We start from the raw sequence: 72,089 nt of genomic DNA on the forward strand, positions 1-72,089 counted from the left end.
TATCCGGTCTACTAGCACATAAGTAAAGCAAGGAACCTATCATAGACCGGTATGCTTTTTTGATCAACGGACTTACCTCCTTTGTTGAGGTCGACATGTCCATCAGTTCCCATTGGAGTCTTTGCGGGCTTGGCGTCCTTCATCCCAAACCGCTTGATCAAGTCTTGCGTGTATTTCGTTTGAGAGATGAAGGTGCCGTCCTTGAGTTGCTTCTCTTGGAACCCAAGGAAGTAGTCCAACTCGCCCATCATCGACATCTCGAATTTCTGCGTCATCACCCTGCTAAACTCTTCACAAGACTTTTGGTTAGTAGAACCAAATATTATGTCATCGACATAAATTTGGCACATAAATAAGTCACCATCACATGTCTTAGTGAAAAGAGTTGGATTGGCTTTCCCAACCTTGAAAGCATTAGCAATTAAAAAGTCTCTAAGGCATTCATACCATGCTCTTGGGGCTTGCTTAAGTCCATAGAGCGCCTTAGAGAGCTTACACACGTGGTTGGGGTACCGTTCATCCTCAAAGCCAGGGGGTTGCTCTACGTACACCTCCTCCTTGATTGACCCATTGAGAAAGGCGCTTTTCACATCCATTTGGAACAACCTGAAAGAATGGTGAGCGGCATAGGCTAACAATATGCGAATTGACTCTAGCCTAGCTACAGGAGCAAAAGTATCCTCAAAGTCCAAACCTGCGACTTGGGCATAACCTTTTGCCACAAGTCGTGCCTTGTTCCTTGTCACCACCCCGTGCTCGTCCTGTTTGTTGCGGAACACCCACTTGGTTCCCACAACGTTTTGCTTGGGACGTGGCACCAATGTCCAAACTTCATTTCTCTTGAATTGTTGAGCTCCTCCTGCATGGCCAACACCTAGTCCGGATCTAGAAAGGCCTCTTCTACCCTGAAAGGCTCAATAGAAGAGACAAAAGAGTAATGCTCACAAAAATTAACTAATCTAGAGCGAGTAGTTACTCCCTTGCTAATATCACCCAATATCTGGTCGACGAGATGATTCCTTTGAATCGTCGCTCGGACTTGGGTTGGAGGGGCTTGAGGTGCTTCTTCCTCCATAACATGATCATCTTGTGCTCCCCCTTGATCACACGCCTCTTCTTGATGAACTTGTCCATCGTCTTGAGTTGGGGGTTGCACCATTGTTGAGGAAGAAGGTTGATCTTGCTCCTTTTGTTCCTGTGGCCGCACATCTCCAATTGCCATGGTGCGTATTGCGGTCGTTGGAACGTCTTTTTCATCTACATCATCAAGATCAACAACTTGCTCTCTTGGAGAGCCATTAGTCTCATCAAATACAACGTCACTAGAGACTTCAACTAAACCCGATGATTTGTTGAAGACTCTATACGCCTTTGTATTTGAGTCATAACCTAACAAAAATCCTTCTACAGCTTTCGGAGCAAATTTAGAATTCCTACCTTTCTTCACTAGAATGTAGCATTTACTCCCAAATACACGAAAGTATGAAACATTGGGTTTGTTACCGGTTAGAAGCTCATACGAAGTCTTCTTGAGGAGGCGATGAAGGTAGACCCGGTTTATGGCGTGGCAAGCCGTGTTCACAGCTTCCGACCAAAACCGCTAGGGCGTCTTGAACTCTCCAAGCATTGTCCTCGCCATGTCGATGAGCGTCCTGTTCTTCCTCTCTACCACACCATTTTGCTGTGGTGTGTAGGGAGCAGAGAACTCGTGCTTGATTCCTTCCTCCTCAAGGTACTCCTCCACTTGAAGGTTCTTGAATTCGGACCCGTTGTCGCTTCTTATCTTCTTCACCTTGAGCTCAAACTCATTTTGAGCTCTCCTTAGGAAGCGCTTGAGGGTCCCTTGGGTTTCATATTTATCCTGCAAAAAGAATACCCAAGTGAAGCGGGAAAAATCATCAACAATTACTAAACCATACTTACTTCCCCCGATGCTAAGGTAGGCGACGGGTCCGAAGAGGTCCATATGCAGCAGCTCCAGGGGTCTTGATGTGGTCATCACGTTCTTGCTGTGATGAGCATTTCCCACTTGTTTACCTGCTAGACAAGCTGCACAAGGTCTATCTTTTTCGAAAGTCACATTTGTTAGACCTAACACATGTTCTCCCTTTAGAAGTTTGTGAAGGTTCTTCATCCCCACATGTGCTAAACGGCGATGCCACAGCCAGCCCATGCTAGTCTTAGCAATTAAGCATGCATCTAGACCGGCCTCCTCTTTTGCAAAATCAACTAAATAAGGTTTGCTGTCTAGTACACCCTTAAAAGCTAATGAACCATCACTTCTTCTAAAGACAGACACATCTACATTTGTGAATAAGCAATTATAACCCATATTACATAATTGACTAATGGACAACAAGTTATACCCGAGCGACTCAACTAAAAACACATTAGAAATGGAGTGCTCGGATGAAATAGCAATCTTTCCTAGTCCTTTAACCTTGCCTTGATTCCCGTCACCGAATATGATTGAATCTTGGGAATCTTTATTCTTGACGTAGGAGGTGAACATCTTCTTCTCCCCCGTCATGTGGTTTGTGCATCCGCTGTCGATAATCCAGCTTGAGCCCCCGGATGCATAAACCTGCAAGGCAAATTATGCTTGGGTTTTAGGTATCCAACTCTTGTTGGATCCTACAAGGTTAGTAACAATGGTCTTAGGGACCCAAATGCAAGTTTTATCTCCCTTGCATTTTGCCCCTAATTTCCTAGCAATCACCTTCTTATCCTTTCTACAAATTGCAAAAGAAGCATTGCAAGCATGATAAATTGTAGAAGGTTCATTAACTATTTTCCTAGGAACATGACTGACATTTTTCCTAGGCATATCTCTACCATGCACATAGAAAGAACTTGAAGCAAACATTGCATTTAAATCATAAGCATTACAACTCCTATCATGATGAACATTTCTAGAAAATTTTCTATCGTTATAAATGAAAGCATGATTCTTTTGGACACTATTAGCCATAGGGACCTTCCCTTTCTCCTTGGCGGAGATGGGAGCCTTATGACTTGTTAAGTTCTTGGCTTCCCTCTTAAAGCCAAGCCCATCCTTAATTGAGGGGTGTCTACCAACAGTGTAGGCATCCCTTGCAAATTTTAGTTTATCAAATTCATTTTTGCTAGTCTTAAGTTGAGCATTAAGACTAGTCACTTCATCGTTTAATTTAGAAATGGAAACTAGGTGTTCACTACAAGCATCAACATTAAAATCTTTACACCTATTGCAAATCACAACATGTTTTACACAAGAGGTTGATTTATTAGCTATTTCTAGCTTAGCATTCAAGTCATCATTGATACTCTTTAAGCTAGAAATGGATTCATGGCATGTAGACAATTCACATGAAAGCATTTCATTTCTTTTAACTTCTAAAGCAAGAGAATTTTGCGCACTTACAACTTTATCATGCTCTTCATATAAAAGATATTCTTGCTTTTCTAAAAGTCTATTCTTCTCATTCAAAGCATCAATCAATTCATTGATCTTATCAATTTTAGTTCTATCTAATCCTTTGAATAAACATGCATAGTCTATTTCATCATCACTAGATTCATCCTCACTTGAAGAAGCATATTGTCGGCGTTTCGAGACCGGGGGGTCCCTGGGCCGACGAGTGAAATGTCGCCTCGTGCCCCAGCCCAGATGGGTCGGCGCGAGGCCGAGCGCGAAGGGGGGAAAAGGCGGCCGGAGACGGGCGTGAGAGAGGTGGAAATCCCGCGGCCTTCGTGTTCGTCCCGCGCCCAGGTCGGGTGCGCTTGCAGTAGGGGGTTACAAGCGTCCACGCGGGAGAGGGAGCGAGCGGCCTCACGCGAGCGCCTGTCCCGTCCTCTTCCCCGCGCGGCCGACCTTCTGTAAGAGGGCCCTGGTCCTTCCTTTTATAGGCGTAAGGAGAGGATCCAGGTGTACAATGGGGGTGTAGCAGTGTGCTAACGTGTCTAGTGGAGGAGAGCTAGCGCCCTAAGTACATGCCATCGTGGCAGCCGGAGAGGTTTTGGCACCCGGTTCGTGAGGTGTCGTGGCCGTCGGAGGAGCGCTGGAGCCTGGCGGAAGGACAGCTGTCGGGGCTATCGAGTCCTTGCTGACGTCCTCTTGCTTCCGTAAGGGGGCTGAGAGCCGCCATCGTCATAGAGTGTGCGGGGCGCCATCATTACTTGTCTGGCGGAGCGAGCCAGATGGGACGCCGGTCTTGTTCCCCGTAGCCTAAGTCAGCTTGGGGTAGGGAAATGATGGCGCCTCCCGTTGACGTGGTCGGTCTACGCCCTAGGTTGGGCGATGTGGAGGCTCCTCCGAGGTCGAGGTCGAGTCCGTCTTCTGTGGCCAAGGTCAAGTCCGAGCCCCTAGGTCGGGCGAGGCGGAGACCGCCGGCTGAGGCCAGGGCGGAGTCCGAGCCCTGGGGTCGGGCGAAGCGGAGTTCGTCGTCTTCAGGGGCTGAGCCCTAGTTCGAGCCCTGGGTCGGGCAGAGCGGAGTTCGCCGTCTTCCGGGGCTAAGCCCAAGTCTGAGCCCTGGGTCGGGCGGAGCGGAGTTTGCCGTCTTCCGGGGCTGAGCCCAAGTCCGAGCCCTGGGTTGGGTGGAGCGGAGTTCGCCGTCTTCCGGGGCTAAGCCCAAGTCCGAGCCCTGGGTCGGGCGGAGTGGAGTTCACCATCTTCCGGGGCTGAGCCCGAGTCCGAGCCCTGGGTCGGGCGAAGCGGAGCTTCCTATGGTGCCTGAGGCCGGGCCTGACTGCCTGTCGGCCTCACTCTGTCCAGTGGCACAGCAGTTGGAGCGGCGCAGGCGGCGCTGTCCTTCTGTCAGGCCGGTCAGTGGAGCGGCGAAGTGACTGCGGTCACTTCGGCTCTGTCGACTGAAGGGCGCGCGTCAGGATAAAGGTGTCAGGCCACCTTTGCATTAAATGCTCCTGCGATTTGGTCGGTTGGCGCGGCGATTTGGTCAGGGTTGCTTCTTGGCAAAGACAGGGCCTCGGGCGAGCCGGAAGTATGTTCGTCGCTGGAGGGGGGCCTCGGGCGAGACGGATATCCTCCAGGGTCGGCTGCCCTTGCCCGAGGCTGGGCTCGGGCGAGGCGTGATCGAGTCCCTTGAATGGACCGATCCCTGACTTAGTCGCACTCATCAGGCCTTTGCAGCTTTGTGCTGATGGGGGTTACCAGCTGAGAATTAGGGGACTTGAGGGTACCCCTAATTATGGTCCCTGACAGTAGCCCCCGAGCCTCGAAGGGAGTGTCAATACTCGCTTGGAGGCTTTTGTCGCACTTTTTTGCAAGGGGACCAGCCTTTCTCGGTTGCATTTTGTTCCGGTGGGTGCGCGCGAGCGCACCCGCCGGGTGTAGCCCTCGAGGCCTCGGAGGAGTGGTTTGACTCCTCCGAGGTCTTAATGCCTCGCGCAATGCTTCGGCTGGTCTGGTAGTTCCCTCATGTGAGCTGGCCGTAGCCCGGGTGCACGGTCGGGTTCTAAGTTCTCGGGCTGGTATGTTGACGCTGTCAACGGTTTGGCCGGAGCCGGGTTTGCGAGAGCAGCCCCCGAGCCTCTGCACAGGGTGAGAGGACGGTCAGAGACAGACTCGACTTTTTTACATACGCCCCTGCGTCGCCTTTTCGCAAGGAGGAGGGGGGGAAAGCGCCATGTTGCCCTCGGAGGGCGCCGAACATGGTGTCTCCGGTGAGCTGCTGGCAGGTAATCTGAGCGGACGTCCGTGCCCCATTTGTTAGGGGTCGGCTAGAGGCCCAGAGGCGCGCCCAAAAGTACCTACGGGTGATCTGCCGGACCCGGTCCCCTGTCGACGGGGTCCGAGGGCTCGATGCCTCCCTCTGATGGGATTCCGTTACAAGATCGTTCCCGCTGGTCTCGGAAATGTCCTAGGGTACCTCGGGAGCGTAGCCCGAGCCTCGGTTATGTATCGAACGTACCCAGGGTCATCCCTCGCTCTATGTCTGAGGCGGCTGTGAACCCTTCGAGGGCCAGCCTTCGAACCCCTGATCAGTAGTGGGCGTGGAGCCCGAGTGGCCTGAGGCGGCCGTTGAACCCTTCTGAGGGGCCGGCCTTCGAACCTCTGACCAGTAATGGGTGTGGAGCCCACGCGCTCTGAGGCGGCTGTTAAACCCCTCCGAGGGGCCAGCCTTCGAACCTCTGATCAGTAGGGGGGCTCGGAGCCTGTTTCCTTCACGGAGAAGGGTCCTTTTCGGGGTATCCCCCTTTCCCGGTCCTTGTTGTAAGAGAGAGAAAGAGGAAAAGGAAAAGGATACGAAATCGAGTGACGTTGTGTACCTTTTTTGACGTGGTCATTATGGCGAAGGCGAAGCGTCGCTCGCTTCCCCTGCCAGAGGCGCCGCCTGTCCCGCCGCGGAGTTAATGCGACGGGGCGAGTGGTTCGCGGGGCGGTCGTTGCGCGTGCGCGAGCCGTTCGAGGAACGGAACACGGGCGCGCCGTCTTCACGCCGTGAGAGAGGGTTCTCTCACTGCCCCAGGATGGGACGTAAGCTTGGCTGACGACGTGACCGCTGCTCCTGCCCGCCTGCCACCGCCATTACTGCCGGCCCATTTTTGGTCGTATTGACCGTCGCGCCAGGCTGGCGCTGCTGGGTCATGCGCTAGGTCGTCTCGAGTCGCGGTACTGGATCCACAGTCGAGGAGGCGCGGCAGTGGTGCGAGTGGCGGTGCAGTTGCTTGCACGTAGCGACCGGCGCGCCGGTTGCATGACGCGTGGACGTGGGCCTCCATGCTTGGCGCGTTGGAAGTCGGAGGGGCGCGCCCACTTGGCGCGGTTGCATGCCGCCTGCATGGCTGCCCGCCCTTTCATCCGCCGGTCTGGGCGAAAGTGGAGGGGCGCTTGTAACCGCTGGGCGCTTGCATGCACCGCGCGCGGCGGTTTGGCTTCTTCTGCCCTGGGCCAGCTTGCATGACGTGTGGGACCCAGCCCCCGCGCCGTAGGGGGAGGACCTTGGAGCGTGTTGGAGAAGACTCAGCCCACGACGGCTGGGGACGCAAGTAGGGAGAGTCGCCTTTAAAAGGAGGGTGACCCTCTTGAAAGGCGGCCATGTCTTCGCGCTTCCTTATGCATCGTGTCTTTCCACCTTCCGAGCCCCCGGATGGGGGATGCTCGTAGTCCTTCCGCCTTGTCGTTGGAGGAACGCAACTCCGTGGGAGTTGGTACCTTTCAGCCATCGTTCGGCTTCAAGGATTTTCATCATGCAGCCCGGCTGCACCCCTCCGCCGGCGGTCACCCAAGACGGTGACCACCAGCTCCTGGATGGGGAGAAGCAAGCCGGGTCGCGGTCCCCGCCCCTCCCTCAGCTTCAAGGACGCTTACCATCCTTGCGAGGGCGGAGAGCGAGGCAAGCCGGGGCTCTACCTCCGCACGGATCGGCTGGCCACCTCTTCTTCCAGCTTCTGGTGGTGGAAACCATCCTCCAGCTCTGCGGAGGAGGCGTCCTCCAGCCATGCCGGGGAAGGCGAACTGTTGCTGCCCAGCTAGGATGCAACATTCCGCCCTCTTCCTCGCTTTCGCGGCGAGGACAGGAGCGAGGACCTGCCGGTGCGCTTTGGAGCGGCCTGCGTTCGCTGGTGCGACGTCGCAGACGCCGTCGTTGGTGCTGATGTGGTGGCGGCCGGGGGAAGCTTCCCCACCGTCGAGGCCGTTAGTGGCCCCTACGGGCCGGCCTCTGGCTCTTTGGCTTTGATGGCTGGTTTGCATCCCTTGAACGGGGACGCGAACGAGAGCCTTCCGGTGGCCGCGTCCATCCTGGGACCATGGCTGCTACTGCAGAGGTCACCGGCGAGTCGCCCGGAACTTGTCGCCCCGCAGGCTCCCCGGTGTGGAGGTTGTTCATCCCCGCGGGGACGGAACCGGAGTTTCGTTTGTGATGGCACCTTGAATGCCGGTCTTTTGTTCATTGTGGCTGTCGGAGCCTGAACGTGTATGTATTTTTGGCGCGGAGCCGTGTTTTTTCCTCATTTTCGAGCACTAAGACTCGCCTGTTGGTTGTCTGAACCGCTTCACCAAGCATGAGTCGCCCCGTGCAAAGGTGACGAGTGAGGTATCTATATCCCGGAGGCGTAGGAGTCCCTCGGCTCGGTCGGCCTTGCTGTCCGAGGCTTCTCTTGCTTAGTTAAAGGAACCCCTCGGCCGCTCTTTGATGAGCCGAAGCCAGGGGTAGCGGTGTCAGCACGGACAGAGGCAGAGTTGGCTCGAAAAGAAGGCTTGGTCAGCCAGAGCCTGGCCGGGTCGTCCGTTAGCGGGACCGACGCTGGAGTTGATCTGCCGAGGCCTCGGGCCGGGCTGACGTCTTCGGGGGACAGCTGGCCGAGGCCTCGGGGTGTCCAGCCGAGCCGCCTGCTCGATCCGGATTCTTGGAGGAGACCCAGGCGGCGATGGCCCGGGCGTGGTGATGAAGTCGTCCTTCAGAGTGGAGATCCTCGGACCACGTCGCCGTCGGAGGCTAGGTCGGACCTCGCCGAAGGTGTAGTCGATGCCGAGGGTGCTGCTGCTCCCTTCAACTATCAAGATCCGAGCCTGCAGGATCGGATTATCTTGTAGTGTGTGTTTTCTGCGGCCGCCAAGGCCCAAACACACCCTCGCCGTGTTGTAAAGCTGCGTTTCTTTTCCTCTTGTTTCGACTATCTGGACTTTTTCGTGGGTAACAGAATTGTCTATGCGAGCGAGAGTTGCTTTTCTCGGAAGGTGATGAGTGAGGTATCCGTATCCCGGAGGCGTAGGAATCCCTCGGCTCGGTTGGCCTTGCCGCTTACACGCGCTCTTGCCCGTCCATGGGGTTCTATCACCGACGCAGTCGAGAAGGCCCGAAGAATCGCTTCGGCAGAGGAACTTTCGAGCGTGAAGACTTGTTTGATCCGCGGAATCACCTATCCGAACGCGAGTTACTTATCGCAGAAGGTGATGAGTGAGGTATCCGTATCCCGGAGGCGTAGGAGTCCCTCGACTCGGTCAGCCTTGGCTGCTTACGTGTACTCCATCGTTTTCAGGATCCACTTTCGAAGTAGTCGAAAAGCACGAAAGACATTCTGGCAGAAAGGATCTTTTTTTGAGAAAAATTTTGACGCAGAGGGGGTTCCCCCCTTTAGCCCCCGAGGGAGGGTCTGGCTTTGCCGAGGCAAGGCTGACCCTTCCTTGATGACTAAACTTTGCGTGGGAGCGAGGTATATGAACAACTTGAAAGCATCTTAAGGGTAGAAGCGACGTAGCTGTTGGATGTTCCAAGCGTTGTTGTAGACCTCGCCTTGAGTGTTGGCCAGCTTGTACGTTTCGGGCTTCAGAACTTTGGCGATGACGAACGTCCCTTCCCAGGGAGGCGTGAGCTTGTGCCGCCCTCGGGCGTCCTGTCGTAGCCGAAGCACCAGGTCGCCCACCTGGAGGTCTCGGGACCGGACCCCTCGGGCGTGGTAGCGTCGCAGGGACTGCTGGTACCGCGCCAAGTGCAGTAAGGCCTTGTCCTGAGCCTCTTCCAGCTGGTCCAACGAGTCTTCTCGACTAGCTTGGTTGCTTTGGTCGGCATAGACCCTCGTCCTCGGGGAACCGTATTCTAAGTCTGTGGGCAAGATGGCCTCGGCCCCATAGACTAGAAAGAACGGCGTGAAGCCCGTGGCTCGGCTCGGCGTTGTCCTCAGGCTCCAGACCACCGAGGGGAGTTCCTTCATCCATCGCTTGCCGAACTTGTTGAGGTCGTTGTAGATCCGAGGCTTGAGTCCTTGTAGAATCATGCCGTTGGCACGCTCTACTTGCCCATTCGTCATGGGGTGAGCCACGGCGGCCCAGTCCACCCGGATGTGGTGATCCTCGCAGAAGTCCAGGAACTTTCTGCCGGTGAACTGGGTGCCGTTGTCGGTGATGATGGAGTTCGGGACCCCAAAACGATGGATGATGTTGGTGAAGAACGCCACCGCTTGTTCGGACCTGATGCTGTTTAGGGGTCGGACCTCGATCCACTTGGAGAATTTGTCGATGGCGACCAACAGGTGCGTGTAGCCCTCGGGTGCCTTCTGCAAAGGGCCGACGAGGTCCAGACCCCACACAGCAAAAGGCCAGGTGATGGGTATGGTCTGCAGAGCCTGAGCGGGCAGGCGGGTCTGCCTCGCGTAGAACTGACACCCTTCGCAGGTGCAGACAATTCTAGTGGCATCGGCCACCGCCGTCGGCCAGTAGAAACCTTGCCGGAAAGCATTTCCGACAAGGGCTCGAGGTGCTGCGTGATGGTCGCAAGCCCCCGAGTGTATCTCTCGTAGGAGTTCCTGACCTTCGGTGATGGAGATGCATCGCTGGAGGATGCCTCAGGGGCTGCGGTGGTAGAGCTCCTTCCCATCTCCCAGCAAGACGAATGACTTGGTGCGCCGCGCCAACCACCGAGCTTCGGCTCAGTCGAGGGGTAGCTCTCCTCGGTGGAGATATTGCAGGTACGGGGTCTGCCAGTTTTGATTAGGCGTGACCCCGCTTCGCTCCTCCTCGATGCGCAGTGCCTCACCCTTGGGGGCCTAGGGTACCTCGAGCTGAACCGAGGGAGCCTCGGGCCGAGCTGAGGGTGCCTCGGGCCGAGCCGAGGGTGCCCCGGACTGAGCCGAGGGTGCCTCGGGCTCGGCCGAGGGTGCCTCGGGCTCGGGCGTGTCATCGATCTTGATGGAGGGTTGATGCAGGTCTCGGGAAAAGACGTCCGGGGGAACCGTTGTTCGCCCCAAGGCTATTTTAGCCAGCTCGTCCGCAGTCTCGTTGTGGCGTCGGGCGATGTGGTTGAGCTCGAGCCCGTAGAACTTGTCTTCCAGGCGCCGAACCTCATCGCAGTAGGCCTCCATCTTCGGGTCGCGGCAGTGGGAGTTCTTCATGACTTGGTCGATGACGAGCTACGAGTCACCGCGAGCGTCGAGGTGTCGGACCCCTAGCTCGATGGCGATGCGCAACCCGTTGACCAGAGCCTCGTACTCAGCCACATTGTTGGACGCCGGGAAGTGGAGGCGTAGCACGTAGTGTAGATGCTTTCCGAGGGGCGAGATGAAGAGCAGGCCTACGCCCGCTACTGTCTTCATCAGTGACCCGTCGAAGAACATGGTCCAGAGTTCCGGCTGGATCGGAACTGTTGGGAGCTGGGTGTCGACCCATTCAGCCACGAAGTCCGCCAAGACCTGGGACTTGATGGCCTTCCGAGGGGCGAACGAGATTGTTTCGCCCATAATTTCCACCGCCCACTTTGCAATTCTACCCGAGGCCTCTCGGCACTGGATGATCTCCCCCAGGGGGAAGGATGACACCACTGTTACCGGATGAGACTCGAAGTAGTGTCGCAACTTCCGCCGCATCAGGATCACCGCGTACAGCAACTTCTGAACTTGTGGGTAGCGGATTTTGGTCTCGGACAGTACCTCGCTGATGAAGTAGACTGGCCTCTGGACGGGCAACGTATGCCCCTCTTCTCGTCTCTCGACCACAATCGCGGCGCTAACCACCTGAGTGGTCGCGGCGACGTAGATCAAGAGGGCTTCTCCGGCAGAGGGGGGCACCAAGATGGGCGCGTTCGTGAGGAGCGCCTTCAGGTTCCCGAGGGCTTCCTCGGCCTCAGGGGTCCAAGTGAAGCACTCGGCCTTCCTTAAGAGGCGGTACAGAGGCAGGCCTCTTTCGCCAAGGCGTGAGATGAAGCGGCTCAGAGCCACAAGACATCCCATGACTCTCTGTACGCCTTTCAAGTCCTTGATGGGCCCCATGCTGGTGATGGCTGCGATCTTCTCCGGGTTGGCTTCGATGCCCCGCTCGGAGACGATGAACCCCAAGAGCATGCCTCGGGGCACCCCGAAGACACACTTTTCGGGATTGAGCTTCACGCCTTTCGCCTTGAGACATCGGAATGTCACTTCAAGGTCGGAAAGGAGGTCGGAGGCTTTCCTCGTCTTGACTACGATGTCATCGACGTAGGCCTCGACCGTCTGGCCAATGTGTTGGCTGAACACATGGTTCATGCACCGCTGGTACGTCGCACCCGCATTCCTCAAGCCGAACGGCATGGTGACATAGCAGTACATGCCGAAGGGCGTGATGAAAGAAGTCGCGAGCTGGTCGGACTCCTTCATCCTGATTTGGTGATACCCTGAGTAGGCATCGAGGAAAGACAGGGTTTTGCACCCGACAGTGGAATCCACGATTTGATCGATGCGAGGCAGAGGGTAGGGAACCTTCGGACATGCTTTGTTTAGACCAGTGTAGTCTACACACATCCGCCATTTCCCTCCTTTCTTTCTCACAAGCACAGGGTTGGCAAGCCATTCGGGATGGAATACCTCTTTGATGAACCCTACCGCCATTAGCTTGTGGATCTCCTCGCCTATGGCTCTGCGCTTTTCTTCGTCGAATCGGAGCAGAGCCTGCTTGACGGGTCGGGCTCCGGCTCGGATATCCAGCGAGTGCTCGGCGACATCCCTCGGTATGCCGGGCATGTCCGAGGGACTCCACGCGAAGACGTCGGCGTTCACGCGGAGAAAGTCGACGAGCACTGCTTCCTATTTGGGATCGAGCTCGGAGCCGATCCGGATCTTCTTGGAGGCGTCGCTGCTGGGGTCGAGGGGGGTGGACTTAACTGTCTCCGCTGGCTCGAAGTTGCCGGCGTGACGCTTCATGTCTGGCACCTCCTTAGAGAGGCTCTCCAGGTCGGTGATGAGGGCCTTGGATTCGGCGAGGGCCTCGGCGTACTCCACGCACTCCACGTCGCATTCGAACGCGTGTTTGTACGTGGGGCCGACGGTGATAACCCCGTTGGGGCCCGGCATCTTGAGCTTGAGGTAGGTGTAGTTGGGGACGGCCATGAACTTCACGTAGCATGGCCTCCCCAGTACCGCGTGGTAGGTTCCTCGGAACCCGACCACCTCGAACGTGAGGGTCTCCCTTCGGAAGTTGGAGGGCGTTCCGAAGCAGACGGGAAGGTCGAGTTGTCCGAGGGGCTGGACGCGCTTCCCGGGGATGATCCTGTGGAAAGGCGCAGCGCCTGCCCGGACCGAGGACAGATCAACACGCAGGAGCCCGAGGGTCTCGACGTAGATGATGTTGAGGCTGCTGCCTCCATCCATGAGGACCTTGGTGAGCCTGACGTCGCCGATGACGGGGTCGACAACGAGCGGGTATTTCCCTAGGCTCGGCACGTGGTCGGGGTGGTCGGCTTGGTCGAAGGTGATGGGCTTGTCGGACCAGTCTAGGTAGACTGGAGCCGCCACCTTCACCAAACAGACCTCCCGACGCTCTTGCTTGCGGTGCCGAGCCGAGGCGTTCGCCGCTTGCCCACCGTAGATCATGAAGCAGTCGCGGACCTCGGGGAACTCTCCTGCCTGGTGATCTTCCTTCTTGTCGTCATCGCGAGCCCTGCCACCCTCCGCGGGTGGCCCGGCCCTGTGGAAGTGGCGCCGAAGCATAGTGCACTTCTCAAGGGTGTGCTTGACGGGCCCCTGATGATAGGGGCATGGCTCCTTGAGCATCTTGTCGAAGAGGTTGGCACCTCCGGGGGGTTTCCGAGGGTTCTTGTACTCTGCGGCGGCGACAAGGTCCGTGTCGGCGGCGTCGCGTTTCGCTTGCGACTCCTTCTTGCCCTTCTTCTTGGTGCCGCGCTGAGTTGACGCCTCGGGGGCATCTTCCGGTGGGCAGCCCTGGGGCTGCTTGTCCTTCCGGAAGATAGCCTCAACCGCCTCCTGGCCAGAGGCGAACTTGGTGGCGATGTCCATCAGCTCGCTCGCCCTGGTGGGGGTCTTGCGACCCAGCTTGCTCACCAGGTCGCGGCAGGTGGTGCCGGCGAGGAACGCGCCGATGACATCTGAATCGGTGATGTTGGGCAGCTCGGTGCGCTGCTTCAAGAATCGCCGGATGTAGTCCCGGAGAGACTCTCCCGGCTGCTGTCGGCAGCTTCGGAGGTCCCAGAAGTTTCCAGGGTGTACGTACATGCCCTGGAAATTGCCGGCGAAGGCTTGGACCAGGTCGTCCCAGTTGGAGATCTGCCCCGGAGGCAGGTGCTCCAACCAGGCGCGAGCGGTGTCGGAGAGGAACACGGGGAGGTTGCGGATGATGAGGTTGTCATCGTCCGTTCCACCCAGTTGGCAGGCCAGACGGTAGTCCGCGAGCCACAGTTCTGGTCTCGTCTCCCCCGAGTACTTTGTGATAGTAGTCGGGGGTCGGAACCGGGTCGGGAACGGCGCCCGTCGTATGGCACGGCTGAAGGCCTGCGGACCGGGTGGTTCGGGCGAGGGACTTCGATCCTCCCCGCTGTCGTAGCGTCCTCCAGGCCTGGGGTGGTAGCATCGGCGCACCCTCTCGTCGAGGTGGGCCTGACGGTCGCGGTGATGGTGCTCGTTGCCGAGGCGACCCGGGGCCACAGGCGCTGTGTTGCGCGTGCGCCCGGTGTGGACCGAGGCTTCCCGCATGAATCGGGAAGTCACGGCGCGATGTTCCGAGGGGTAGCCCTGCCTTCGGGAGGCGAAGCTTTCGGCCCGTCGGACCGCGGCGCCCTCCAGGAGATTCTTGAGCTCTCCCTGGATTCACCGCCCCTCGGTGGTTGATGGCTCTGGCATCGCACGGAGAAGCATTGCTGCTGCAGCCAGTTTCTGGCCGACCCCACTGGAAGCGGGTGGCGGCCTCATCCTAACATCATCGGCAATGCGGTGCTGGAAGCCCTGGGGTAGGTGACGCACTTCTCCGGCCGGAGGTTGGCCCGCCCATTCCTGCCCGATGTCACGGCGGATTGGCTCAAGCGTTCCTGCTCCCTCGTCGAGCCCGGCCTGCACCCCGCGGATTTGCTCGAGCTGTGGGTCATGACCCCCCGCCTGAACGGCGACCACAGCTAGCTCTCGTAGGATGTCAATGCAAGGCACAGGCCTAGGGAGATCACCGTTCTCCGGCATACCAAGATGGTTGCCTTCGGAGGGACCCCCTAGATCGACGTGGAAACATTCACGACTTGGGCCGCAGTCCTCGTCGCTGAGGCTGCGGCTACCGTCGGAACAGTCGGAAAGGCAGTAGTCGCATGCGGTCATGAAGTCCCGCATGGCACTGGGGTTACCAAGTCCGGAGAAATCCCAACAGAAGTCGGGCTCGTCATCTTCCTCGGACCTCGAGGGCCCGTAGGTCGAGACGTCCGTCAGCCGGTCCTAGGGTGACCGCATACGATACCCCAGAGGGTTTGGACTCGCCTCTACGAGAGCGTCCGCCAAAGCGAAGTCGCTTGGCGGGTCGAGGCTGAATCCAAAAGGCGTGAGATGGGAATCGGTTGGTACCTCTTGGTCGATGGGCGGTGATGAAGTCACTTCAGGGACTGACTGCACCGTCGTCTCAGGTACGAGGGTGACGCCCAGCAAGCCTTTCGCGAGCGTGCTGGCGTCGTCCGTTTGCTCGGAATTGGCGTGTAGCAGGGAGACGGCGCTCGTCTTCGTTTCAAACGCGAGGTCGATGCCCGACGCGCCCCCCATTGGGGCGCCGGCGCCGTCGACTTGCTCGACAGCCGACGAGGGGCCGCCTCCTGCTTGGCCTTGGTTGCCCCGCCTCCTCTTCCGTCGGCGGGGGAGAGGGTGGGGTGAGCTCGAATGTTTTTCTTCCACCTCGCGGGGAAGACGTCGTCGATTCCGCCGCCGGTGGGTGGGCTGTCGGCCGCCATTGTCGCTGTCGCGCGGCGGGGGAAGGAGTATCATGTCGTAGCTGCCGTCGAGGGACATGAACTCAAGACTCCCGAAACGGAGCACCGTCCCGGGCTGGAGAGGTTGCTGGAGATTGCCCATCTGGAGCTTGACGGGAAGCTGTTCGTCAACACGCAGCAGGCCCCTACCTGGCGCGCCAACTGTCGGCGTTTCGAGACCGGGGGGTCCCTGGGCCGACGAGTGAAATGTCGCCGCGTGCCCCAGCCCAGATGGGTCGGCGCGAGGCCGAGCGCGAAGGGGGGAAAAGGCGGCCGGAGACGGGCGTGAGAGAGGTGGAAATCCTGCGGCCTTCGTGTTCGTCCCGCGCCCAGGTCGGGTGCGCTTGCAGTAGGGGGTTACAAGCGTCCACGCGGGAGAGGGAGCGAGCGGCCTCACGCGAGCGCCTGTCCCGTCCTCTTCCCCGCGCGGCCGACCTTCTGTAAGAGGGCCCTGGTCCTTCCTTTTATAGGCGTAAGGAGAGGATCCAGGTGTACAATGGGGGTGTAGCAGTGTGCTAACGTGTCTAGCGGAGGAGAGCTAGCGCCCTAAGTACATGCCATCGTGGCAGCCAGAGAGGTTTTGGCACCCGGTTCGTGAGGTGTCGTGGCCGTCGGAGGAGCGCTGGAGCCTGGCGGAAGGACAGCTGTCGGGGCTGTCGAGTCCTTGCTGACGTCCTCTTGCTTCCGTAAGGGGGCTGAGAGCCACCATCGTCATAGAGTGTGCGGGGCGCCATCATTACTTGTCTGGCGGAGCGATCCAGATGGGACGCAGGTCTTGTTCCCCGTAGCCTGAGTCAGCTTGGGGCAGGGAAATGATGGCGCCTCCCGTTGACGTGGTCGGTCCACGCCCTAGGTTGGGCGATGTGGAGGCTCCTCCGAGGTCGAGGTCGAGTCTGTCTTCCGTGGCCGAGGTCAAGTCCGAGCCCCTGGGTCGGGCGAGGCAGAGACCGTCGGCTGAGGCCAGGGCTGAGTCTGAGCCCTGGGGTCGGGCGAAGCAGAGTTCGTCGTCTTCCGGGGCTGAGCCGTAGTCCGAGCCCTAGGTCGGGCGGAGCGGAGTTCTCCGTCTTCCGGGGCTGAGCCCAAGTCCGAGCCCTGGGTCGGGCGGAGCGGAGTTCGCCGTCTTCCGGGGCTGAGCCCAAGTCCGAGCCCTGGGTCGGGTGGAGTGGAGTTCGCCGTCTTTCGGGGCTGAGCCCGAGTCCGAGCCCTAGGTCGGGTGAAGCGGAGCTTCCTATGGTGCCTGAGGCTGGGCCTGACTGCCTATCGGCCTCACTCTGTCGAGTGGCACAGCAGTCGGAGCGGCGCAGGCGGCGCTGTCCTTCTGTCAGGCCGGTCAGTGGAGCGGCGAAGTGACTGCGGTCACTTCGGCTCTGTCGACTGAAGGGCGCGCGTCAGGATAAAGGTGTCAGGCCACCTTTGCATTAAATGCTCCTGCGATTTGGTCGGTTGGCGCAGCGATTTGGTCGGTTGGCGCAGCGATTTGGTCAGGGTTGCTTCTTGGCGAAGACAGGGCCTCGGGTGAGCCGGAAGTATGTTCGTCGCTGGAGGGGGGCCTCGGGCGAGACAGATATCCTCCGGGGTCGGCTGCCCTTGCCCGAGGCTGGGCTCGGGCGAGGCGTGAACGAGTCCCTCGAATGGACCGATCCCTGACTTAGTCGCACCTATCAGGCCTTTGCAGCTTTGTGCTGATGGGGGTTACCAGCTGAGAATTAGGGGACTTGAGGGTACCCCTAATTATGGTCCCCGACAGTAGCCCCCGAGCCTCGAAGGGAGTGTCAATACTCGCTTGGAGGCTTTTGTCGCACTTTTTTGCAAGGGGACCAGCCTTTCTCGGTTGCATTTTGTTCCGGTGGGTGCGCGCGAGCACACCCGCCGGGTGTAGCCCTCGAGGCCTCGGAGGAGTGGTTTGACTCCTCCGAGGTCTTAATGCCTCGCGCAATGCTTCGGCTGGTCTGGTCGTTCCCTCATGTGAGCTGGCCGTAGCCCGGGTGCACGGTCAGGTTCTAAGTTCTCGGGCTGGTATGTTGACGCTATCAATGGTTTGGCCAGAGCCGGGTTTGCGAGAGCAGCCCCCGAGCCTCTACACAGGGTGAGAGGACGGTCAGGGACAGACTCGACTTTTTTACATACGCCCCTGCGTCGCCTTTTCGCAAGGAGGAGGGGGGGAAAGCGCCATGTTGCCCTCGGAGGGCGCCGAACATGGTGTCTCCGGTGAGCTGCTGGCGGGTAATCTGAGCGGACGTCCGTGCCCCATTTGTTAGGGGTCGGCTAGAGGCCCAGAGGCGCGCCCAAAAGAACCTGTGGGTGATCTGCCGGACCCGGTCCCCTGTCGACGGGGTCCGAGGGCTCGATGCCTCCCTCTGATGGGATTCCGTTACAAGATCGTTCCCGCTGGTCTCGGAAATGTCCTAGGGTACCTCGGGAGCGTAGCCCGAGCCTCGGTTATGTATCGAAAGTACCCAGGGTCATCCCTCGCTCTATGTCTGAGGCGGCTGTGAACCCTTCGAGGGCCAGCCTTCGAACCCCTGATCAGTAGTGGGCGCGGTGCCCGAGTGGCCTGAGGCGGCCGTTGAACCCTTCTGAGGGGCCGGCCTTCGAACCTCTGACCAGTAATGGGTGTGGAGCCCACGCGCTCTGAGGCGGCTGTTAAACCCCTCCGAGGGGCTAGCCTTCGAACCTCTGATCAGTAGGGGGGCTCGGAGCCTGTTTCCTTCACGAAGAAGGGTCCTTTTCGGGGTATCCCCCTTTCCCGGTCCCTGTTGTAAGAGAGATAAAGAGGAAAAGGAAAAGGACACGAAATCGAGTGACGTGGTGTACCTTTTTTGACGTGGTCATTATGGCGAAGGCGAAGCGTCGCTCGCTTCCCCTGCCAGAGGCGCCGCCTGTCCCACCGCGGAGTTAATGCGACGGGGCGAGTGGTTCGCGGGGCGGCCGTTGCGCGTGCGCGAGCCGTTCGAGGAACGGAACACGGGCGCGCCGTCTTCACGCCGTGAGAGAGGGTTCTCTCACTGCCCCAGGATGGGACGTAAGCTTGGCTGACGACGTGACCGCTGCTCCTGCTCGCCTGCCACCGCCATTACTGCCGGCCCATTTTTGGCCGTATTGACCGTCGCGCCAGGCTGGCGCTGCTGGGTCGTGCGCTAGGTCGTCTCGAGTCGCGGTACTGGATCCGCAGTCGAGAAGGCGCGGCAGTGGTGCGAGTGGCGGTGCAGTTGCTTGCACGTAGCGACCGGCGCGCCGGTTGCATGACGCGTGGACGTGGGCCTCCATGCTGGGCGCGTTGGAAGTCGGAGGGGCGCGCCCACTTGGCGCGGTTGCATGCCGCCTGCATGGCTGCCCGCCCTTTCATCCGCCGGTCTGGGCGAGGCGTGATCGAGTCCCTCGAATGGACCGATCCCTAACTTAGTCGCACCCATCAGGCCTTTGCAGCTTTGTGCTGATGGGGGTTACCAGCTGAGAATTAGGGGACTTGAGGGTACCCCTAATTATGGTCCCCGACACATATGTAGTATTATTTCGAGTGCTTACCTTCTTCTCCTTTGCCATGAGGCATGTGTGATGCTCGTTGGGGAAGAGGGACAATTTGTTGAAGACCGAGGCGGCGAGTCCTTCGTCGTCGGAGTCGGGCGATGAACAATCCGAGTCCCATTCCTTGGCAAGGTGTGCCTCGCCCTTAGCCTTCTTGTAGGTCTTCTTCTTTTCCCTCTTCCTTTCTTGATCCTGGTCACTATCATTATCGGGACAATTAGCAATAAAGTGACCAACCTTACCACACTTGAAGCAGGAGCGCTTTCCCTTCATCTTGCTTTTGTTGGGATGCTCCTTGCGACCTTTGAGCGCCGTCTTGAAACGCTTGATGATGAGGGCCATTTCTTCCTCGTTAAGCCCGGACGCCTCAACTTGCGCCACCTTGCTAGGTAGCGCCTCCCTGCTACTTGTTGCTTTGAGAGCAAAGGTTTGAGGCTCGTGGATTGGGCCATTCAACGCCTCATCAACATATCTCGCCTCCTTGATCATCATTCACCCGCTTACAAATTTTCCGAGTATTTCCTCGGGTGTCATCTTGGTGTACCTAGGATTCTCACGAATAGAGTTAACAAGATGAGGATCAAGGACGGTGAAGGACCTTAGCATAAGTCGGACGACGTCGTGGTCCATCCATCGCGTGCTTCCATAGCTCCTTATTTTGTTGACGAGGGTCTTGAGCCTGTTGTACGTTTGGGTTGGCTCCTCCCCCCTGATCATCACGAACCTTCCTAGTTCGCCTTCCACCAACTCCATTTTGGTGAGCATGGTGACGTCATTCCCCTCATGTGAGATCTTGAGGGTGTCCCAGATCTGCTTGGCATTGTCCAGGTCACTCACCTTATTGTATTCTTCCCTGCACAAGGATGCTAAAAGAACAGTAGTAGCTTGTGCATTCTTATGTATTTGTTCATTGATAAACATAGAATCATCCGAACTATCAAATTGCATTCTGTTTTCTACTATCTCCCATATACTTGGATGAAGAGAGAACAAATGGCTACGCATTTTGTGACTCCAAAATCCGTAGTCCTCTCCATCGAAGTGTGGGGGTTTACCAAGAGGAATGGAAAGCAAATGAGCATTGGAATTATGTGGAATACGAGAATAGTCAAAAGAAAAGTTCGAGTTAACCGTTTTCTTTTTCTCCTCGTATTCGTCGTCCTTTTGAGAAGAGGAAGATTCGTCACTGTCATAGTACACAACCTTCCTGATGCGCCTCTTCTTCTTTCCGTCCTTCTTCTTTTGACTCGAGCCGGAGTCATTGACTTTGTCGTCTCTTGGCTCGTTGAAGATGGACTCCTTCTCATTGTCGTTGACCACCATCCCCTTTCCCTTAGGATCCATCTCTTCGGGCGATTAGTCCCTTTCTTGAAGAGAACGGCTCTGATACCAATTGAGAGCACCTAGAGGGGGGGTGAATAGGTGATCCTGTAATAACTTAAAACTTAAAGCCACAAACTTGATTAAGTGTTAGAGCAATAAAGCCAAGTGGCTGGAAAGGAGTTTTTGCAAAACACAATAACCACAAAGATATCAACACAGAGAGGCACAGTGGTTTATCCCGTGGTTCGGCCAAGTTCAACACTTGCCTACTCCACGTTGTGGCGTCCCAACGGACGAGGGTTGCAATCAACCCCTCTCAAGTGATCCAAAGATCCACTTGAATACCATGGTGTTTCTCTTCCTTTCACTATATCTCGTTTGCGAGGAATCTCCACAACTTGGAGTCTCTCGCCCTTACAAAAGATGATCACAAATGAACACGGAAGTAAGGATGGGACAAGCAACACACACAAGTCCACAGCAATACGCACACACACACACGGCCAAGACTTGAGCTCAAATGAATATCACAAAGTTCTCACTAGAATGGAGCTCAAATCACTAAGAATGTCAAACGAGTGCGCAAAGACGAAGTGTGAATGATCAAGAATGCTCAAAGTATGCTTAGTGTCTTCCTCCATGCGCCTAGGGGTCCCTTTTATAGCCCCAAGGCAGCTAGGAGCCGTTGAGAGCATTCCAGGAAGGCAATTCTTGCCTTCTGTCGACTGGTGCACCGGACAGTCCGGTGCACCACCGGACACTGTCCGGTGCAGATTTCTTTCCTGTTTTGGCGTTGCCAACCGTTGGCGATTTGAAGCCGTTGGCGCACCGGACACTGTCCGGTGCACACCGGGCAGTCCGGTGCTCCCTTCAGACCATTGGCCCGGCCACGCGTCACGCGCGGATTGTGCGGCCGACCGTTGGCTCACCGGACAGTCCGGTGCACACCGGACAGTCCGATGAATTTTAGCCGTACGCCGCCGACGAATTCCCGAGAGCGGCCTTTTCACCAGATCCAGCCTGGCGCACCCAGACTGAGCAGAGTCTTGGCTGCTTGAGCCAAGTCTTTTCCAATTGTCTTTTCTCTGATTCTAGCCCTTAGACAAATATGTTAGTACACAAAAACCAATGTACTAAGTCTAGAATCATACCTTTGTATTGATTTGCACTTTGTCCGCTCTTTGGCATATGCTCATTCCCTTAATGTGTGTTGGGCACTTAATCACCAAAATCTTATAGAAATGGCCCAAGGGCACATTTCCCTTTCAGTATCCTTATTTCCTCGCCCGAGAGCGCTTTTTCACCCGTCACGCAGATATTACATCACATCGGAGGAAAGAATAGCGGAAGTGATTCAATAATTTAATTTACAATCAAACATAGAGAAAGAGTATTATTGTTATTACAATCCAGGGTGTATGAGTGCATAAGTATTATTATTACAGACTTGGGAGGCAAAAACCCCTCCCAAATAAAAGTAGATTGTTTTTCAAGTGGGAGGCCAACATCCTCCTGTGGCTTCACTGCTGAGGTTCTTCTTTGGGCACCACATTAGAACAAAAACAGCAAAAGTCTGTTGTTTCCTCTCCTACAACAACATGGGTTCGAAAACCCTGAGTACGGAGTGTACTTTCACAAGTCTTACCCGTCAAAAGAAAAGACTCTCAAGGATATGCTGGCTTAAGGGAGTCAAGATATGGCTTAATCAAGAATCAAGACTCTGTTTGCAAAAATGCTTACTAATAGTGGATCCTTAAAAATTCATTTTACTTGTCAAGTTAAGTACAGTTACCTGCATCTAGAGTTCTTTCTACCCTAGTTCAAGCACTTGGCCTATACTAGCCGTCTTTTATCATCCCTTTCAATTCACTGGAATGCTACGTGTAGGGCAGTGACCAAGTCTTCATGTCCGAGAAGTAACGGTGATCCGAATCGATTAATACCTAGCTGGGGATCTCCAATCACACGACATATGTAGCACTTAACCCTTGCATATGTCAACTCGCCACCGGGTTTCTTAAGATCAGACCGGGTTGACGCCAACCGAGAGCACAGATACACCACCGTCCAGCCTCTTGCTACGAAGGGTACACGCTACTCTCGCCATCTCTCCACTCCCATTGTGTGTTGGTCTTTCTGGTATTAGTCTGCCCGAGGCAAAGCTTACCCATGATGAGCCATGTGACCAGTTAAAAGGTCCTCAATCATCAAGCCTACATCGAGACGGTCCTTAATCGACTCAGACGGAGGCACTACACTGAGACTCTCTTCTCGTGCAAGTTACCCGCCCGGTCTCAGCTTTATCATTTAAAAAACCCAAAGTTTGGTACCTGGCAGAGGTACATCTTATCCGATGTTGAAACCATCACGGCCATGATGGATCCACCATCAAGTTTTATTTTTGAAAATCATCCCATTCCACTTGAAGCATCATCTTTTGTTTAAAACAAAACTTTTGTTTTTCTAGAGTAGGACTAAGCATCAGAAAATCTTTTAATAAAACAGGTAATCAAGGAATGGTCAACAGTTCCAAGGAAGGAAATGCAGCAATTGGTTTAGCACACAACTCCTATCACCTAGTGCATCAAGCAAGTGATAAAGATTTTAAAACAACAAGGAGGTGACAAATGCACCGTGGCTTGCCTTGTGTTGTAGGGGAGTCGGGCTCTGTTCCATAGATGTCAAAATAAAAACAGTTCCCGATAGGTGGATTTTCAGTTGATGGAGCAGTCTCCTCTTCTTCAACAGTTATTTCTTCCTCGTTCTCTATACATAACCATATATAACCATGAATGCTCATGTGATGCTTATGAAAATGCAATGATAGTAGAGATACATCAAGTTGTATCTAGAATACAACTTTCCTTCATGGTGTACTAGGAAAACTAGGGTTTTCTGAGTCAGTATCTCATTTCCCTAATGCAATTAGTAGCTAGAAGGCTAGGGTTTTGGGTTTGGGAATCAAACAATGTCCAAAATATTTCAAACTTCAACCAAGGGTTCTAAGTACCATATTAGACTTATCTAAAAAGTCTTGTGATTTTTGGAGTCACCAAGTATTTTCTACAATTCCAAAGGTATAGGTTTAAGCCCTTTTAAATACTGAATAATTCTTGGTTTAGGCTAAAAATCTTGGAACTATTTTTATTAAATACTAGAGAAATTTAGGAACCTAGTAAAATTGGTCTTATATTTTTAGCATTTTTCTAGAATTTTCTATGATTTCTCTAATCCTGGCAGAAAAAGAAAAAGAGAAATGGTGAACAGTGGTGGGCTGAAACTGGCCCGAGTCGGCCCAAGCCCAGGGAAACGGCGACGTGGTATTGCGCTTAGGCATGTGGCACCCGAGTGGCAGGCTGCCAACTCCGGCGAGGTTATCTCGACCGGCCGTGAGGCAAGTGGGTATGGCGGCCAGGGCGGAACAGTGTCCCAAGCTCATCCCCAGCGCCAGATTTTTCACCCTACATAGTTATCTGCACTTCATTGAGCACGAATCGTAACGGTGACGACGATCACGGCGCGGCATCACCGGCGGCGATACACTGAATCTGGCGATCTTCGTCAGGTCACTGTACCATGGGAACTTGATTCAAGCGCCTGACAGAGCAGGTTTCAGGGTCTTGCTAACCCACCTATAACAAAAGTTGTTGATTTATACTCCAGCTTTAATCTTGTTATAGTAATCATAGTCAAATAATCACTGGATCATGGTCGAATCCGATCTCAAAGTTCACCTAACTTCACTGTTAGCCAATATTCAGTTCAAAGACTGACTGTCAGCCCGACTTTAAGTCCTTTTATTTCCAATTTCTATACAATACCAATGCTTAGTCATTTAATAAAACTTGTACTCCTAACATAGCTCTACAAGTTTGCTATGTTGAACAAGAGCAAAATCCTCAAGAATTCTGAGAGATGGAGTACCAAAGTTGACCTTATTCAATTGAATTCAGACTTAACCATATGGAGTGCATGGGGTGCTTTTTGCAAATAAGTCCAAATCCCACTATTTGACTTGCAAATCCTCAAATATAGAAAACACATTATTTGTGGTGTTCTATCACTTTGGTATTTGCACTTGGGTCCAAAAGTGCACAAAATTTACAATTACCCCCTTAGGGTTTCAATTGGAGTTTGTAGGGTTTGTTTTTAGGGTTTTGGGCACATTAGGGTTTTGGTGCCACCACAGTCCATCAAATGTGAAACCTTAGGAATATTTCTCATGACTTTTGAGGTTTTAACTTATTTGGTCTTCACTTACATCCATAAGCCCTAATTCAGGGTTAAGTACTCTACCCTAGGGTTAATCACACATCAAGTCACATCATTACAACTTGTTTGAAATTTTTACCTAGTGAATGCACTCTAGGTGTAACAAACAATGTGAAATGTCAATGCATATGATGTTATGCTCAATTTTTAGTGCTAGTAACACTAGGGGTGTTACATCCTTCCCCCTATAAAAGAATCTCACCCCAGATTTATGGTCCTAAGGTGAGTAGTGGAAAAGAAAACACGTCATATCTTTATTTCCTTGTTTGTCGTACAAAGCAGGGGGTGGTATGGGGTCTATTCTATCTTTACAAACAAATGTACATATCTCACTAGTTACATGAAGCTAAAAACCTAGGAAAATTCTTTTCCAAGAAGTCTTGAGTCTCCCAGGTAGCTTCATCTTCAGTATGTTGGTTCCATTGTATCTTATAGAATTTAAGAGTTCTTTCTCGGGTGATCCTGTCCTTCTGATCTAAGACTCGAATAGGATGTTCTAAATAGGTCAAGTCTGGTTCTAAGGCAACATCCACCACATCAATGGTTCGATCTAGAACCCGAAGGCATTTCTTCAATTGAGATACATGGAACACATTATGCACTGCAGACAATGTTTCTGGCAATTGAAGTTGGTATGCCACCGGTCCATATCGTTCAAAAATGGGGAACGAACCAATGTATCGGGGTGCAAGCTTTCCTCTTACCCCGAAAACGGTTCACACTCTTCATTGATGATACTTTTAGGTACACATAATGTAACACCCCTGGTGTTACTATCACTAAAATTTGAACATAACATCATGAGCATTAGCATATCATGTGTTTGTCACATCTAGAGTGCATTTACTAGGTAAAAAGTTCAAAAATGTTGGACTAATATGACTTGATGTGTGGTGAAATCCCAGGGTAGGGTACTCAACCCTAAACTAGGCTTATGAGTGACAATGAAGCCCAAACAAGTTAAAATCTCAAAACTTATTAGAGATGAACATAAGATGTCACATTTAATGAACTTTGATAGCACCAAAACCCTAAATAGGTCAAAACCCTAAAAAGACCCCTCGAAAACCCTGAATTGCAACCCTATGGGGTTATGTGTAAATTTTGTACACTTTTGGACCAAGGTGCAAAAACCAAGGTATTAGGGCACCTCAAATCATATGCTTCACACATTTGAGGATTTCCAAGTCAAAAAGATGAGATTTGGGCTTATTTGCAAAAAGTCACTCTATACCTCTCATATGCCAAAGTCCAAAACCAGTGAACAGGGCTGACTTTGGAGCTCTGTATTTTTAAAAATATAAGGAATTTGCCTAGGTTCAACACATCAAACTTATAGAGCTATCATAGGGATACAACTTTGCTTATGTGATTAAGCCTTGATCACATGAAAAATTTGGAGTAAAGTGAGCACAAAGTCGGGCTGTGAGTCGGCCCTAAGTCTGAATTCTCATTAACAGTGAAGTTGGATGAACTTAGAGCTCGATTTTGAGTAAGATCCTGTGACTGTTTGATGGTGGACATTATAACAAAGTTAGAAAGGGATTATATGGCAGCTACTTTCTTGCTGGCCGAAGAACAAGTTGTTACACAAAAATTGAAGAACAAAGCGCTAGAAATTGCTCTGTCAGGCGTCTGAATGGAGTCTGATTGTACAGTGAACTGAACATGATCCTAGATTCAGCCCCCTCGCCGCCGGTGATTCCGCGCCGTGATCGTCGCCGCCATTGCGATTCGTGCTCAAGATAGTGCAGATAACTACGGTGGGTGAAAAATCTGGCGCTGGGGATGAGCTTGGGGTACTGTTGCGCTCGGCCACTCATCCACTGCACCGACGACGTGGCCAATCGGCCGTCGTCGAGGTAAACGTCGTCGCCGTGATTGTGCCATGACCATGACCCTTTAACCACGTCGCTACTAGCCACAACAGCTCGCCAATGACCGCCGTAGCCCTTCAGCCAGTGAGTGCCACGGTAAACCGCGCTGGTGACTCATCCTTTCTTCCCGGCCGCTAGCGCAATCTCTTCGAATTGGACACCACCACTCATGGACTCTATAAATTGAGCATGTCATGAGCTCCGTAGGGTAATTACCCATCCAAAGCACCAGCACTTGCCATCAATTGTTCACTAGAGCCCCCGAATTGCTCACTTCCCCCAAATCGGTTTTCCGCCGCCTTGAAAAGGCTCTCACCGTGGCCAGTGCGCTTCAGGTCCATTCATGTCCTCTGCTCTCTTGTTTCGGTACCCTTATGTGCCCTTGATGCTTCTCGACCTGACCGATTAAGCTAGAACCCATTGAATCGCCGGGAACACTTCGTGTTATCCGTTGATCGTGCGGTCACCGTGAGTAGAGAGGTTGGGAGCTCGAACCGTGCAATTGATAGAGGGGAAACATTTGTTAGATGTTGAATTAGGTCTCAGCCGAGTTAGAGCACCGACCATTACGTGTCTTGGCCAGTACAGGCTCGCCGGAGCTCGGCCTGGCGCCGTTCGCCGTCGGGGACCGCGGGTTGGGAAGAATTAGAAAGTGGAGGGTCTCGGTGTGAATGTCAGTGACCCATTGAAATAGTGCGCGGGACTATTAGCCAGTTTTTCAAACGATCAAGGACCCTTGCACAAAGTTGACACTGCGCGCGCGTGCGGACGCGCGTTTTCCCCGTTCTCGGGCCGATTACAGTCTGATACTATTCATCTTTTTCCTTTTTTTTCTTTTTCTGCCAGAATTAGAAAATCCATAGAAAATTCCAGGAAAATGCTAAAAATATGAGACCAATTTTATTATACTCCTAAATTTCTATAGTATTTAATAAAAATAGTTTTAAGATTTTTGGTCCAAACAAGGAATTGTCTACCATTTAAAAAGGCCTAAACCTATACCTCTGGAATTTTAGAAATTACTTAGTAACTCCAAAAATCACCAAACTTTTTGGATAAGCTTAAAATGATATTTTGAAACTTTGGGTGAAGTTTGACTTGATTTGGACAATGTTTGATACCTAAACCCCAAAACCCTAATCTTCTAAATAATGATTGCCCTATGAAATAAAATACTGACTCCAAAAACCTTAGTTTCCTGGAGTACCGTGAAGGAAAATTGTATTCAAGACCTAATATGATGTACCTTTATTATTGTTGCATTTTCATAAGCATTACATGAGCATTCATGGTTATATATGATATATGTAGAGAACGAAGAAGTAGTGGTTGAAGAAGAAAAGTTGCACCACCACCACCTCATGACCCACCTGCCGGGAACTGCTTTTATTTCGATATTTGTAGAGGATAGCTCGACTCTCCTATAACACAAGGCAAACCCCGGTGCATTTTCCACCTCCTTGCTATTTTAAAATCTTTCTCACTTGCTTGATGCATTAGGTGATAGGAGTTGTGTGCTAAACAATTGCTGCATTTTCTTCCTTGGAAGATTGATTACCTTTCCTTGATCACCTGTTTTATGAAAAGGTTTTTCTGATGCTTAGTCTTGCTCTAGAAAAACAAAATGTTTTGTTTTCAAAAAAAGATGATGCTTCAAGTGGGATGGGATGTTTTCGAAAATAAAACTTGATAGTGGATCCATCATGGCCGTGATGGGTTCAACATCGGAAAAGATGTACCTCTGATAGGTACCAAACTTTGGGTTTGAAATGATAAAGCTGAGACCAGGTGGGTGACTTGCATGAGAAGAGAGTCTCGGTGTAGTGTCTCCGTCTGAGTCGATTAAGGACCGTCTCGATGTAGGCTTGATGATTGAGGACCTTTTAACTGGTCACATGCCTCATCACGGGTAAGGTTTGCCTCGGGCAGACTAATACCAGAATAAGATAACATGCAATGGGAGTGCAGAGATGGCGAGAGTAGCATGTACCCTCCATGGCAAGAGGCTGGACAGTGGTGTATCTGTGCTCTCGGTTGGCGTGAACCTGATCTGGTCTTAAGAACCCCGGTGGTGAGTTGACATATGCAAGGGTTAAGTGCTACATATGTCGTGTAATTGGAGATCCCCAACTGGGTATTAATAGATTCGGATCGCCGTTACTTCTCAGACATGAAGACTTGGTCACTGACCTACACGTAGCATTCCAGTGAACAAGAAGGGTTAATAAGAAGATGGCTAGTATAGGCCAAGTGCTTGAACTAGGGTAGAAAGAACTCTAGATTCAGGTAATGACTTAACTTGCTAATAAAACTAGATTTTTAAGGATCCACTATTAGTAAGCATTTTTGCAAACAGAGTCTTGATTCTTGATTAAGCCTTACCTTGACTCCCTCAAGCCAGCATATCCTTGAGAGTCTTTTATTTTGATGAGTAAGACTTGCAAAAGTACACTTCGTACTCAGGGTTTTCGAACCCATGTTGTTGTAGGTGAGGAAGCATCAAACTTTTGTTGCTTTTGCTCTAAGGTGGTGCCAAAGGAAGAATCGCAAGAGTGAAGCCTCGGGAGGATGTTGTCCTCCTTTTAAAAACACTTATTTGTTAAGCGAGAGGGGTTTTTGCCTCCCGGGTTTGTAATAATATTACTTCCGCACTCATATATAGTACTGGTCTGTAATAATAACACTCTTCTATATTTTAATGTAACTTAAGTTACTGTAATTTCTTCCGCTTATTTGTTCCTCTGATGTGTTGTAATATCTGCGTGACGGGTGAAACGCTCTTGGGAAAGGCAAGGAATACAGATACCGAACTTATCAAGTGATTAGAAGCATCTACAGGGTTGCCCGAGGTCCGCTGGACAAGGACAACTGTAGGTGGGCCTAATGACTTGGGAGGTTTCGTCACAGCTGGTATCGGAGCGAAGCCCATCTCTTCAGATATTATGAGGCATTTCAAAAAGAATTTTCAAAGACTTATCTAAAGAAAATTTCTTTCATTCTTATCTTACTACTTTCTAAAGTACTCATCTTATAAGACAAGGTAGCAGAGTGCAATGTATAGGAGGTTGTGAATCAACGAAAGTTGATTCTGTAATTATGCATGCATCATGTTTAAAAACTATACTAATAAAGTTTTCCCCCTTATGGAGATAACTTCCTGCAGCAGGTTAGGGAAGTGCCCCATCTCGAACATTGAGGTATAATGTTCAGTGACAGGCCATAACCCCATGTAGTGGTCCTGCTGTTTACCGTTTGCTTCTTCATTGACGTTCTCCTCTTCTTATTCTTCTTCTTCGTCTTCATCATCGTCACCAGAGTCGTCCGGGTCGTCGCCTCCGGGAGTAGGGGCTTGGACTGCTGGTGCTGGCGGTGTCGAAGATGACGATCCAGCTGCGAAGGCTAGTGATTCTGCCAACGGGGTGAGCGTAGGCAGAAACTCCTCCGAGCTGTCCTCTAGAATAACTCCGTTCTCCACACAAATGTGAGGGAGATCCACAAGGATTTCCTCGACTACCATTGTATAGACGAAAACTTGTCGTGACAAAGGGATGTAGTTGGTGTTGGTCTGGGTGGTTTGGATTGTACGAACCATCTACAAGAGAAAATGTCAACTCAGTTGAATTTTAAAGAGGTAAGGTTAATAAAATAATTTTGTAAGAACAAAATTAGCATGTTTTGAATGGTCTAGGCTTTCCATTTCTAACTAGTCTAACGACCTAGAGTCAGCATAGCTTTGATACCACTTCTGTCACACCCGGTTCTGGGGGCAAAACCGAATGCATAGCATATGTGGGCTAGGATCCATTTTCCACACATATGTTGACGTCACAAGTGTAATATATCAAAAGACAATGCAATAAAGGCGTAAAAGAGAGTAGAGTAACTTTATTACATCATCCAGAACATTGTTTCTTAACAAGTATCATAATCAAAGTAAGGCAGAATTAAACATGGACACTCTTCCACAGGAAGGTGACTGGAGCATCGTTAGACTCAAAACTCATCAACGTCATCAGCGAAGTCTGCGTCATCACCCTCTGATCAAAATATTAGCAAGGGTGAGCTCACTTATGGTCGGGACTTAGCAAGTGGGGGAAATAATTCAAAGTTAACAAGGTAGGCTATGGATAAGCGGTAAGCATTTTAGTTGGTCAATATTTTATTAGCAACACATGTTTTACTAATAAGTGTGTCCCAAATATCCCAATTAATCAAAGGCATAAGATTATATCAAAAACACTTAAGTGAAACCACTTAAGCAAACCACTGGTAGATCATCGGATCATGATTTATTTTCCATCTTTAAGTTCAATTATCATGTGAGGGTCCAGGTTGCTCTTAACCGTGAGCACGACTGATATATCAGATTTACACTCTACAGAGGTGGTACAACTTTATCCACAAGTCGTGTATCCCATCTAGCCTGGGTTGATAGGACCCATAAACACTGCCTAGGTGAATGGCTAGGGATCCACTATGAGGCTTTCACAAAATATCCTTAGTACAAAGCCACCCGCTAAGGTTTCCACGTCAGTATTGATGGCCCTCAGGGTGAGGTAACTTAGCCAAGGCTACCACCCCATGTTAACATGAGCTGCCACCAAACCACTGCCACCCTCTCTTGCCCATCTTTCAGGTAGGGTTGCTAAGCACTAAGTCTATAGAGCTAATTACCAAAGCCAGAGCCATTATAGGACTCGTGGTTGCACTGTTATCCTGGGTGGTCACTCCATGTTCCATTTAATACAAAATGTTCTTGTTTAACCATTGGGTTAACAACATATATAAAACTTCATTTCTAGAACATAGTATCATTAAAAGAATGACATCATGTTTATCAAGTTGAGTAATAGCAAAAATTGCTAAGCATAGCATTTATCCCAGGGTAATTCAAGGAATAGGGTTGGTAATTCGAGGAAATGCTTATTTAGGCAAATCCCATCAAGTTATACAATATCCAAAAAGTAAACAATATTATATGCATTATTTGGGTGCAAATAGAAATGCAAATGGAGAATCCACTTTCCTTGTTCGAACGTGTCCTGTGGGTCGTCCTCGAACATGTTTGGTTCGTCTACCCCACAGGCAACTTCTAATCATCGATTCACGTATCGTACATACAAAAGAATACATACTCAAAATAAATAAACATACACCATTACATGGGTAATCATTCACCATTACATAAACATTCATATATCACACAACTATACTCATAAATATGTTCAAAGCATAAATATTTTATTAATCCACGATATCTTCCACTTTAAGTTATCATTGGTGAAAATATGAGTAGGTGACTACAAAGCTAGTTTATCTAATATAACGCACATAAAATGACTTATCAAACTTTATGGAAAATAATTATTATTTTCTTTATGACTAATAATAATCCTTTGGGTTTTATCCTTCCCTTTCTAAACAGAAATTCTACATATTACTAAAATGTTTATTTATAAATCACCTAACATTAATATTCTAAGAGTTAATGTAGATTACTAATTTTAGACTTTAGTAGCATAATCATAGTTATTTTGACATAAATAAATATTTTACTAATTCTAAGTAATTAAGTGCTATACATACGAATACTTATATCCTGATTAGTGAAAATCTATATCTTAACCTGATCGATAATATGTGGCCTATTACTTCTTCCATTTTCTTATATCAATAAAATTATACTTAAATCACTACTAACAATATTGTTCCATATGCTAAACTGAAGTTAATTATAAACGTTTCTAGTATTTAAATCAGCAAGTTAGTGAATCGTGACATTATTTATTTTCGAGATATAAGATAATACTCATATCCAAAATATTCTTGCACGATCTAGTTCACAATTAAGTGTATACATCAGGGTCTCTTTAATAGTTTCTGAACTGAAAAATATCTAAACTAAATTTACGCAAATCCAGGGGCTAAAACATAAAATAGTCATCTTCTACCTTGGGCTAGAGCTTGTGCACAGGGGAGAGCTCGGCGAGCACTGTCACACTCGGGTTTTAGGGACCCAGGCGTAGAACACAATCACCAGGTGTGCTGGGACCAAGTCTCACACATATGATGAATCATGGTACAGAAACGAATGTCAAAACTTTACTATATAATAGGAGTTCTATACAAAATAAATAAATAATTACAACATAAGGAGACAACGATCCAGCAACCCAAAGTTGACTCGGAGACGACAACCTAGACCTCTCACGAACACATCACAACATCCTCCATGAGCCTCATCATGTGGTACCTGTTCTTGTCCTATGGGGGATGTGAGACAGCAAGGGTGAGCTCACATACGTTCATAGCTCAACAAGTTGTGGGGAATAATGTGCATGAACTCGCCAAAGGTGGGAGCTCATGTGAAGTGTAAGGCTTACCAAGAAGAATGGTTAAAGCTAAGCATTGCTTTTAAATTTGGTCAAAATTTTATTAGCAATTACTAGATGTAAGTAAATACCAAACCATAATAATAATAGAACAAAATTAATAATAAATCCCATGCAATGCAAATGACAAATTGAATTTAGTTCCATAATTTAATCATGCGAGAGTCTTGAGCTGCTCATGACCGCGAGCACGGCTAGTATACCAGTTTTACACTCTGCAGAGGTGGTACCCTGTACCAACAAGTCGTGTATCCCATGTCGCCAGGGTTTGCAAGGCCCTTAGACACTTCCGAGGTGAATGACTATGGATCCACTACGAGGCCTTTACAAAGTTCCACTAGCTTCCAAAAACCCGCTACAGTTTCTAGGAAGAGCAATGTAGGAATCCCTCGTCTGACCGCCATCGCAGCAAAATCAACCTGAGAACCTCCCTACACGCCTACTCCCCTACCGACCTTGCCCCTTTCGGGTAAGGTAGTCTTCCACTAGCTTTCCCAATTAGTCAGCCAAGGGCGTCTCATTCCACCCTTGTAGTGGCACGTGTTTCTCAAGTTAAGCTCCATGTTCCAATTAAAAATAATGATATTGACATGAACATAAACAAAATAAAATTATAATTGGAACATGAAGATAATGTAATATTAAACCCAAAACCTGATAAAGCAATAGTAAAACTATCCAAATAGTTTAGGGGTAAACAAGGTATAAAGATACCCAAACTAGGGTGACCTATTGGGTCCCATCAAAATTAAACTTATGCATGAATAAATGATTATACAGAACATTATTGGGTAATAAAAGTGGTCAAGGGCACAACTTGCCTAGGACTTGAGATTCTAGGTACAAGGATGATCTTCAGATTGTCGTGACCTCACTGCTAGTCGTAGCAATACAAACAAACATGGTATAGGCAATATTAACATAACACCAAACAAAAGAACAAACTGCATAATAATAATGATCTAGAATCAGTGAGATCGGAGTCATGGTTAAGGAGTTATGATTTATGGAAGATCTATCTGGTTTGAATATTAAATTATATTACAAATTTTTTATTATATAGTATATGAGAAAATATATTCAGAATAACTAATCCAACTTTAATCTAGATTATAATTTGATTAGGGATTACCTTTTACCCAGATTATATAGAGAGAGAGATTAACCTGGATTAGTAGAGTTAATCTAGTAGACAAAGGATAAATGAATATCTAACTATAAAAGTATGCGACATGGTATAATTTATGTTGTTACTACATAGTAAATATTTTATACGAAGCTAACGCAACTGGAACGGGTCAATTCGGAGTTAAAATGAGGAAGTTATGAATTTCCGAAGGCTTTATGTATTTGATACAAGATTAATTAAGAGATTAATTTTAATACAATTTTCATGTTAAAATAAAGATACTATGTGATGAACAATATTATTACAAAATTACAAGAACTAGAATAGGCTAAAAAGGAATTATAGTGAATTAGTTATGCATTTTCTAAGGTTTTAGAATTATTTTTATATCAAAAATTCGATTACAGTGTAATTTCATTAATTGTCACCCTGACTGGACCGCGGACACAAATATTACTAAGATCAGGGTTCGGATCATAACTTTCAGGGTTCATCTGCAATTATCTTATTATTACATTGGACCGCGGGTTCGTTTCATGTTTTCCAGGGGGTTCTTTAACAAGTTTCAACTCATGAAACGGTATCCGCGCGCATTGGTCATTGGATAGCAAACAGGCGGTCAGGATTAGCCAGCACCGGCGCCCACCGTCTGACCCTCGGATTCGAAATCAATGTCCTAGATTCAAAAGACCCGAATGGATTCCTATGCTTCGGATCTAAATCGAACGGTGCATGTCATACACCCGAAGGGATACGTTGGCTTCTAATCACGACCGCCCATTGCTAGATCGACGGTCGATGTTCATCCCCCATCTCCGACTGTCCATCCGGTGGCGCCGCTCTGCTCCCCCGCCGGAAACCCGCCGGAGTTCTCCCATCTGGCGAACCAAAGCTCCATACCCCGAGCTATTAGGTGCAACACGATGCCCTCGCTACCCCGAATCAACAAGATGGGCACAAACACTCGATATTTATCCTAGAACGGCTGACCACGACGCGCTACAACTCTATGGTGGCGCCGCCGCAACGACGACCAATTTCCCACAACCAAGTACGAAACCCGCTACCCTTGTCGGTCCTACCTATTGTGTGAATGCAGGCGATGAGCTGGATGGGGCGCTTACCTATGGTGATGAGCCGTGAAGTCGAACTACGGGAAGAGTGGAGCCACGACAATTACTCCGGCAAGCGATTTGGGCGCACACCAGATGGCCTGAGCCACGGAGATGTCGCGCAATCACGCCCTGCCTTTCCCCGATGGTTCCCCGAATTCGGTGAGGTGGGGCAAGTCGAAACTGGCCCACAACGGTGATTCCCCTCGATTCAGTCTCTCTCCCACTCCCCGATCTTCGATAGTTCTGTGTAGGCGGCGGCGAGCAGTAAGCACGAGGGGTTCGTGGGAGGGGGTCCGCTTTTAACACCTGAATGCGCGGAGTTGGTGGGGCGTCCCAGCTAGCGCAGAAGAAGGGCGACGTCCGCCGCGCGACTCGCTCTGTCAGTTACCGCCGCGACGGCCGGGATGACGAGTGGGTCCCAGCCTGCAGTGATGTGAGCGCGCAATGCGGAGACTGACGTGCGGGGCCCAATCGTCACCGCATCAGGGCGCGCGCGAGGCTAGCGCGAGGGCCTGACCTGTCAGCGAGAACAAGCGCGACAACGAAGGAGAAGTTGGGTCGCGCGGTGGGGCTTAGTGGGCCGAGGCCAGATTCGGCCCAAGCACAGGCACATGTTTTTCTTTTATTTTTTTTCTATTTCTAATTTCCTCATTTCAAATTCAAGTTTAAATTCATGGTTCAAATTCCAATCTGAATCACAAGTAAAGTACTGGCATGAAGAATTAAAATTATTTATATAAATTTTTCTTTGTAATGCATTTTCCATTTTTTTGTTCATTCTCTTTCTTATTTCTCCTTCCCATTTATTTTTCTATTTCCATTTTCAAATTCTAATTTCCTAATTTAAACTTGTCTCACAATTTGAATACAAATACAAAAATGTAAGAACTTCATCACGAGGTGCATATTTCTGTATTTATTTATTTTGTTATTTAGCCAGTTTAATTCCATTTAATTGAGCATTCGAAAACAAAAGCAACCAAATAATATCCAAAGATTCCATAATTCCAGAGCCCCTACTTATAAGTTTATTTATTTTTATTATTTTCCCTTCTACCAATTTTGGGCTTTACAAGCAGGGAGCAGGGAGCAGGGCATGGCGGTCTCGGCGGGCAGGGGACGGGCACGACGAGGGGCGCGGACGACAAGGCTCCGGCGCGGCGGCGGCTAGCTTCGGCGAGGTCCGAGCATGGCGAGTGCGAGCGAGGGAGAGAGAGCGCGAGGAGGGAGGGAGAGAGCACAAGCAGGGGAGAGAGGGGCTCAGCGTCGGTTTTTATAGGGAGGAAGAGGGAGAGGGAGAGGCGTCGAGGGGAGGAACGACCGGCGACTTCAATCACCATTGATGGCGCCGATTAATGGGAGAGTTAGTGGGGGAGGAAGAGGAGAAGAAAACGGGCGACCGGCGGCGTCCATAACTCAGAGAAACGGTCCGCGGGGAGGCGAGGGGATCGGACCGGCTCGGCCAGGGGCGCGACACCAGGCGCGTCGGCGACGCGAGTCGCACACTAGGCGGCGGCGGCACACTGAGAGGAGGAAGAAGCCACGGGGCCAGGGTCGGGCCCACACGTAAGAGAGAGAGGGGAGGGGTGGAGCGCGGCTGGCCAGTTGGGCCCTGGTGGGCCGAATTCGGCTAGGGTTTGGCTGTTTTGTTTTTTTCTTTTATCCCCATTTTCCAAAAAAATATAAATCAATATATTTTGAAATATTTCTAAAAATTTTATAATAATTATACCAAAATTATTTATAACTAAAATACTTATTTTCAACCCAAGTTTCTATATTAATTAATTAGGCTTTCGATGTAAAAGAAATTCCACAAATACAATTATCAATCCAATATGAGCAAATAAAAATTATTCTAAAGGTAAATAAAATCAAACACTTGAAAGAAAAATTCTTTAATATTATTAACACTAATATTCTAAATATATTATTTTAGTTGATGGTTTTTTTGAGGTGTTACAGTAACCTAGAAGTTGCAGCTCTAAGATCAATTACCGGTCTACTTCAAATTAGGGTAGGTGGTAAGATGATCAAACACCAAAAAGCAAATGGAAGTTAGTGTGGGAAGAATAGGGCGATGAAAATTCTGAGCATAGGCCGACGAATGACCACGATGGTCCACTAAGGAGACACTGACCTGAGACAAAGGGACCAAGTGGTGAACCAAACCAATAGTGTGAGAAACTGGAGCGATCGATGGATGATCCCACCAAGAATTTCTAGCTGGAGGACCAATAGGGATTGAGTTTAGTGGAGTAAGAATGTTGTTCTTGACAACATCAACAAAAGAGCAAGTAGAAATTTTCTGAGGAACCAAACTCCATGGCGAGGCCTCCTCATGATGAAAAGCAGAGAACTCGTGTTGCCATAAAGGGCCACCCAAGCTCCAAAGGTGAAAGAAAACCTTAAACTCCTTACAATCAAACCAACGAGGCCAATAGATAGAGAACCCCACCGACCAAGAAGTGACAATGAAGTGAAAATCCTATCAGAGATCTAAACCACCTTGAAATTCAGAGTTGAGCCACCAATGGCCGATTGGAGCAAGAAGTTGGTCAAAGAGGACTCATGTCAAAACTTGCAATGACCAAATGAAGCCACCAATAGTAAAGGAGGGCACGTGAGTGAGGAGCAAGCTGAGACCTAGGAATTGAGTTTAAAAAGGATCCGACGTTCAAAGCTGCATCCAGGCCATAGGTCCAAGATAGAGAGAGCATGGAGGAACCACAATCTAGCTCCTCTACTTAGTTGGTTATTGTGAAAATTTGAAGTTAACCATATCTTTCATCAGTTCAAGCCAAGACTGAGTCATCTTGTGATTATAATCAAGTGGCTTGAAGAAGAAAAAATAGGATGATGGAGCTTCAAGTATGGATAATGTTCAAGTGGTAACATAATTCACCACATATGGTAATGCCAATTGATCATCTAGATGGAGTTGGTGAAAATTCTAGTTTGGTTTTCGATAATTGATAGATAACCTGAGTGACAAGTAGTGGACTAATGCTTTAGATGGATATAATTGAGATAGATCCACATTAAGAAGTTAAGCAAGACTAGGATATGGTGGTCAAGACCTTGCTGCAAGTGCTCAACATTGGAGCTAAAGGTGTTGCAAGTAGTTTTTGCAATGAAGAAATGGATATGGAAACAAGCCCAAAGGCTAATGTATATATGCAATAGGGTTTTGTTTTGTTGGGAGAAATGCATGGTCGAGTTTAGGAAAAATAATTATACTATTTAGATAAAAACTCTAAATAATTATACTTACCTATTGCCACTAGGTGAGAACTAACAATACTTGTGTAGTAGACCTAGTGACGGAGTGAGGAAAAAGTTATAAGACTTGAAAAATATTTAGAAAATGCAGAGTCATGTGCTTAAGGTGTTGGTGCTTGTTGAGCTTTAGAGTTGGCACATTTGAAAAGGCTTTGAGAGATGGGCATAGTTTGTCCTATGCACTCATCGAATTTTACATGGTGCCCCTTTATAGGGAAACACCAAGAGTTTAAGCCTTGTATGAGAAGCTTTCTGTTCCGCCTTGGGCTATGGACCCCTGGGTCTGATAGGCCCCACATGCATTCTGACCTCAAGATCCACTTCTTCAGAAAGGTGGACTGACCCTTTACACTAGTATATTGGGCTCACCACTGCTTATCAAGGCCAGTCTTTGGTGTGAATAGAGACAAATAGGTTTAATGGTTTAAAAATAAAAACATAAGACTTTCAATTATTTTTGAAACAAACAATTCTCAAATTGAATTATAATATATTTGTAGAACAAATCTTTATCCAAGACCAAATCAACTCCACCTCCCTCTCCATATTATCTTCCTAATCTTCTTATGCATGCACATAGGATGCTGACAAAGTATGCATGTGTAGAGTCGAGATAGAGAACCGTAGGTGTGAATAGTCCTTTCTAAAACTAATCACACTGTTTAACAAAACAAATGTAAAATTATAACTATTCGGCCTAGGAAAGACTATACTATCTATTTATCTATATATCATAAGCACCTTATAAACACTAATAGAACTGATCTTCACTATTGGTCCATCATTGTTGGATGTGTTGGAACTAGCAGTATTGACCTTCACTATCGATTCTTAACATAGAAATTTGAAAATGATTGAGGTCCTTAAAACTGATAGTAAAGGTCCATTTCATTGCCACCTCAATCCATACATTTTCTGTGAAACATTACTGTCGGTTTAAGCGGTGAATCAACAGAACACTAAGACTATCGGCTGGTAGCATGAGTCGGTACTGATATTTCACTTTTGGTTATTGGATTGAGATGGTTGTATGATATAGACTATCACTACCGGATTTTGGCTAAAGCCAACAATGGTGGTTGTACAATATATAACCCCACAACCTCCTTCCTCCATCATCTCCCATCTCGAGCACATTCATTCAAGGATACACCTTTTCTCACCTCTCCCTTTATTATTGTGGATATTTTTATCCAACATGCTCAAGGAAGCACTTGAATTTTCAAGGATGGGCATGATCTTGTTGCTTTACAGTTGATAACAAGCATCTCTACACATTTTAATTTATAGCATTAAATTTATTAATGCCTAGATTGCTTGATTTTCGTGGTAGTTATTTCTTAATTTTAAAGAGCACTTTTCAATTTTATCTTGAAGAGGCATTCAAACTATGGTATATAAATCTTACAAATGGCTGGTGTCTATGAATTCATTTAATTCTAAGGAAATTAAATGGTGCTTTTGATTACTATTAGTTAGTTTTTCATACATGCTTTAGTTCTTATAGGAAGTAGAGTAGAGTTCTTCATCAATAGGGCAACCAATTTTAACATTGATGACATACATGTTACATCTAATAACCCATTGTTTTGATCTAAAATATATAATACTAACCATAAAAGGTCTGTTTTTTTATTTTCCTATAAGTACTCTCCCCATTTTAAATTGGCATTTATAAGAATAATTGTTCTTCAAGAGGGGGCTATCAATTTCAATTTTGATATGGCCAACTATTGCGCCTTTTGTTAACTTGCATTCCAGAAAGGCTTTGGACACATTGAACCTTTCAGTCCTAGCCTAAGTCTGGAACATATCCTTGAGCGCCACGATCATATCATGTGCCTCATGGTTTGTCTCAAACTGCATTTGTAGCTCGTTCTCCATGCAAGCAAGCATAAGGCAACTTACTTCAAGATTAGTGTCCATTGCTTTCTTGTAAGTGGCTTTAGCAACAGGAGGTGCATCTTTAGCAGGCACCTCTGGTAGTGGGGTGTATAGAACTTCTTCCTTTCTCTCTGCCCTAAGACCAATTCTTAGGTTACGGATCCAATCCATATAGTTTGTTCCATTTAACTTATCCTTTTCAAGAATTGGTCGCAAAGAAAATGATGGTATGCTAGGTGCCACTTATCTACGACAAAATAATGCAAAATACTAAGACAAAAATATCCATGATAGAGTAATTCATATTAAACATTTAATAGAATCTACTCCCACTAAAATCAATATCCCTTGATTGATACTTAGTGATTTAGAACCCACAACTAACAAGTCTACTAGTGAGCTTTAGCATCATTGCTAGAAGACAAGGTAGATCGGAAAGCAACTCCTTGATAATCATATCATATATGACTTCTATTATTGGGTGACAGCTCTTTGTCTCGGCTACCAACCTTATGCCCCAAAGTCCTTAACTATTAAGTTGACTTTGTTTAAGTTAACCAACCCTTTCTGCAATTTGTATCCAACACAAACCAATCTAGTTAAGAAAAAATGGTGGTACCCTAATTTCATAGACCCACCACCAATTGTACAAGACTTATGATAGTGTAAGGTTTGGAGAGACATTTGAGTTTAAACATTTATGAGGGATCGTCGTACTTATATCATCGCATGCAAGGACAATATATGCAACACAAACAAGTAGAACATTAAGAATGACATTCACACAACAATTTGATTCGGTATGGCTTGTTGTCACGTGGTGATCTCTGTCTTCAATAATCTATCCATCATGATGATCTCCATCTCCATGATATAGGTATGCCATCCTTCAGGTGATGAGTCTTTCAAGACCTATCAAACGTATGCTAGTAAACAAATTACATATACGTTTTGGATCATCACATGTTAACACACATGTCATTACATTAAATTTGGACAATACATATGGCTCTAGCCATATTGCCCTGGCCACGACACATAGGTCATGAATAATTCATTAATATGCATCATACAGACACAACAAGCATACCAATAACAAGATGTCCTACAACAAGAAGTTAGTCAAACACGATTCTACATGATCGCCACTACAACAGATAGCCACGACGGTCCACAAAAAACCTCACAGGATTCCATACATCGTATGTATGGAAATTCCACAAAAAATCTCATGTGATTGATCAAATCTACCCAAAATCGAGACTTTTGACCTAAAGAAGATTACACTCATGATGTGGACCTGTTACATCAATCTGCTGGTTGTATATGCAGTTAGCCCTGATGGTGATTCCAGCCGACAAGGGCAAGTCATGCACAGAATAGAGAAGGATGAATTGATCTCTCCAATCATATCTGATGTAATCTACTTCAAGCCCTTAAAACCAATTGATCTAATCAAACCGTGCATCAAGTAGATCCATCTCATGAACCTACATCTAGACCTAAAACTACACAAACACTGGCTCTGATACCACTGAAGGATTGTGGGGAGGCTACACTAGCGTAAAACAAAAATTTCGACCTCATAAACCAAGAACTACAACTGTTATAGGTCATAGAATTACCACTAGACGTGCAGGTCGGTGGATGTTGTCTGGATGTAGACATACGCATCGAGCAGTGTCGTGTGGTCGTCGACATCCTTCATGTCCTCGCGCGGTTCGTCCTAGTGCTCTAGATGCAGCACCTTCGAGGTAATCCACATATACAGGAAGGAAGCGCCACGTACTGAACTACTAAGTTTGCAACGGTGCCTTGGTGAGGGTGAGAGGGGCGCGACTGCTATTTTGCTGGTTGCAAATTAGGTTAACCTTAATCGTGCCCCACCCCTTATTATATAGGCGTTCTAGTGGACTTCTAACTCTGAGGCCCATCAGCATCCCTAAAACCCAGTCTAATTTCAGATTCTTATCCGAGTTAGACTTCGTTCACCTTAAATGTGTGACCGTATAGGTTCACGTACACATAGACATGGCCCAAGTACTCTTACTTGGCCCAATAATTAACAACGGCCTCTAGCAAGACATGTCAACTCCTATGCGCACTTAAATATCATAGCACACAAACCATTGCAACATTATATACATGTTGTTCCCTTTGTCTCATGATATTTGGTCTGGCTCTAAGTCAACCTCTCTTTCTCAATACTGTGAATAGAATCCTTTCAATGGTTAACATTTAAGCCTAGCACGACCATGCATTTCTTGATTCAGTCACTCGAGGGCTTAGAGATATCTCTCTCAAGAAGAGAGGGACAAATTCCATCTTAACTGACCATGTGTTACAACATGCTTCTTGACGAACCCAAAACTACCTTTTATAACTACCCAGTTATGGAGTAGCATTTGATAGTCCCTAAGTAGGTCATTTCACATATTGAGAACATGCGGCAATCTCAGGTCTAAGGACACGGTGTACATGTTGCAAAAAGAACTATATTACAATATCTCACTTTGGGTCGGTCTAGCCTCATGTCATACATGCACCCACATTATTAGTTTGACATTTCCATGTCCATAACTTGTGAAATATAGTCATCAACTAATACATGTGTTGGTCATCGACTCTGACCAGGGACACCATTTAGAATTACCATACAAGTTAATAATCTCACCAACAATTCACATAGTTGCTAATCAATACAAGGTGTCTTTCATGGATATTCAATTAAGAAATATATATATATATATATATATATATATATATATATATATATATATATATATATATATATATATATATATATATATATCATGGATACAAAGAAATATGCTCATCTCTATGATTATCTCGAAGGCATATTTCTAACACTTATCCTGGGCAGGCCTCGGGTCAAGCTATCATGCCTCGATGGAGCGCCCTATACTTAGTTTGTGCTAGACGCCCATGCGGAGAGAACGAACCTTCAGGCCCTTGATGTGGAGCTATCCAAGATCGGGGTCATATCCAAAGGATTCTAGCCGAGGCACAGACCGGCCTGAGCAAACTTTTGACTGTGAAAGGAGGCCTTTCTGTAGGTGATACCCAGCCTTTGCCCGATAAATATTTCCTTCACCTTCTAATGACTCTTTGCTTCTCCTATTTTTTGGCTACCCATAGTCAGTTGCGAAGACATTGGTGAGGAAGTTTTGTTTCATGGACAGAGGGAAACATGGGAGCATCTAGGTGACGAGCTCCAAAAGGCGAGGGGCCAGGCGGTTGAGCCCTAACTTGTGCGGAAGCGACCCAAAGGGATCATGACAAGCTGGCTGAGTTGGCAAAGAAGAATGAGGATGCCACCACCCATGTTTGCCTTGAGTGCTTACGGGCATCATCGCGACTCCAAGCGTTGGAACAGGGAAGGAATTCGTTGTGGCCTAGATTGCAATCATGAAGGGTAAGGCGATCGCTGAATCAAGGAAGAGGAGGAGTTGCTCATCCATCTCAAAGGTAGAGTCTCTGTTTTTTCTTACACACTACGGGTTAGGCTTTGATTATTTGTTCCCTCCCCTTGCTTTCAATTAGATATGTCTTAGAAGCTTTCTTTGTCTCGAGGAGGGATCAACCGGGACGCCCTGAGCATAGAATACAACGATGGTTGGAGTGACACGAAACTTGCGGATATGTTTGAGATGGTAAAGCCTTGACCTGCAAACTAGCTAACATCTTGGCTAGTGATGCCCTACCCTAGAGGGGCTAGGGGAGCTCGCCATCCCCATGAGTTAGGAGAGCAAGCTAGGTTGACACTTTCTAATAGTATGGAGACTTTGGTGGCCTGCTCCTTTGGGGAGCCTTTGCATTACCTTCCACTTTTAGGGATTTGGGTTGTGTGTAGTGTATTGCCTAGGATGCCGCACAACCCATCATCGCACCAAACCTGAGTGGCATGGCTCATCCGCTACTGAATCGTCATCGTATGTGAGCTATTTCTGTGGCTAGATTGTAGGCACTCACTTCCTTTTCATTTCCAGGCGGAAACCATGGGGTACCCTAGGGCCGCATCGCTTCTACTGCTATGACGAGTCACGAAGAGAGTGAAGATGTGGATCCCTCCTCAGACCCGCGGAGGTGGTTCTAGAGTAAAAATCAAAGTAGTGAGCATGGGGTTCGTAGATTACATATCTATTTGGTGCCGTCTCAATGGTGAGAGGGAGGAAACATAGCTGCTTGTCATCCTTGGTATCCTTCGAAGTATCTTGCTGGTTTCCATCCAGAACCTAGCAAAAGAACGTTTAAATTGCGCAAAGGCCCCTGCCTAGCGTGCCAATTATCGATGTTTCAAACTAGCACCAACGAGTAAATTTTTGTATGCATATTTTGGGTCTGAATGGTGTGCTTAGTGGGCACAAGATTTATACTAGTTTAGGATGAAAATCCCTACTTCTAGTCTTCTGTGGCATGTGCTACCGGCACTTGATTACTCGTAGTAGGGGTTACAAGCGGTTGAGAGAGGGCTTGATCCCAAGTCTCTAATGGTTGCTCTGCTAGAGGATCTACGTACCAAATGTTGGTTCTAGGATTTTTTCTCTTTTTTCTCGTCAACCGACCCTCCTCCTTTTATAGACTAAGGAGGGGTCCGATTACAGGTGGTTTCTCTCGAAAGGAATCGATGTACTATAAAATGAAATAGTTCTTTGTCAGTAAACGCCTCCCCTACTGCCGTTATCCATCCCGTATAACTCTCCTGTTGTGCCTCTTCAAAACAGCTAGTGAAGCATGCCAACGACAGGAGTCTAAGTGTCATCATTACTCCGCTTGTTCGCCTCTGCCTGCATTGACCCTTGGCCTTTGTAGTTTGTCCTCCTATCCTCTCTTTGTTGTCTTGCGTGCTTTGTAGGGCGTCAGAGGACTTAGACCTAGGGCCCATAGGTCATGAGTAGGGTTTAGGCCTAGGACTCGCAGGTCATGAGTGAGAAGCGGACCAACTATTTCCTATTCTATGACTCAATGCTAGACATAGTTGATGCGGCGTGTGTAGTATTGATGACGAGAGCAGTCCTTCAGTCTGACACAGAATCCACTCGAGTGGCCCCCTGATGGCTCATTTGAACCTCGTGCTAGGTTTTGCCTCGCCTGACCCTAGGCACAGTGTGAGGGCCATATGGGGGCGGATTCACATGGGCAGGTTTCTCCTGGTATTCTTTCTGACTCGTGCCCCCCTGGGGATCTAGGGATCGGCTCCCCGACAACAGGATTGTCAAGCCTCTAAAGTCCTTTAGATAGGTGGTATAGTCAGGCGTTCTCGTGCAGCTGGAAAAGGTGTAGCGTTCTTATCATTTATTTCAAGTAACACACGATTAACCATCCTCACCTTCGGTAAAATGTGGCTTGCGTGTTTTTTCTATCTATAGAAATGTTTTCTGAGAATACAACCATTGCAGCAGTTTGACATATTTTGTCATTGTACTAACATGTTCAACCTTCATCTCAATCACAAGAAAATGACAGACTGTAGCGTTAAAGATTATTCTATGCCTTTGTTATGTGTGAAAAGAAGGGAAGGTGTTTTTATCCTTCGTCTCAAAAATACTATTTTAATTCACACATCACAAAAGGCATAAACACGACACTATAGTATAGAAAAGCATGCGGAGTTTTTACATTACATATTCCTCAGTCAAATGTACAAGGTTTGTTACAACAATATTCATCAGTCTTCTTTGAATACCTCATCAGCAACTTTGTTACAAATTTGTAGTATGACATCATCTAACATTTATTCACTTCACCAATAATGGCTAATGCTTTCTTCAGCTCCTCATCATTTTCTAGGATGTATCGTTAGGCTCATGCGGAAGAGCATCTATTCTGAAGTTTTACTATGAGTGCATATATAATCAAAATAGGAGCTTCGGTCAAGATGTAATATAAGTACCCTCAAGTTCTTTTAACCTTTGCGCCTCCTTAATTGCTTCGGCCTCTTTTGTGCCCATCTCCACCTACAAGACAAAACTTAAGTAAGCAATCAAGTTGACAAATACAAGCCAGAGTTAGTATTAGAGTGAAAACCTTTTTTGCGTTCTTCTGTGCTGCATCATTAGCCAACCTTTTTCCTCAAGCACTCCAAATGTCTACAAAAAAAATTTCCAACATTGGAGGCTTCGACGGAAGGGCTCTTGATGTCTTCCAAGCAGACTTTGAAGTCAGGTTGACCCACAGTCTTTATATGTTCGCATCCAGCTTTTTCTAGCATCAAAGCTAAGCTTCGAGTGCCTATCGATATGTAGTAGTATCCTCGGGCCAATAAGATTTCATCAAAAGCTTCCACCTCCCCATCAATTCATTTCACCACCCCAGCTATGTCGCCATATATGTAATATTTATCACTAGAACTAGCCCCAATCGAGAAGAATGTATATTTTAGCCTCTGACAGCATTGGGTGTTGACAGAGAAACTGTCCTCTTTAGAGCTTCGTAGCTCATCAACAATTTTTGAAGCCTATTTTTTCATCATTAATGATTTCTATTTTTTCCTTTTTCTACCTCAAAATATTCACATACATTTTCATGCTTCTCTTTCAACTAAGTGCTTTACCACAATTTAGATAAACTTATTTTTAAACCGAAGGAAAAAAATGAAAATCTCACCTTTAAATTTAAACTTGTATATGCTAAACAATTTGCAAGGTCTCGCTTCGGCATCACAGACAGCCCATCCACATGCTTCGAGTATCCGATATTATTCATCATGTAACGATAGATATAAATCTCTCTACTGTCTGGGTAGTCGTACAAAAAATGTCCTCGTTGTTTCTGCCAAAAATAGTCGCTCCTATCGGGTATCCGAGCCCTTCAGCGTAGGTTTGTGCTTCAGCAACCTGCTCTGCTGATAGCTCTCTATCGATCGCATGGCGGATTACATATTCAGGTGGCCCACCCTTTTTCTCATCTTTTGACACACACATCTCCTCTTTGGAGTATTCTTTTTCTTTCTCAATTAGCTTTTCAGCTTCTTTATCTTTTTTACCCCCAATATTCTTAGCAATAATCTCCTATTTTGGAGCGCCATCTTGGACTTCAGACGACTTTGGCAGTACCATGGTCAGCCACCTTCGGCACCTTCGACACTCACCTTCTTCGGAGAATCTTGTTTATCTTCAACCTTAGGAGCTTCTTTGGCAGATGTAGCGCCAAAAATCACATTAAAAAATCAAAGTCATCATTTTACCTTTCTTCGGCATCTCCTCAGTGGATGCCTTTGATCTCAGCTTAGGTTTGATGGTGGCAAGAGGGACTTCACCTTGGATAGGCACTTCCACTACTTGCTCTTCATCATTTTCATTTTCTCGTGAAAAAATAAAACCATTAAGTATCCCTTGGAACAAGTTCTAATTCTTACGAAACAAGTAATTGTCACCCTTACCTTCGTCATCTCTAAGGAACGATAGCTGGGCCTGCTGGGATCTTCGGTCTAGAAGATAGTTTCGACTTGATAACAACCTTCTCTTCCACCCTTCCCCTTTTTTGGGTGTCACACCCAGATTTAAGGGACAAAGTCAGGTGCATCTCATATGTGCGCCAAGAAATAACAACACATATAATAACAGAGTGCATAGAGATAAATGTCATAAATATCATAAATGTACTTATTACATAGCGGAAGTCTTACAAAATAAATGATAAATATAAAACGAACTAAATATTATTTCCCTGTCGCCACAAATCTGACTGGGAGATGCCACCTAGATCAAGTCGAACTCCTCGTTGTGCGGCTCCTCTTCGACCACCTGCTCTTCACCTGTGGGGGGTTTATATATCGCAAGAGTGAGCTCACAACAGATCATAGCTCAACAAGTTGTGGGGAATAATGTGCATGACCTCACCAAAGATGGTAGTTCATGTGAAGTGTAAGGCTGATCAACAAAATAAAGGTTGAAGGTGAGCATTGCTTTTATAAGTTGGTCAAATATTATTAGCAGTTACTAAGTGTAAGTAAATACCAAACCATACTAATAATAAATAAAAGTAATAATAAAATAATCCAGATGTGATGCAAATGACAAATTAAATTTAATTCCATAAATTAATCATGTGAGGGTCCGAGCTGCTCATGACTGCGAGCACGACTAGTATACCAGTTTTACACTCTTCAGAGGTTGCACATCTTTACCCACAAGTCATGTTACACATCTGCCAAGTGGTCATGAATCCCATACACCTCTACCAAGGAAGCAAGGCAGGATAACACTACGAGGCTTTTACAAAGTTCCACAAGCTTCAGAAAACCCGCTACAGTTTCTAGGAAGCTCCAATGCAGGGATCTCTCGCCTGACCGCCATCGCAGCAAAATCAACCCAAGGACCTCCCTACACTGACCACTCCCCTACTGCTCTTGCCCCTTTCGGATAAGGTAGTCCTCCACTAGCTTTCCTAGTTAGTCAGCCAAGGGCGTCCCATACCACCCTTGTGGTAGCACTATTTTCCTGGGTGGTCGCTCCATGTTCCAATTAACATAATGATCTTATCATGAATAGTAAATAATAAACAGATAATAAAAGTGTGATCATGAATAATGTATCTCCATACCCAAAACCACATAAAGCAATAGCAAGTACTACCAAAAAGTTCAGTGGAATCAAGGTATAAAGATAGTCAAACTCTGGTAACCTAAAGGGTCCCATGAAAATTAACCTATGCAGACCATTTTGATTAATAAGAACATGACTGGGTAAAAAGAAGTGATCAAGGGCACAACTTGCCTTCAACGAGCTCCTGCTCAGCAGTCTCCACCTGCTGAACCCCTGGATCCTCAGTGGTTGGCTCGTCTACTCGCAACAATACAAACAAACATGGTATAGCATAAATTAACATTACATCAAACAGTAGAACAGAATGCATGATATTCTATGCTGCGTAACGAGATTGTAGGAACAAGAATCACTAAATTCGGAGTTACAGTTATTAAATCATGAATTTATGAAGTTATTGAGCACATAGAATAGATTAATTCAAATGAACATTTTTAATTCAAGTTTCATGACTAAACAAAGTTACTAGGTGATAAACAATATTAAAACAAAATTAATGCCACTAGAATGGATCGATTTGGAGTTAAGATGAATTTAATATGAATTATACAAGTTTATGGATTTATTTTTGTATTAAAAATCCATTTCTAACATTAATTTTGTAAAGCCCAAAAATTGGTAGGAGAAAAAAATAATAATAAACAAGTAAATTTATAAGTGGATGTTTCAAGGATCCCTTGATTTTCTCTACATATTTAACTAATGGCATTAAATTATGTAAATAACAAGTGAATAGATACATAAATGTGTATTTCATGAAGTTTTCTTATAAGTTTACACTTTGTATTCAAATTTGTGAAACAAGCTTAAGCTAGAAAACTAGAATTTGAAAATGGAAATATAAAATAAAAGAGAAGAAAAAGGAAAAGAATATGTGCTATGGAAAAAAATAGTAATAATAATATATAAATAAATATATATTCTTATACTGGTATTTTTGTGAACTTGAACTATGTGTAAAACTCACTAACAAATTCAAATTCAAATGGTAAACTTTGAAATGGAGAAAAAAATGGAAAAGAAAAGAATAAAGAAAACCTAGCCTAACTGGGCCCTGAACTCGAATTCAGCCCACCCAGGGAATAACACCGCGTGGCCCATCGGGGGTGTGCTCGCCCGCGCCGACCGGTGGGTCCCCTTCGTCAGTCGCGCCTGCTGTTCTCGCGCTCCACCGCGCCTGTGCGACTTACACCTGGGACCCGCGGATCAGTCGCAATGCGCGCTCACGCCACTGGTTGGCTCGCTGCGCGGTGGGGACCCTCTGTCAGCCTCGCCCAGCCTCTCTCACGCGCGCAAGCCTTCTGCTCTCTGGAACGCGGGGCCCGCATGTCAGCTCGTTCTCCTCAACGGATTCCTCCGAGCTCGGCGGTGACCGCGCGCGAAATCCGGGGTATGGGGAGGTTGTTGCGGGCGCTCGGGCCGACCTTCTGGGGATTTAAGGCCACATGATGAGTGCCTAATCCTCATCTCACCCGAAGATCGCCGACTCCACCGCTAACACCTCCGCGGCCGCAGCACACGACCGCCGTCGCCTGGTTCCACCGTCCCCGCCGTTCGGTGCCTATAACCGGGGCTCGGTCGTTCGCTGGAGCACGCGGATTGCGCTCGGGGGACAATCGGGGTGAGCAAGGCCTCGGCTAATCGCGGATTCGTCGCCGTAGTGAAGACCTCCGCCGTGCGCCGTGGGCAGGCCTCCCGGTGACCTAATCCTCGGTAAAAATCCCACCTCTGTGTTCGCCATCTTCCTAATTTCATTTTGCACCAACTGATTTGGCGAATCAACTCACGGGTGGGCGAATTTGGGTCGCTCCGGCGATGGCTTCGCCGCGGCGTGGCGCGGTGTGCCGTCGGAGAGGATCGAACGGTAGAAGAACACTTGTGGCCGTTGGATCTCTAATATGCGGCCCAGATTAGACAATAGCGTACCGATTGGGTTGGGACAAGCGTGCGCCGTTGGATGGATGTTGGACGTCTCGGATTAGATCTCATACCGATCCTGCGGCACCTAACCACAACCGTTGATCCGCGATCCCGCGGCTCATATTGGTTCTAGATTCATTAAATCTGCGTGCTCGGTTCGGGATCTGACGAATCTGCGCGATTCGTGATCGGCACCGTTGATTTCGGATCCTAGGGTTACTGTCGCGTACCGTTTCATAATAGGTTAGGTATAATCCTGCGCGCTCGAATCGGATCGGACGGCTAGAAATCGTCGATACCCCTTCGCGGGTCAATTTTTCTAAAGAGACCCTCACCTCTCTGGAAATCAACCCGCAGTCCATTGGCCACTGTTCGCTGAGTCTAGGATTTTATTCGCGCAGACCCCTGCATTTTCTAGAAAATGACGCCCAGTCCAGTGATCGTTTAAATTGAATAAATAAAATAGAAAATAGATTTTTAATATGAAAATAATTGCTAGAACTTTGATAATTCATAGAAAATTCATATGAGCTCCAAATTGAGTCATTCCAGTTGCAATAATTTTATTTTAATATTGTATATCAACTAGTCACACTGTTTAGCCATGAAACTTGAAGCAAAATTGTTCATCTGAATTAATCTGTTATAGGTGCTTAATAACTTCAGAAATTCATAACTAAATAACTATAACTCCAAATTTAGTGATTCTTGTTCCTACGATCTCGTAGCAACGCGTGGATTATTATTATTCAGTTTGTACTTATGTTTGGTGTAATGTTAATTTTGCCTATACAATGTTTGTTTGTATTGCTACGACTAGGGCGAGGTCACGTGTCACCTGAAGATCATCCTGGTACCTGGAATCTCAAGTCTCAGGCAAGTTGTGCCCTTGATCACTTCTTTTTACCCAGCCATGTTCTAATTAATCATAATGATCTGCATAGGTTAATTTTGATGGGACCCAATAGGTTACCCTAGTTTGATTATCTTTATACCTTGTTACCACTGAACTTTTTGGGTAGTACTTGCTAGTGCTTTATGTGGTTTTGGGTATGAAGATACATTACTCATGATTATACTTTTGTTATCCGTTGTTATTTATCGTTCATGATAAGATCATTATGTTAATTGGAACATGGAGCGACCACCCGGGAAAACAGTGCTACCACAAGGGTATAATGGGACGCCCTTGGCTGATTAATTAGGAAAGCTAGTGGAGGACTACCTTACCCGAAAGGGGCAAGGGCAGTAGGGGAGTGGTCAGTGTAGGGAGGCCCTCGGGAGGATTTTGCTGCGATGGCGGTCCTGCAAGGGAATTCCTGCATTGGAGCTTCCTATAAACTGTAGCGGGTTTTCTGAAGCTAGTGGAACTTTGTAAAGGCCTCGTAGTGTTACCCTGCCTCGCCTCCTCGGTAGAGGTGTTTGGGAAGTCGCGATCCCTTGGCAGATGGGTAACATGACTTGTGGGTAAAGATGCGCCACCTCTGCAGAGTGTAAAACTGGTATACTAGCCGTGCTCACGGTCATGAGCAGCTCGGACCCTCACATGATTAAATTATGGAATTAAACTCAATTTGTCATATGCATTGCATCGCAGGTGATGTTGTACAGGTGATGTTGTTACTTTTGTTCTACTATTTAATTGGGTTGGTATTTACTTATACTTAGTAATTGCTAATAAAATTTTGACCAACTTTAAAAGCAATGCTCAGCTCTAACCATCCTCTTTGGTAAGCCTTACACTTCACATGAGCTCCCACCTTTGGCGAGTTCATACACATTATTCCCCACAACTTGTTGAGCGATGAACGTATGTGAGCTCACTCTTGCTGTCTCACACCCCCCCCACAGGTCAAGAACAGGTACCACAGGATGAGGCGCATGAAGGATGCTGTGACGAGTTCGTGAGAGGTCTAGGTCGTCGTCTCCCAGTCAACTTTGGGTTGCTGGATCATTTCCTCATATGATGTAATTATTTAATTATTTTGTATAGAACTCCTGTTATATAGTAAAGATGTGACATTCGATCCTGTGCCACTATGCATCATATGTGTGAGACTTGGTCCCAGCACACCTGGTGTTTATGTTCGCGCCCGGGTTTTGGACTCCTGAAATCCGGGTGTGACAAATTTCCTATTTTCCCTATTTCCTAGTCTGCGTGCCAAATACAGAAAAGCGCAGGGACTGATCTACAAAATCTCCCTAGACTCAGGTTACTGTTACAGTGGACGGTGGGTTCTATTTAACCAAACGCAGGGGCTTATTTATCAATCGGTAAAGCCGAAGGGGTATCAGGAGTCTACAGCCGTCCGATTAGAAACCGGCGATCCAGATTACATCTGCGCTTCCCCGAACCGGTACGATGACGACACCCGCCTGATCAGAGATGGACATGCCAGATTTAATGCCGGCTTGAGTCAGTTGTATCCCTCAGATTCCCAATCAACGCTCAGATTTACGCCAGCCGAAACGGTATCCAAGTTTCTAATCCTAGTCGTTCCTGCCCAATCCAACGACGTACGTGGATCCGCCTAACTCAATCCCTCACCGACGATGAGAACACCCCGCACGACGGTGCGCCATGGCCGGAATTCTCATATTAGCCTATGGTGCACGATTACTCGTCGTGCTAGATGCTAACCAAAGCTAAGACCACGATGAATTATGTAAGGAAGTACTTACTCGAGGTTGAGTTGATGACAGGGCAGACCACGAAGCAAAGCGGCTCCGCCGCGGTATGCACGACCGGTGAGGATTTGCCGGTGACCTGAGTCCCCCCGAGACGACGGATCTCGATGTTCACCCTCCACACACCAAACTCCTCCCCCTTGGTCCAAATTTCGGGTTAATCGGCGACAGAAACGAATCTCCAATCGCCACCGCGTCTCTCACTTCTCTCTCTTCCGAGTCGCAAGCTGGGTGGGTAAATGGGGTAACCAGCGGCCCAGACGCGGTTTATAACCTCAGGGTCGTAGCTCAGTCCGGTCGTGGCGAATCGGCCGGGTTAATCTCGAGCTATTCGCGGGGCCATCGGCGAGCGGTTGCAAACGACGCCCGAGCTGGAGATCGAAGGGATAACCGACACGAGGATCCCACCAGGCGGCGCAACGTGGTCGCGAGCGCAGGCACCACAGTGAGAGACAGCGCGGCTCCACGAGTCAGTGAGTCAAGCGCGAGGACAAGTGTAGAAATTGGGCTGGCGCGCGCGTGGAGTGGGGGAAACGGGCCGAAATGGCGCCCTGGCCCAAATAAGCTTTTCTTTCTTTTTCTTTTTCTTTTATTTTGGGGCTTGCGACTTCCTCGGTTGACAGTGACATCACACGACCTTCTCGCGGTCACCGCAGGCGTGGTCGACGCGATGCACTCTACCCTCCCTCTTCTCCTCAATTCCGCTTTCTCGGTTCGCTCTCAATTCGGCCACAATTGCACGGTGAGGGTCGCAGATATGGAGGAGGGGTCGCCCAAGAACCCTGGCGCTTCATATAGGGGTAAAGCGCTCCGAGATTGAGCAACGACACATCACGCCCATGCTGCGATCCCGCCAATGACGGCGAGGTGGTTGGGCGGTCACTGACAGCACGGGTCCACCCGGTAGCGTCACCACGTATCCACGGAGTTCTCGGATGAGCTGTTCCCTCCATTTGGGCCCACAAGACAGGGAGCGGCGTACGCAGCATGGCGAGCTGGTGAACCGAGTGAATGATATGTGGGTCCGGGGTGTCAACGCCAGGCGGAGGGACTAGGCCGCACGCACGTGAGTCTGGTGGGCCGACAACGAGGGATTGAGCCCAGTGCCTATTTTTCCTTTTTTTTCTTTTTCTTTTTATTTTCTACTTTCTTCTCTTTTTATTTGTAAATTTCAAATTTGAATTCCAATTTTGTTGTGAATTTCATACTTTGATTAAATGCACATATTAAAATAAATACCAGTACGAATACATATAATTATTTATTTATATCTTTTGCTTTATAGTATAGTTTTTCCTTCTTTTTCTTTTCTAAGTCATTTTCAACTTCTAGATTTCTAATTAGGTTAGATCCTAATTTCAATATTATTTTCTCATTATTATTATAATTTAGTGCACAAACAAAATCTCCAACATGATGCATAGATTAATTGCTTCATTAGTTACTTTGTTCACTTTAAATATGATTTTTAATAACTCTCTTGAATAGAAGGCGATGCATAATAGAAGATTAATCCCTCTCTTTCATTATCCACAAGTTGGGTATTACAGACTTAAAATGCCATCATCATCTTCGTTATCACTGTCAGATTCGGCACTAGTTGGTTCACCTTCGGCACCAGCAACATCTTCTGTTGGAACTGACTCTATTTCTTCTTGTACAACTAACTCAGAACGTTTATCATTTCTTAGATGTGGGTCGTCTCTGAAGCTACAACCTCTTCTCCTTCGTGTGCTACTCTGGCAGTAGACCTCACTCTAGCCATTTTAGTATATATGAGACGAAGCTACACTCAACTAATTGGACGTTTGTTCGAAGCTTATGCAGCAAGTTCATGGAAAGCAGGAAGCTTCGGCTTCAGTAAAAAATTTCAACAGCACAACGACGTAGTAGCAATGAATGTTGTGGTAACTTCTCACCAGCTCGTCTGTTTATATAGCCCCGTAGGTGAGAAGGCGAACCACCGAGACACGTACCGGCTGATCGGTGGACCGGTAAGCACCGTAAATTTTATATTTGTTTTTAATAACAAGCTCAGGGAAGGTGTTTTTCGGACCTTCGGCATCCAGAAGCCTTCGTGTTTTCGCGGATCAAGCTCGTTATGAAAAACGACCTAGCACCGCGAAGGGCTACTGTTGGGGGTCTTCTTCTCCACTGAAGGTCCTCAAGACAAAGATATCGTTCGTAAGCGATGTTGGGGGGTCTTCTTCCCCGCCAAAGGCCCTCGAGACGAAGACATTGTATGAAAGCAACATCGTCAAATGCCGAAGCTACAGCCAAAGGACGATAGCTTTGGCTTAAGGTGGCGACGAAGGTCAAACATGATGTCGAGTCGAAGTGGCAAAGACTAGTTAATCCCTGATGATTTATGTTACGATTATGTGTACATGTTAAGGTCATAAATATATTTTTACTCGGGTTGCATCCCGTGCCTATAAATAGGCATACTGTTCACGCTAGATTGTAATTGCTCTCGCGTCAACACCTTCAAACAAGCCAAAGGTATCAATGTAATATAAATATTGTTAATGTTCATGTGTATATCATGATATAAATATATGAATGAATGAATGGATAACATATATTATCTCTATGGATTCTTATTCTCATAAATGATGAAGGTGTGTCTTTCATGACCTTCATCTGAAGATGATTATATCCGAAAGGAGATAATGCTTCACAGGACGAAGGTCCTTAATCTTTAACAATTGTGTTGCCTTATTCTTGATTCACGACATTTGAGAACAAGTGACCAACATTGGCGCCCACCTTTGGTGAACTCACTTCCACGACCACAACAATGGCTTCGCAAGGCGATCAAGCTGTGACACCTTCGGCTACGAAGCTGGTGCTCCCAATCACAGGCGGTTCAAGTTCCGAACCAGCCAATAATAAGCAGAAGAAGGAAGCATAGAGAATGGTACAACATGTCGGAGTGCAAGGACCCTTCATCAAGTCCAAATGGTCTCATGTACCAATCACATTTTATCAAGAAGACCTTCAGCTCAAGGATTACCCCCATAATGATGTTATGGTCATATCATGTGTTATCAAAGGGTTCATGGTTCACAATGTCCTCGTAGACACAGGCAGTGCAACAGACATTATCTTCGCAAAAGCCTTTAAACACATGCAAGAGCAGGATGACAAAATACATTATGCAACGCACCCCTTGTGTGGCTTCAGAGGAAGTCAAATAGTGGCACTTGGGAAAATAACAATGCCAATCACCTTCGGTTATGTTCACAACACAAGAACAGAGCAAGTTGTATTTGACATTGTAGACATGGACTATCCTTATAATGCAAGCATTGGACGAGGGACATTGAATGTGTAACACCCTGAATTTGGGGGTATAAAATTTCTTTCTAATTACCTACCAAATTCAGGTGTTACTCTTCTCTCTCTCTAGTTTTCTCTCTCTCTTTTTCCTTTTGGTAGAATTAGCTTAATTAGTGTCGGCGTTTCGAGACCGGGGGGTCCCTAAGCTGACGAGTGAATGTCGCCGCGTGCCCCAGCCCAGATGGGTCGACGCGAGGCCGAGCGCGAAGGGGGGAAGCGAGGCGGCCGGAGACAGGCGTGAGAGAGGTGGGAATCCCGCGGCCTTCGTGTTCGTCCCGCGCCCAGGTCGGGTGCGCTTGTAGTAGGGGATTACAAGCGTCCACGCGGGAGAGGGAACGAGCGGCTTCAGGCGAGCGCCTGTCCCGTCCCCGTCCCCGCGCGGCCAACCCTCTCTAAGAGGGCCCTGGTCCTTCCTTTTATAGGCGTAAGGAGAGGATCCAGGTGTACAATGGGGGGTGTAGCAGAGTGCTACGTGTCTAGCGGAGGAGAGCTAGCGCCCTAAGTACATGCTGTTGTGGCAGCCGGAGAGATTTTGGCACCCAGCTGGTGTGATGTCGTGGCCGTCGGAGGAGTGTTGGAGCCTGGCGGAGGGACAGCTGTCGGAGCTGTTGAGTCCTTGCTGACGTCCTCTTGCTTCCATAAGGGGGCTGAGAGCCACCGTCGTCACAGAGTATGCGGGGCGCCATCATTGCCTATCTGGCGGAGCGAGCCAGATGGGACGCCGGTCTTGTTCCCCGTGGCCCGAGTCAGCTCGGGGTAGGGTGATGATGGCGCCTCCTGTTGACGTGGCTGGTCTGCGCCCTAGGTTGGGCGATGTGGAAGCTCCTCCGAAGCCGAGGTCGAGTCTGTCTTCCGTGGCCGAGGTCGAGTCCCAGCCCCTGGGTCGGGCGAGGCGGAGATCGTCGGCTGAGGCCAGGGCGGAGTCCGAGCCCTAGGGTCGGGCGAAGCGGAGTTCGTCGTCTTCTGGGGCTGAGCCCGAGTCCGAGCCCTGGGTCGGGCGGAGCGGAGTTCGCCATCTTCCGGGGCTTAGCCCGAGTCCGAGCCCTGGGTCGGGCGGAGCGGAGTTCGTCGTCTTCCGGGACTTAGCCCGAGTCCGAGCCCTGGGTCGGGCGGAGCGGAGTTCGCCGTCTTCTGGGGCTTAGCCCGAGTCCGAGCGCTGGGTCGGGCGGAGCGGAGTTCGCCGTCTTCCGGGACTTAGCCCGAGTCCGAGCCCTGGGTCGGGCGGAGCGGAGTTCGTCGTCTTCCGGGGCTTAGCCCGAGTCCGAGCCCTGGGTCGGGCGGAGCGGAGTTCGCCGTCTTCCGGGACTTAGCCCGATTCCGAGCCCTGGGTCGGGCGGAGCGGAGTTCACCATCTTCCGGGACTTAGCCCGAGTCCGAGCCCTGGGTCGGGCGAAGCGGAGCTTCCTATGGTGCCTGCGGCCGGGCCTGACTGCCTGTCAGCCTCACTCTGTCAAGTGGCACCGCAGTCGGAGCGGTGCAGGCGGCGCTGTCTTTCTGTCAGACCGGTCAGTGGAGCGGCGAAGTGACGGCGGTCACTTCGGCTCTGTCGTTTGAGGGGCGCGCGTCAGGATAAAGGTGTCAGACCACCTTTGCATTAAATGCTCCTGCGATTTGGTCGGTCGGTGCGGCGATTTGGTCAGGGTTGCTTCTTGGCGAAGACAGGGCCTCGGGCGAGCCGGAAATATGTTATCCACCGGAGGGGGGCCTCGGGCGAGGCGGAGATCCTCCGGGGTCGGCTGCCCTTGCCCAAGGCTAGGCTCGGGCGAGGCGTGATCGAGTCCCTCGAATGGACCGATCCCTGACTTAATCGCACCCATCAGGCCTTTGCAGCTTTATGCTGATGGGGGTTACCAGCTGAGAATTAGGAGCCTTGAGGGTACCCCTAATTATGGTCCCCGACAGTAGCCCCCGAGCCTCGAAGGGAGTGTTAGCACTCGCTTGGAGGCTTTCGTCGCACTTTTTTGCAAGGGGGCCAGCCTTTCTCGGTTGCGTTTTGTTCCGGTGGGTGCGCGCGAGCGCACCCGCCGGGTGTAGCCCCCGAGGCCTCGGAGGAGTGGTTTGACTCCTCCGAGGTCTTAATGCCTCACATAATGCTTCGGCTGGTCTGGTCGTTCCCTCATGCGAGCTGGCCGTAGCCCGGGTGTACGGTCGGGTCCCAAGTTCTCGGGCTGGTATGTTGACGCTGTCAACGGTGTGGCCGGAGCCGGGTTTGCGAGAGCAGCCCCCGAGCCTCTGCACAGGGCGAGAGGGCGATCAGGGTCAGACTCAACTTTTTTACATACACCCCTGCGTCGCCTTTCCGCAAGGAGGAGGGGGGAGAGCGCCATGTTGCCCTCGGTGGGCGCCGAACATGGTGTCTCCGGTGAGCTGCAGGCGGGTGATCCGAGTGGACGTCCGTGCCCCGTTCGTTAGGGGTCGGCTAGAGGCCCAGAGGCGCACCCAAAAGTACCTGCGGGTGATCTGCCGGACTCGGTCCCCTGGCGACGGGGTCCGAGGGCTCGATGCCTCCCTCTGATGGGATTCCGTTACAAGATCGTTCCCGCTGGTCTCGAAAATGTCCTAGGGTACCTCGGGAGCGCAGCCCGAGCCTTGGTTATGTATCGAACGTACCCATGGTCATCCCTCGCTCTGTGTCTGAGGCGGCTGTGAACCCTTCGGGGGCCAGCCTTCGAACCCCTGATCAGTAGTGGGCGCGGAGCCCGAGTAGCCTGAGGCGGCCGTTGAACCCTTCCGAGGGGCCGGCCTTCGAACCTCTGACTAGTAGTGGGTGTGGAGCCCACGTGCTCTGAGGCGGCTGTTGAACCCTTCCGAGGGGCCAGCCTTCGAACCTCTGATCAGTAGGGAGGCTCAGAGCCTGGTTCCTTCACGGGGAAGGATCCTTTTCGGGGTATCCCCCTTTCCCGGTCCCTGTTGCAAGAGAGAGAAAGAGGAAAAAAAGGAAAAGGATACGAAATCGAACGACGCGGCGTACCTTTTCTGACACGGTCATTATGGCGAAGGCGAAGCGTCGCCCGCTTCTCCTGCCAGAGGCGCCGCCTGTCCAGCCGCGGAGTTAATGCGATGGGGCGAGTGGTTCGCGGGGCGGCCGTTGCGCGTGCGCGAGCCGTTCGAGGAACGGAACACGGGCGCGTTGTCTTCACGCCGTGAGAGAGGGTTCTCTCGTCGCCCCTGGATGGGACGTAGGCTTGGCTGACGACGTGACCGCTGCTCCTGCCCGCCTGCCACCGCCATTACTGCCGGTCCATTTTTGGCCGCATTGATCGTTGCGCCAGGCTGGCGCTGCTGGGTCGTGCTCTGGGTCGCCTCGAGTCGTGGTATTGGTTCTGCAGTCGAGGAGGCGCGGTGGTGGCGCAAGTGGCGGTGCAGTTGCATGCACGAAGCATTCGGCGCGCCGGTTGCATGACGCGTGGGCCTGGGCCTCCATGCTGGCCGCGTTGGGAGTCGGAGAAGTGCACCCACTTGGCGCGGTTGCATGCCGCCTGCATGGCTGCCCGCCCTTTCGCCCGCTGGTCTGGGCAAAAGTGGAGAGCCGATTGTAACCGCTGGGCGGTTGCACGCACCGCGCGTGGCGGTTTGGCTTCTTCTGTTCTGGGCCGGCTTGTATGACGTGTGGGACCCAGCCCCCGCGCCGTAGGAGGAGGGCCTTGGAGCGTGTTGGCGAAGACTCAGCCCGCGACGGCTGGGGACGCAAGTAAGGAGAGTCGCCTTTAAAAGGAGGGTGACCCCCTTAGAAGGCGACCATGTCTTCGCGCTTCCTTATGCATCGTGTCTTTCCACCTTCCAAGCCCCCGGATGGGGGATACCCGTCGTCTTTCCGCCTTGTCGTTGGGGGAACGCAACTCCGCGGGAGTTGGTACCTTTCAGCCATCGTTCGGCTTCAAGGATTTTCATCATGCAGCCCGGTTGCACCCCTCCGCCGGCGGTCACCCAAGATGGTGACCTCCAGTTCGATGGCGGGGGAAAGCGAACCGGGCTGCGGCCTCTGCCCCTCCCTCAGCCTCAAGGATTTTCATCACCAGGGCTGGGGAGGGGAGTGTGCCGAGTTGGGGTCGGCCCCTACATGGGCGGTGGCCCGCTCCTTCCCTCAGTGATCGGGGGGAAGGGCGGTTGTCGTCCGTGGCGCCGGCAGCTGCCGCGTGCCTGGCTCTCGGACCCGAGTGGCTTCGGAGCCGCTCTCGGCGCCGGCTTCCGCCACTGCAGCTGGAAGAGGTTCTTCCGCCGACGAGATAGCCAGGGCCGCCCATGGACCGACCTCCAACTCTACGGCCTTCTGCTTGTCCTTGCCTCACGAGTTTGGGCACGGGCGGGGGCCTCCTGGCAGTGGCATCCGCCCTGAGGTCATCGCTGCCGCTGTTCGGCCCCCCGGAGCAGAAGTCGTCGTCGTCGCCGCTGCCGGAGCGGGCGACGGCACGCCGTTCGTTGGTCTTCCGTTGCTCCGCAGGCCCCCCCGTCGGGTGGGGTTGTTCGTACCTGCCGAGGTGGAACCGGGGTTCCGTTTTGTAATGGCACTTTGAATGCCAGTGTTTTTGTACATTGTGGCTGTCGAGGCCTGAACGTGTATGTAATTTCGGCACGGAGCCGTGTTTTTTCCTCATTTTTGAGCACTAAGACTCGCCTGTTGGTTGTCTGAACCGCTTCACCAAGCGTGAGTCGCCCCGTGTAAAGGTGACGAGTGAGGTATCCGTATCCCGGAGGCGTAGGAGTCCCTCGGCTCGGTCAGCCTTGTTGTCCGAGGCTTCCCTTGCTTAGTTAGAGGAACCCCTCGGCCGCTCTTCGATGAGCCGAGACCAGGGGTAGCGGTGTCAGCGTGAACAGAGGCAGAGTTGGCTCAAAAAGGAGACTTGGTCGGCTGGAGCCTGGCCGGGTCATCCGTTAGCGGGATCGACGCCAGAACTAAACTGCCGAGGCCTCAGGCCGGGCTGATGTCCTCGGAGGACAGCTGGCCGAGGCCCCGGGGTGATCGGCCGAGCCGCCTGCTCGGGCCGGATTCTCGGGGAAGACCCTGGCGGCGATGGCCCGGGCTTGGTGATGACGTTGTCCTTCAGAGCTGAGACCCTTGGACCGCGTCGCCGTCCGAGGCTAGGTCAGGCCTCGCCGAAAGTGTTGTCGACGCCGAGAGTGCTGCTGCTCCCTTTAGCCGTCAAGATCCGAGCCTGCAGGATCGGATCATCTTGTAGCGTGTGTTTTCTGCGGCCGTCGAGGCCAACACACACCCTCGCCGTGTTGTAAAGTTGCGTCCCTTTTCCTCTTGTTTCAAGTATCTAGACTTTTTTGTTGGTAACGGAATTGCTTGTGCGAGCGAGAGTCGCTTCTCACGGAAGGTGATGAGTGAGGTATCCGTATCCCGGAGGCGTAGGAGTCCCTCGGCTCGGTCGGCCTTGCCGCTTACGCGCACTCTTACCCGTCAATGGGGTTCTGTCACCAACGCAGTCGAGAAGGCTCGAAGAATCGCTTTGGCAGAAGAGCTTCCGAACGTGAAGACTTGTTCGGTCCGCGGAATCACTTATCCGAACGTGAGTTACTTATCGCAGAAGGTGATGAGTGAGGTATCCATATCCCGGAGGCGTAGGAGTCCCTCGGCTCGGTCAGCCTTGGCTGCTTACGTGCACTCCGTCATTTTCAGGATCCACTTTCGAAGTAGTCAAAAAGCACGAAAGACATTCTTGCAGAAAGGATCTTTTTTCGAGGAAAAAATTCGACGCAGAGGGGGTTCCCCCCTTTTAGCCCCCGAGGGAGGGTCGGGCTTTGCCGAGGCGAGGCCGACCCTTCCTTGATGACTAAACTTTGCGTGGGAGCGAGGTATATGAACAACTTGAAAACATCTTAAGGGTAGAAGCGACGTAGCTGTTGGAGGTTCCAGGCGTTGTCGTAGACCTCGCCTTGACTGTTGGCCAGCATGTATGTTCCGGGCTTCAAAACTTTGGCGATGACGAACGGCCCCTCCCAGGGGGGCGTGAGCTTGTGCCGCCCTCGGGCGTCTTGTCGCAGCCGAAGCACCAGGTCGCCCACCTAGAGGTCTCGAGACCGGACCCCTCGGGCGTGGTAGCGTCGCAGGGACTGCTGGTACCGCGCTGAGTGTAGTAAGGCCTTGTCCCGAGCCTCCTCCAGCTGGTCCAATGAGTCCTCTCGACTAGCTTGGTTGCTTTGGTCGGTGTAGGCCCTCGTCCTCGGGGAATCGTATTCTAAGTCCGTGGGCAAGATGGCCTCGGCCCCATAGACCAGAAAGAACGGCGTGAAGCCTGTGGCTCGGCTCGGCGTTGTCCTCAGACTCCAGACCACCGAGGGGAGTTCCTTCATCCATCGCTTGCCGAACTTGTTGAGGTCGTTGTAGATCCGAGGCTTGAGTCCTTGCAGAATCATGCCGTTGGCACGCTCTACTTGCCCATTTGACATGGGGTGAGCCACGGCGGCCCAGTCCACCCGGATGTGGTGATCCTCGCAAAAGTCCAGGAACTTTCTGCCAGTGAACTGGGTGCCGTTGTCGGTGATGATGGAGTTCGGGACCCTGAAGCGATGGATGATGTTGGTGAAGAACGCCACCGCCTGCTCGGACCTGATGCTGTTTAGGGGTCGGACCTCGATCCACTTGGAGAATTTGTCGATGGCGACCAACAGGTGCGTGTAGCCCCCGGGTGCCTTCTGCAAGGGGCCGACGAGGTCCAGACCCCACACAGCAAAAGGCCAGGTGATGGGTATCGTCTACAGAGCCTGAGCGGGCAGGTGGGTCTGCCTTGCGTAGAACTGACACCCTTCGCAGGCGCGGACAATTCTAGTGGCGTCGGCCACCGCCGTGGGCCAGTAGAAGCCTTGTCGGAAAGCATTCCCGACAAGGGCTCGAGGCGCTGCGTGATGGCCGCAAGCCTCCGAGTGTATCTCTCGCAGGAGTTCCTAACCTTCGGCGATGGAGATGCATCGCTGGAGGATGCCAGAGGGGCTGCGGTGGTAGAGCTCCTTCTCATCTCCCAGCAAGACGAACGACTTGGCACGCCGCGCCACCCACCGAGCTTCGGCTCGGTCGGAGGGTAGCTCTCCTCGGTGGAGATATTGCAGGTACGGGGTCTGCCAGTTTTGATCAGGCGTGACCCCGCTTTGCTCCTCCTCGACGCGCAGTGCCTCACCCTCGGGGGCCGAGGGTGCCTCGGGCTGAACCGAGGGTGCCTCAGGCCGAGCTGAGGGTGCCTCGGACTGAGCCGAGGGTACCTCGGGCGGGGCCGAGGGCGCCACAGGCTCGGGCGTGTCGTCGATCTTGACGGAGGGTTGATGCAGATCTCGGGAGAAGACGTCCGGGGGAACCGTTGTTCGCCCCGAGGCTATTTTAGCCAGCTCGTCCGCAGTCTCGTTGTAGCGCCGAGCGATGTGGTTGAGCTCGAGCCCGTAGAACTTGTCTTCCAGGCGCCGAACCTCATCGCAGTAGGCCTCCATCTTCGGGTCGCAGCAGTGGGAGTTCTTCATGACTTGGTCGATGACGAGCTGCGAGTCACCGCGAGCGTCGAGGCGTCGGACCCCTAGCTTGATGGCGATCCGCAATCCGTTGACCAGATCCTCGTACTCAGCCACATTGTTGGATGCCGGGAAATGGAGGCGTAGCATGTAGCGTAGGTGCTTCCCGAGGGGCGAGATGAAGAGTAGGCCTGCGTCGGCTCCTGTCTTCATCAGCGACCCGTCGAAGAACATGGTCCAGAGCTTCGGTTGGATCGGAGCTGTCGGTAGCTGGGTGTCGACCCATTCGGCCACGAAGTCTGCCAGGACCTGGGACTTGATGGCCTTCCGAGGGGCGAACGAGATCGTCTCACCCATGATTTCCACCGCCCACTTTGCAATCCTACCCGAGGCCTCCCGGCACTGGATGATCTCCCCCAGGGGGAAGGATGACACCACAGTTACCGGATGAGACTCGAAGTAGTGTTGCAACTTCCGCCGTGTTAGGATCACCGCGTACAGCAGCTTCTGAACTTGTGGGTAGCGGATCTTGGTTTCGGACAGTACCTCGCTGACGAAGTAGACTGGCCTCTGAACGGGCAATGCATGCCCCTCTTCTTGCCTCTCGACCACAATCGCGGCGCTAACCACCTGAGTGGTCGCGGCGACGTAGACCAAGAGGGCTTCTCCGGCAGCTGGGGGCACCAAAATAGGCGCCTTCGTGAGGAGCGCCTTCAGGTTCCCGAGGGCTTCCTCGGCCTCAGGGGTCCAAGTGAAGCACTCGGCCTTCCTTAAGAGGCGGTACAGAGGTAGACCTCTTTCGCCGAGGCGTGAGATGAAGCGGCTCAGAGCCGCGAGACATCCCATGACCCTCTGTACGCCTTTCAAGTCCTTGATGGGCCCCATGCTGGTGATGGCTACGATCTTCTCCGGGTTGGCTTCGATGCCCCGCTCGGAGACGATGAACCCCAAGAGCATGCCTCGGGGCACCCCAAAGACACACTTCTCGGGATTGAGCTTGACGCCTTTCGCCTTGAGACATCGGAATGTCACTTCAAGGTCAGAAAGGAGGTCGGAGGCTTTCCTCGTCTTGACTATGATGTCATCGACGTAGGCCTCGACCGTGCGACCAATGTGTTCGCCGAACACATGGTTCATGCACCGCTGGTACGTCGCACCCGCATTCCTCAAGCCGAACGGCATGGTGACATAGCAGTACATGCCGAAGGGTGTGATGAAGGAAGTCGCGAGCTGGTCGGACTCTTTCATCCTGATTTGGTGATACCCTGAGTAGGCATCGAGGAAAGATAGGGTTTCGCACCCAGCAGTGGAATCCACGATTTGATCGATGCGAGGCAGAGGGTAGGGAACCTTCGGACATGCCTTGTTTAGACCAGTGTAGTCTACACACATCCGCCATTTCCCTCCTTTCTTTCTCACAAGCACAGGGTTGGCAAGCCATTCGGGATGGAATACCTCTTTGATGAACCCTACCGCCCTTAGCTTGTGGATCTCCTCGCCTATAGCTCTGCGCCTTTCTTCGTCGAATCGGCGCAGAGGCTGCTTGACGGGTCGGGCTCCGGCTCGGATGTCCAGCGAGTGCTCGGCGACATCCCTCGGTATGCCGGGCATGTCCGAGGGACTCCACGCGAAGACGTCGGCGTTTGCGCGGAGAAAGTCGACGAGCACTGCTTCCTATTTGGGACCGAGCCCGGAGCCGATCCGGATCTGCTTGGAGGCGTCGCCGCTGAGGTCGAGGGGGACGGACTTAACCGTCTCCGCTGGCTCAAAGTTGCCGGCATGACGCTTCACGTCTGGCACCTCCTCAGAGAGGCTCTCCAGGTCGGCGATGAGGGCCTCGGACTCGGCGAGGACCTCGGCATACTCCACGCACTCCACGTCGCATTCGAACGCGTGTTTGTATGTGGGGCCGACGGTGATGACCCCGTTGGGGCCCGACATCTTGAGCTTCAGGTAGGTGTAGTTGGGGACGGCCATGAACTTCGCGTAGCATGGTCTTCCCAGTACCGCGTGGTAGGTTCCTCGGAACCTGACCACCTCGAACGTCAGGATCTCCCTTCGGAAGTTGGAGGGTGTTCCAAAGTAGACGGGAAGGTCGAGTTGTCCGAGGGGCTGGACGCGCTTCCCGGGAATGATCCCATGGAAGGGCGCAGCGCCTGCCCGGATGGAGGACAGATCGACACGTAGGAGCCCGAGGGTCTCGGCGTAGATGATGTTGAGGCTGCTGCCTCCGTCCATGAGGACCTTGGTGAGCCTGACGTCGCCGATGACGGGGTCGACGACGAGCGAGTATTTCCCCGGGCTCGGCACATGGTCGGGGTGGTCGGTTTGGTCGAAGGTGATGGGCTTGTCGGACCAGTCTAGATAGACTGGCGCCGCCACCTTCACCGAATAGACCTCCCGGCGCTCTTGCTTGTGGTGCCGAGCCGAGGCGTTTGCAGCTTGCCCACCGTAGATCATGAAGCAGTCGCGGACCTCGGGGAACTCTCCTGCCTGGTGATCTTCCCTCTTGTCGTCGTCGTGGGCCCTGCCACCCTCCGCGGGTGGCCCGGCCCTGTGGAAGTGGCGCCGAAGCATGACGCACTCCTCAAGGGTGTGCTTGACGGGCCCCTGGTGATAGGGGCACGGCTCCTTGAGCATCTTGTCGAAGAGGTTGGCACCTCCGGGGGGTTTCCGAGGGTTCTTGTACTCGAAAACGGTGACAAGGTCCGCGTCGGCGGCGTCGTGTTTCGCTTGCGACTTCTTCTTGCCCTTCTTCTTGGCGCCGCGCTGAGTTGACGCCTCGGGGGCATCTTCCGATGGGCGGCCCTGGGGCTGCTTGTCCTTTCGGAAGATAGCCTCGACTGCCTCCTGGCCGGAGGCGAACTTGGTGACGATGTCCATCAGCTCGCTCGCCCTGGTGGGGGTCTTGCGACCCAGCTTGCTCACCAGGTCGCGGCAGGTGGTGCCATCGAGGAACGCGCCGATGACATCCGAGTCGGTGATGTTGGGCAGCTCGGTGCGCTGCTTCGAGAATCGCCGGATGTAGTCCCGGAGAGACTCTCCCGGCTGCTGTCGGCAGCTTCGGAGGTCCCAGGAATTCCCGGGGCGCACGTACGTGCCCTGGAAATTGCCGGCGAAAGCTTGGACCAGGTCGTCCCAGTTGGAGATCTGCCCCGGAGGCAGGTGCTCCAACCAGGCGCGAGCGGTGTCGGAGAGGAACAGGGGGAGGTTGCGGATGATGAGGTTGTCATCGTCCGTTCCACCCAGTTGGCAGGCCAGACGGTAGTCCGCGAGCCACAGTTCCGGTCTCATCTCCCCCGAGTACTTTGTGATAGTAGTCGGGGGTCAGAACCGGGTCGGGAACAGCGCCCGTCGTATGGCCCGGCTGAAGGCCTGCGGACCGGGTGGTTCGGGCGAGGGACTCCGATCCTCCCCGCTGTCGTAGCGTCCCCCACGCCTGGGGTGGTAGCCTCGGCGCACCCTCTCGTCGAGGTGGGCCCGACGGTCGCGGTGATGGTGCTCGTTGCCGAGGCGACCCGGGGCCGCAGGCGCTGTGTTGCGCGTGCGCCCGGTGTAGACCGAGGCTTCCCTCATGAATCGGGAAGTCGCGGCATGAGGTTCCGAGGGGTACCCCTGCCTTCGGGAGGCGGAGCTCTCGGCCCGTCGGACCGCGGCGCCTTCCAGGAGATTCTTGAGCTCTCCCTAGATTCGCCGCCCCTCGGTGGTTGATGGCTCCGGCATCGCGTGAAGAAGCATTACTGCTGCAGCCAGGTTCTGGCCAACCCCACTGGATGCGGGTGGCGGCCTGGCCCTGACATCATCGGCGATGCGGTGCTAGAAGCCTTGGGGTAGATGACGTATTTCTCCGGCCGGAGGTTGGCCCGCCCATGCCTGCCCGACGTTCCGGCGGATCGGCTCAAGCGCTCCTGCTCCCTCGTCGAGCCTGGCCTGCACCCCGCGGATTTGCTCGAGCTGTGGGTCATGCCCCCCCCCCCCCGCCTGAACGGGGACCACAGCTAGCTCTCGTGGGATGTCAACGCGAGGCACCGGCCTAGGGAGATCACCGTCCTCCGGCATGCCGAGATGGTTGCCTTCGGAGGGACCCCCTAGATCGACGTGGAAACATTCGCGGCTTGGGCCGCAGTCCTCGTCGCCGAGGCTACGGCTACCATCGGAACAGTCGGAAAGGCAGTAGTCGCATGCGGTCATGAAGTCCCGCACGACACTGGGGTTGCCAAGTCCAGAGAAATCCCAACAGAAGCTGGGCTCGTCATCTTCCCCGGACCCAGAGGGCCCGTAGGTCGAGACGTCCGTCAGCCGGTCCCAAGGTGACCGCATACGAAACCCCAGAGGGTTTGGACTCGCCTCTACGAGAGCGCCCGCCAAAGCGAAGCCGCTAGGTGGGTCGAGGCTGAATCCGAAAAACGTGGGATGGGAATCGATCGATACCTCTTGGTCGACGGGCGGTGATGAAGTCATGTCGGGGAATGACTGCACCGTCGTCTCAGGTACGAGGGCGACGTCCAACAAGCCTTTCGCGAGCGCGCTGGTGTCGTCCGTTTGCCCGGAATCGGCGCGTTGCGGGGAGACGGCGCTCGTCTTCGTCTCAAGCGCGAGGTCGATGCCCGGTGCGCCCCCCGTTGTGGTGCTGGTGCTATCGACTCGCTCGACAGCCGACGAGGCGCTGCCTCCTGCTTGGCCTTGGTTGCCCCGCCTTCCCCTCCGTCGGCGGGGAAGAGGGCAGGGTGAGCTCGAAGGTTGTTCTTCCACCACGCAGGGAAGACGTCGTCGATTCCGCCGCCGGCGGGTGGGCTGTCGGCCGCCATTGTCGTTGTCGCCCGACGGTGGAATGAGTATCATGTCGTAGCTGCCGTCGAGGGACATGAACTCAAGACTCCCGAAACGGAGCACCGTCCCGAGTTGGAGAGGTTGCTGGAGACTGCCCATCTGGAGCTTGACGGGAAGCTGTTCGTCAACACGCAGCAGGCCCCTACCTGGCGCGCCAACTGTCGGCGTTTCGAGACCGGGGGGTCCCTAAGCCGACGAGTGAATGTCGCCGCGTGCCCCAGCCCAGATGGGTCGACGCGAGGCCGAGCGCGAAGGGGGGAAGCGAGGCGGCCGGAGACAGGCGTGAGAGAGGTGGGAATCCCGCGGCCTTCGTGTTCGTCCCGCGCCCAGGTCGGGTGCGCTTGCAGTAGGGGATTACAAGCGTCCACGCGGGAGAGGGAGCGAGTGGCTTCAGGCGAGCGCCTGTCCCGTCCCCGTCCCCGCGCGGCCAACCCTCTTTAAGAGGGTCCTGGTCCTTCCTTTTATAGGCGTAAGGAGAGGATCCAAGTGTACAATGGGGGGTGTAGCAGAGTGCTACGTGTCTAGCAGAGGAGATCTAGCGCCCTAAGTACATGCCGTTGTGGCAGCCGGAGAGATTTTGGCACCCAGCTAGTGTGATGTCGTGGCCGTCGGAGGAGTGCTGGAGCCTGGCGGAGGGACAGCTGTCGGAGCTGTTGAGTCCTTGTTGACGTCCTCTTGCTTCCGTAAGGGGGCTGAGAGCCGCCGTCGTCACAGAGTATGCGGGGCGCCATCATTGCCTTTCTGGCAGAGCGAGCCAGATGGGACGCTGGTCTTGTTCCTCGTGGCCCGAGTCAGCTCGGGGTAGGGTGATGATGGCGCCTCCTGTTGACGTGGCTGGTCTGCGCCCTAGGTTGGGCGATGTGGAAGCTCCTCCGAAGCCGAGGTCGAGTCTGTCTTCCGTGGCCGAGGTCGAGTCCCAGCCCCTGGGTCGGGCGAGGCGGAGACCGTCGGCTGAGGCCAGGGCGAAGTCCGAGCCCTGGGGTCGGGCGAAGCGGAGTTCGTCGTCTTCTGGGGCTAAGCCCGAGTCCGAGCCCTGGGTCGGGCGGAGCAGAGTTCGCCATCTTCCGGGGCTTAGCCCGAGTCCAAGCCCTGGGTCGGGCGGAGCGGAGTTCGTCGTCTTCCGGGACTTAGCCCGAGTCCGAGCCCTGGGTCGGGCGGAGCGGAGTTCTCCGTCTTCCGGGGCTTAGCCCGAGTCCGAGCCCTGGGTCGGGCGGAGCGGAGTTCGCCGTCTTCCGGGACTTAGCCCGAGTCCGAGCCCTGGGTCGGGCGGAGCGGAGTTCGCCGTCTTCCGGGGCTTAGCCCGAGTCCGAGCCCTGGGTCGGGCGAAGCGGAGTTCGCCGTCTTCCAGGACTTAGCCCGAGTCCGAGCCCTAGGTCGGGCGGAGCGGAGTTCACCGTCTTCCGGGAGTTAGCCCAAGTCCGAGCCCTGGGTCGGGCGAAGCGGAGCTTCCTATGGTGCCTACGGCCGGGCCTGACTGCCTGTCAGCCTCACTCTGTCAAGTGGCACCGCAGTCGGAGCGGCGCAGGCGGCGCTGTCTTTCTGTCAGACCGGTCAGTGGAGCGGCGAAGTGACGGCGGTCACTTCGGCTCTGTCGGCTGAGGGGCGCGCGTCAGGATAAAGGTGTCAGGCCACCTTTGCATTAAATGCTCCTGCGATTTGGTCGGTAATCGGTGCGGCGATTTGGTCAGGGTTGCTTATTGGCGAAGACAGGGCCTCGGGCGAGCCGGAAATATGTTAGCCACCGGAGGGGGGCCTCGGGCGAGGCGGAGATCCTCCGGGGTCGGCTGCCCTTGCCCGAGGCTAGGCTCGGGCGAGGCGTGATCAAGTCCCTCGAATGGACCGATCCCTGACTCAATCGCACCCATCAGGCCTTTGCAGCTTTATGCTGATGGGGGTTACCAGCTGAGAATTAGGAGCCTTGAGGGTACCCCTAATTATGGTTCCCGACAATTAGTGAGGGATTATTTATTTTATTTTGTCAAAACAATATGAGTCATGAAATGTTGCACCATGATGAACTCCAAATATTCTTTGAATTGTTGCACATGTTTGATTTGGTTTGAATTTGAAACTTGATTTGAATTTAAATTGAAAACCCTAGAGAAAATAAATAGAAAAGCATTAGAAATTCCCTAGAAAAAAGAAAAACTCATTTCAGCCCAAGTCGGCCCAGCAGGCCCAGCCCCGCGCCCACGCGCCCTCAGCTTCTGATAGGCGGACCCCGCCTGTCGGCGTCAGCCCCCGCTCGCATTCGCGCGCGCGTCTGCTCGGCCCATGAATGTATGATCGTTTTATTTAGACAACGAGCAGCCCGTGGTTCCTGAGTGTGTTACCGAAGATCTTCCTGAGCAACAACCTGGTGAAGGCAAGTGTCCTCAGACCTATTATGTCCTATTTACTTTATAATTCATTGTCCCACATTACATTATTGAAACCTAAGGATTTACTAGTTTGTATTTACCTTATCCTTGTTTACCTTTTGGGTTATCATGGTTAGCTTTATGTTATTGCTTTACTTTAATCAATGAACATGACGCGAACCTTATGATACGATGATGTTATCCCGATTATGTTCTTGTGATACTTCAGGGGACTCGGGCCATTTTCCTGAGTACCTCTCTGTAAGGACCTGTTTGGGGAGTGACAACCCAGGATAACAGTGCAACCATGAGGGTAGAATGGGACACCCTTAGCTGATTAATTAGAGGAACCAGAGGAGTAGTTGGCATCGCCGTAGGGTCGTTAATGGGGTCCGGGCACAGTACTTGCTCTGCCGAGGCTGGTTGCAGAGGTTCTTGATTTGGTTTTGTTAGTCACCCTTCCTTTGGGGAGAGGTAATGTGTTTATCAAACTGGAGAAAACTAA

The sequence above is a fragment of the Zea mays genome, chromosome 5, assembly GCF_902167145.1.
Source record: "Zea mays cultivar B73 chromosome 5, Zm-B73-REFERENCE-NAM-5.0, whole genome shotgun sequence".
In the NCBI taxonomy this organism is placed as follows: domain Eukaryota; kingdom Viridiplantae; phylum Streptophyta; class Magnoliopsida; order Poales; family Poaceae; genus Zea; species Zea mays.